Below are 60,225 nucleotides of genomic sequence, written 5' to 3'. Positions count from 1 at the left end.
TGCCGTGTCCGGTGACCTTCAGTGGGCCGTGTCCGGTGACCTGAGCCTGCCCCGCACAGCGCAGCGTCGTGGGCGTACCGTGAGGCGGCGTCTCGCCGACCACACGCTGAGTCGGTGGAATCGGGGTCGGCGAGGGGAGGAGCTCCACCGGCGGGGCTGACCACTCTGGGGAGGGCTCCACCGGCGGGGACTAACGACTCTGGGGAGGGCTCCACCGGCGGGAGCTGACGACTCTGGGGAGGACTCCACCGGCGGGGACTGACGATCTGGGGAGAGCTCCACTGGCGGGGACTGGTGACTCTGGGGAGGACTCTACCGGTGGAGATGATGGCTTTGGCACTCTTACCGGCAGGTCTGCGGCCACAGGTGGGCCAACCAGATTCTGAACAACAACCGCTACCCCAACGGCGTCTGCTACTGGACGGAAAGCGACGTGGCGGACTACGAAGCCAACAAGGTTCTGCCTTTGGTCCGCACCAGTAAGCAACACTGACGGGAACTGACTGGACATCCTGCCTCGCTGTGCTCCGATCATGGCAAAGCAAGATGCGCTGATGATTCAGTCTCAACAATCCGGTCCCTTGACTCATATCGTGTGTCACCATCCTTAAAAGCTTGTGTGTCGGATGGTACACCCGTTTCCCCAGATACCCCCTTTATGAGTGTGACTAAGCATCCGGCCTGGTTCTCTGGATACTTGTGAGCGATATCACCGCGTGCTGTGAGCAGTTACGATCGACCGACCACTCCGCGTGTGCCGCCGACTTTGCCCCGCCTTTCGCATGCTCCTGTCGGCGTGTCCCGCCAGCGCCGCCCTTTTCCACGGCCGCCTGGCGTGTTTGCGCAGCACCGCTGAGATCATATGCCTACCTTCCTCACCGCGCTCGTGGCCGCTGGGCCGCAAACACCCGCATCCCATGCCATGCTTCCGCCGGCCAGCATGTTTGCGCTCGCGCGCCGCCGCCGCCGCCGTGGCTTATCGTCTGCGCCAGCGACATCGGCAGCCATGCGCCAGTGTTGAGCCGGCCTGGAGCGACCCTGTGCTGACCTCACCGCGGAAACCCCGATGACGGTCGCGGCGCGAACGCGCTGCGTCAGCCGGTGCGGCGGCGGCGGCGGCTTGTCCCTGCGCCTGTACTGCGTGCGGAGCGGGCGGTGACGGACCGTCGTGTTTGCTGGGTGGCCTCCACGGACGTGTCAGGTACAGCTGTCTGTCCCGCTTGGCAGATCGGCAGATACTACCGGAGAAGGGCAAGGAGAGCTTCCTGTACGCGTACGGCCAAGCCGGGATATCCGTCCATTCACAAAGGTATTCTTGACGCGCTCTGATGTGACGCTGGTGGCTTCTCTCTGTTCTCCGTCATAAGTCAACTGACGCTACCACTAAAGAGTTTTGTATGAGCGGTGCAGCTGCATCCGCTCCAGTTGCCATTGAAACTAGCCGGTGTTACATTGAAGGCTGCCCGCTCTTGGAGCTGCACCATACCAACTATTACGACATGAATCACCCATGGCCAGGGTCACGCACCATCCGTTTATTTGGGCGCATCGTGGCCCCACAGAACACAAACACTTAACATGACCACGATTGTTGCAGTCTTCTGTTAAGACTCTTCCTTTATTGGTTGCTGCCATATCTCAGGCCATACAACCAGGCTCCCGACTCCCGCAGACGACCTCAGTTGAGATCGACGAGATTGAAAGCCACGCGCCGATATTCAGTACTCGACCACAACCACACAACGTTCATTACAACCACAAAGCACACAAGGCTCTCATTACAGCAATCCTGTTTCTCCCCTCGCGCGGCCGCCGGGCAATGGGATCCACTGCCTGATTCCACTCGCTCAGGCAGTGCCTTTGCCTGGTCAGCCAGCCGCCAGCTGACCACGGCATCCGCCGTCAGCCAGCCCGCGGTGGCACGCGGGGCGGCTCGTGCTCACGGAGCGCCCGGTGCCGTTACAGAACGGCTCCGAGATGCTGATCGGCGCCCCCGGCATCTACAACTGGAAGGGTTCAGTGGTCCGCGTGTCGGGAGTCATCGACGCCGACTTCGGCCCCGATCAGCAGCGGCGCCGGCGTCGGCGCCGGCAGCTCGACCCCTCACTCGAGCTCAGCGAGTTCCACGTGCCCAACCCCTACCATATCAACACCGTCAACGAGAACGACTACTTCGGTGAGATCCGCGAGCACCGCTGGTCGTTCAGACCTAGTCTTCCCATGCTGCCGTCCGTTCCCTGGCAATACAAGACGAGTACATATACCTAGCTGCCTACCGTATTGTACATGCGTCCATTTACAGTGCATCATGCTCTAGCGTAGCATGAGCCGGTCATAGCTTGTACTTGCACCATGCGCTGAGCCCTTGACCATCGGCTGGCGTCCTCGACAGGGTACTCGGTGAGCTCTGGTGAGTTTCTCGGGGACGGGCAGACGTATTACGTCGCTGGAGCGCCACGCGCCCGCCTACGGCAAAGGAAAGGTACGACGTTGACGGTACGCTGCACCGGTGTGCATATCTACCTTCGTAGCTCTACGGCACCGGTGTGCATATCTTCCGTCGTAGCTCCACGTGTTCTTGGCCTGCGTAAGCCTTAGCCCATCTTTGTACGCCATCTTACCAGCCACAGTACATTTCTCCATATGATGATGTTTTGTGATCGATTTTATCACAACATCTGTAGCTATTGCGCCAAATGAATTAAAGTTTTAACCAAGTGATCCCCAGAAAACATAATAGGGAAACTAACATCTGGCAAACACCTACGTGCTGAGCTTCCTGCACTCTGATGCCACTCATTCTCCGCTTCGTGTTATTTTGACATGTTCTCGGCACACTCAGGCTTCGCTCTGCGGCGGAATATTCGGCAAAGGGTTGACGAGTGCGTGCTTTGCGTCACTCCTTGCCATACCATCGGAACAGCACGGAAATTTACGAGGCGCATATGAGCAAGCCACCCACGTGACCCCCTCCCCCGACCTCCGCCCGCTCCGCCAGGTCTTCGTCTTCGACTTCCCGCTGAACGACCTGGAGGGCATCAGCATCGTGCTGGAGCGGACGGGCGACCAGGTGGGAGAATACTTCGGCGGCGCCGTGCTCGGCCTGGACGTGTCCGGCGACGGGCGGCCGGAGCTGCTGGTGGGCGCGCCGTTGCACTCCACGAGCGCCGGGACGCGCGGCGCCGCACCGGCCGGCCTCGAGGAGGGCCGCGTCTGCGTGTACCCGAACCTGGGCCGCGGCCGGGTCGGCGAGCAGCCGCTCGTGCTGACCGGAGACCGGGCCAGCCGCGGCCGGTTCGGCTCGGCGCTGGCCAGCGTCGGTGACCTCGACCTGGACGGCTACAACGGTGAGCAGGCGAGGCGCTGTCTGGTTCGGGATGTTTGAGATCGTTTGGTGCAGTGTGGACGGAGAACGCATATCTGGGCCAGTGCGCGACGCAGACACCCGGGTGCAAATGGTGGACATCAGTGTTCATGCACACATGTCGGCGTTTATTTGTTCATTTGAACATGACGTATGGTGATTTCTGGGCACGTCACATAATGATGTGGCTAAATTGCAGTAGCATTAAGGTCGATCCTTTGTTAAGAGTGCCCATCGGTGCAGCTTTTATTAGCCTCATTATCATCTCTCAAGCTTACCATACACCATGGACATCCCGCATTTAGCGTGTACCGCTGCACAAGGACATCAGTTATTGTGGAAATTCTCAGTATTGCCACTGAAGCGACTGCTCAGTGCCCACAACACATGACAATTTAAAACAATTCCGCTCAGCAGCTTGCAGCAAGGCTACACAGAGCCTACTCGCTACTCGCCGTCCTTGTCTGCCCGCTTGCCGGCGCTACTGCCTTTGTTCGGTCGCACTTGTGCCTGGGGCTAAGGCACCGGTTTCGGGACTGAAAGATATGACTTCGTTTCCACATTGCGGAAAACTTTGGTCGCTTCTCCACCGAATCGTAGTGTTATTAGCGACCTCTGAAGTTAAGCTGGTCCACAAACAAATAATTGGTTGTGTGCCAGTGACTTGCTTGACTGCCCTGCGACCTCGGTCCTGTCGATTCCTTGACCTAGCCTTGTGTGCCAGTGGCTTGCTTGACTGCCCTGCGACCTCGGTCCTGCCGATTCCTTGACCTAGCCTTGTGTGCCAGTGGCTTGTTTGACTGCCCTGCGACCTCGGTCCTGCCGGTTCCTTGACCTAGCCTTGTGTGCCAGTGGCTTGCTTGACTGCCCTGCGACCTCGGTCCTGCCGATTCCTTGACCTAGCCTTGTGTGCCAGTGGCTTGCTTGACGGCCCCGCGACCTCGGTCCTGCCGGTTCCTTGACCTAGCCTTGTGTGCCAGTGGCTTGCTTGACGGCCCTGCGACCTCGGTCCTGCCGATTCCTTGACCTAGCCTTGTGTGCCAGTGGCTTGCTTGACGGCCCCGCGACCTCGGTCCTGCCGGTTCCTTGACCTAGCCTTGTGTGCCAGTGGCTTGCTTGACGGCCCTGCGACCTCGGTCCTGCCGGTTCCTTGACCTAGCCTTGTGTGCCAGTGGCTTGCTTGACGGCCCCGCGACCTCGGTCCTGCCGGTTCCTTGACCTAGCCTTGTGTGCCAGTGGCTTGCTTGACGGGCCCCGCGACCTCGGTCCTGCCGGTTCCTTGACCTAGCCTTGTGTGTCAGTGGCTTGCTTGACGGCCCTGCGACCCTCGGTCCTGCCGGTTCCTTGACCTAGCCTTGTGTGCCAGTGGCTTGCTTGACGGCCCCGCGACCTCGGTCCTGCCGATTCCTTGACCTAGCCTTGTGTGTCAGTGGCTTGCTTGACGGCCCTGCGACCTCGGTCCTGCCGGTTCCTTGACCTAGCCTTGTGTGCCAGTGGCTTGCTTGACGGCCCCGCGACCTCGGTTCTGCCGGTTCCTTGACCTAGCCTCCGCCTACAGACCTCGCGATCGGCGCGCCGTATGAGGAGGATCAGCGTGGCGCCATCTACATCTACCTGGGCGGCGCCAGCGGACTCAGCCCCACCTACAGCCAGAAGATCGTGGCCTCAGAGCTGAGCGGCGCGCTCCGAGGCTTTGGCGTCAGCATCTCTCACGGACTGGACGTGGATGACAACAGATACTCAGGTTAGTCTGGCGCCACCTAGTTACGCGGGAGACAATGCGCGCAAAGCATTTGTGGTGAGAATGAGTAAATGAATGCATAAGAGAGAATCAGTCCCCATGATTAATATGCTTCTCCTAATCGTTGCACAAGAGATTGCATGAACATGTCCATTCGTCTAATACATCATCGACATATATTTCATTCTATCTTTCATTCCTACGTGTCTGTCGTCACGCGACCACACGGGACGCCTGCAGTTACCTCCCAAGCGCGTGCGTGCTGACTCCCTTGATAATGCGACCGGACTTGTATTGCGAGGAATGCGCTAAAGCCGCACTACCAGCGCAGGCTGGGACAGGCTTCTCTGGCCGACCTGGTGGGGTCAGGGAGTCGAGCTCGCGTTCAGTGACCCCGAGCGGCGGCTCCGAGCCGTTAAACTGCCGCTGACCGCCGGCCCCCGGTCATCGCCAGACGTGGCGGTCGGCTCGTACCTGAGCGGCGAGGCGGTGCTGCTGCGCGCGCAGCCGGTGTTGCGCTTCCACGCTGACCTCCGGCCCAGCACCGACAAGCTGCAGCCCACCGACAAACAGTTCCAGGTCCGCGCCTGTCTCAAGTACTTCGGCCGCTACCTGCCCGACCGCATCAGTGAGTGACGCGATGGCCTGCTAGCCTTCTGCTGGTGCTGCCACTGTGTGCAGAAGGGGGGGGGGGGGCGCTTCTAACACGTTCTGACACTCATCGAAGTCCTTGATGGATGGTCGCACTCTCCCGCGTCAGCGCTCTGTTTATGGTTTTACTTGGAGCAAATGGGTTGTCGTGCTGCTGTAAATTCGCCCGTCCTACGAACTGGATGGATGGTCTAGGTCCGCTCTCCAATGCGTATGCGATCTGTCTGCAATTCTATTCGTAGCACAAGGACGATGTCTAATCATGCTGCGGTGTCTCGTTACATTAAGAAGCAATCTGACGACTTCCTGATTGCAGCCGCCCAGGTTCAGATGAAGATCGAGTCGCTGCACGTAGTGTGCGCCTTCGACCTGTCGGGCGGGTCACGCGATAACTTCACCTACACACGCTCGTTGACCTACGACGGCTACAGCTGCGACGACTTCACCGTACTGATAAAGGCAAGCCATTTGGCCAGCGACTGACGAATAACTGATACGCACGAGCGGGACTCTTCATCAACCTGCAATTAAAATGCGCCGTTAGTCTTCGAGTCGGGACACAAATGCCGGTTATTACCGTTGTTAAGGTGTGTCTGTTCTTTACGGCGGCGGAATTTCATTAAGCTGCGTCATGCTCTGGGAGTTACGTTCAGCCCGGGGAAAGATACGTATCAGACCGTGCTGCCCCGTGTGCTGCGCCTTTGCAAACCCCGCACGGGTGACCGACCCCTGCTTGAAGAGGCGCCTTGGGCAGACAGCAACAAATGCAATACGAATTGCTAATGGTCATGCACCGCAGAGCACGCGTGCAATGTTCAAGATGAAAGTGCTCGCCGAAGTGCTGTGGTGTGCCGTTCATTGCCTGTGTGTAAGGATGCAGCCGATATGCATATCTGCTAGAGCAGTTACACGCTTTGGCGTTGTTTCTAGTAAGCGTGCGATATACTATTTATGTTTTTATTTATCCAGGCACCCACGCGCCATGACGACTCACCGCACCCACTTGCAGTTGTGGATGCGGCGATTTCGTTGGCCGCGAGGTGTCTGCGCGAGGCTCGAGGAATGCTTTTGATGATGATGTGATGATGCTCTAGAGATCAAGTTTTTTTGTTCCTGCAGTAACCCGTCTTTACTTGTCCCGGGTTCGCCATGGTAAAAATGCTCCGACTTGCGCATGCATCGAAACCACCGAATCGAACGACTGTTGTGACCTTTGCAGTCGGAGATCCACGACTACACCCAGCCGATCCAGCTGAGCATGAGCTACAACCTGTCGTCGGACGACAGCGCCGTGGCCGGCCACACCCACCCGACGCAACCCGTTTTCATCACCACAGACGTGTCGAAGCGGGCCGAGCGGCGCGGCCGCCGACAGCGTGAGTTGACCCCGCCGGCCGGGGTCGGGGTGCACACCCAGTTAGTGTTGGCCAGGAGACCGACCACGGCACGGAGAGCTGGGGCAGCAGGTTGTCGGTCCGTTGGAACATAGGAGTGTGCTCTCTACCTGAGACTCTACCCCTAAAACGTATTTTTGTTTACAGCAAAGGCTAATGCCAAAAAAAACGTAAAAAGTGGCTTTTCCTAGAAAGTTTCCTCACCCGTTCTTCATAGATTCTCGCTTCTAGCTCCCTGTACTGCCAGCACGTTCTTCATCTTGGAATTTTTGCCTGCCTGCCGCCCGCCCGCAAACCGAGCCGCCTCTGTCCCAGTCTCGCCGTTCCTGGACGGGGACCTGACCGAGTTCTGCGCCACCTGCCCCGTGGTGAACGCGCGCGCCGCCGGCCAGACCCAGGTGACCGCCAGCGTGCCCTTCTCGATCGGCTGCGGCGCCGACGCCGTCTGCCAGTCGGACCTGTCCGTCAGCGCATCGGTGCCCGGCCTGAAGGACGGTCGGTTCGTCATCGGCGCCACGCCCACCATCGACCTGGACGTGGACGTGACGAACGTCGGCGAGCCGGCCTCGCTGCCCAGTGTGCAGGTCCGTATGGCGAGTGGGGCGGTGGGCCATCTCAGCTCTGGACACGCGTGTGAGACCATCTTGTGGAGGATCGTGTCAGATGTCGGTATTGTATGTGCGTTGCCAAGTGTCGGCCCATTCATCATTGTTGCATTTTCTTCCGTTGCGCCAAAGCAAGTAGCAGGGACGAAGCTGATGGGAAGTGGACTCTCGATATCATGTCCCAGAGAGACTTTTTCTGAAGCCTTGCAGCGCTACATAGTTAATAGTGGTTCATTAACGAGCTTAACGAGCTGTTCGGTGCTGTCTCCCGTGCAGCACCCCTCCCCTTGCTCAGCCCGGGCGCGCCCTTGCAGGTGACGCTGCCGCGGCCCATCCGGCTGGTGCGCGTGCCGCAGCTCTGCTCGGAGCGCGAGAAGGCTGACCACGTGCTGCTGACGTGCCACGTGCGGCCGCACCCGTTCCCGGCGGGCGCCGACGGCCGGCTGCGGCTGTCGCTGGACGTGGACGAGCTGGCGCCGGGCACTGAGAGCGTCACCGTCGGCCTCAACGCCAGCTCGTCCGGCGAGGAGGTCGCGCCTGACGACAACGTGTTCAACTTCACGCTCGGCCTGCGCACCGAGGCCGACATCGCCGTCACGGGGTGGGTTGCGGTCGCGGACCGACCACAGGCGCCTGGGCATTGTCCCGCGTGAAGGCGTGGGGTCAGGGGGAGGAAGCGGGTCGACGCGTCTGCGTGCTTTTCGTGGCCCGTGTGTGTCATGCAAGATCAACATTGAGCGTATGGCAATGCATGGAAATTGCTGGCTAAGACGAAACTGTAGCAGCCCGCACCTTTCGATGTGGTTATACGTTCCCGCTGGTGCGGATCATCGGGTTTGCTATGTTATCAGTATGTGAGACAAGGCTGACTGAGGCAAGACAGGGCTCAGTGTGGCTTGACCGAGTCCGTCTAGTCCAGTCAGGGGAGACTGGTAGTTGTCTGCCGCAGCTCTGATGGACATCTTGAATTTCTCCGTCCCGCCAATCCCAGCGTCTCACATCGACGTGAAACCAGCTCTCTGGGAGCTGTTTTCACCTCTGAATTGTTGTCCGAATCCTGTCACACGCTGACCAGGACGAACAGCTACTCATCGTCTACGATGTGAGCGCTCACCCTGTCCCTCCCCACCAACAGTCAGCCGATGGAGGAGCCGCCGCTCTACTACGACAAAAAAGAGGACCGCGACGAGTCGGAGCGCAACGACCCCAACTACGTCATCATCAGCCACCGGTACCAGGTGATCCGCTACCTGCCGTCGCCGGTGGACGCCGTCAACGTCAGCTTCCTGGTGCCGGTGAACGTGACGACAGCGGACGGCTCGCAGCTCCGCTTCCTCGACCTGTACCGGCCCAAGGCGACGCTGGACGGCCGCCAGCTGGCGTGCAGCATCGAGACCGGCTACTACCTGGCGTCGGTAAGCGCGACGACGGGGAGCCGACGCAGTGCGGGGTGGTGTGGGAGAAGGCTTGCGCGCCTCCGTAGGAAGGGGGCTCGTGTCAATAGGATGACTGGAGTGCTTTTACTCGTGTTAGGGGTCATTCAGCTCAGGCGTCTCACCATGCCTGCCCCGGTAAGGTTTTGTTGTCCTAGGAGATTGCAAGACGCATGGACCTGGTACAGTGCCTCCAAATGACGCCACCTGGCCTTTCGAGCGGTGCTGACTGAGTCGCGGTCACGTGTCACCTGGCCTTTCGAGCGGTGCTGACTGAGTCGCAGTCACGTGTCGGCTGGCGTCCATTGCAGTGCGTCGTGACGGCCTGCATTCAGTACGTGTCTGTTTTAACCTGAGTTAGTATGTGTGAACATGCCCGGGTCCATCACATACAGACACCACTGGCATGACCGCTCCATCGAGAACGCGCGTCTGACCGGCCCTCCGGCCGCAGGACGGCAGCAGCTACGTGGAGGCTCCGCGCACCTGGCGGCGGCGCTACCAGCTGACGGACGAGCAGCGCCACCTGCTGGCCGACACCGAGTACCACTACGAGGGCAACGTCACCACCGTGCTCAACTGCACGCAGCCGTTCGTCTCGTGCGTGCGGCTCGAGTGCCCGACGGTGGCCTTCCCCCGGCGGCAGACGAGCCTGGTGGTGACGCTCTCCATGCGGGTTAAGATCCACGAGCTCGGTGAGCGGAGCGCCGCACGCGCGGCGGCGACTTGGATGAACCCATGTGGAGGGGAGGGATGCCTGTCGCATGCTGCTCCCGTGGAAACCGACCGATTTCTGGATTTATGAATAGGCAATTCATCTTACGTGACATTGAGGATGAGCGTGGATCATTGAGGATGACGCTGAGGAATGAGTAGCGTGACAGTATAGCCTGTTCTGGCTTGCGGCTGCCTCGCGTCCGGTATACGGTGCCTCGCTGACTCATCATCTGCCCGAAACGCCGCAGCAGTCATAACAGCACGCCCCTAGACCGGAGTGCGGTCACAAAGCTAGTTTACTTTTCCTCACCTAATCCAGATGCAGGGGCGTTGTCTCCTAATTCAGTTGTAGAGGCGGGGGGGGGGGAGGGAGGGGTGGCTGGCTTCACCTCCTGAAGTTTGAGGAGGACGCTCTTCAAATCCAGAGAAAAAAACATGGTTTTTGCTCATTGAGGGGTAGGTATAACCACTTTTCCTGATCAGCTCTGCGACTTATTTTGCGAAAGAATAGCCCATGTCCAGATGCCGTGCCATACATCGGTGATCTGGGGAATCCTTGAACTCTTCCCCAGTAACACCCACCATGTGACCCGCTCCTCGAACCTTGCCGGGGCTCGCACAGACCAGCCCGTGACGGCCGCTGACCTGCCGGCAGAGCCGTACGTGGGCCCGCGCAACAGGTTGGTGATCTCGACGGTGGGCCTAGCGGACGTGGGCGCCGTGCCATACCAACTGCAGCCGGCCGACGACAGGCCCGACCTGCACCAGGTGCACACGGTGCTGCTTCCCTCCTCGCTGCAGCCGTTCCCCGTCTGGGTGATCGTGGTGGCCGTACTCGGCGCCCTTCTGCTGCTCGCCGCCATCACCTTCGGCCTCTATAAGGTCAGTGGCCGGCGGACGGCGGTGGTGGGGTGTCAGGAAAGGAGAAGTTCGTCAGCAGCGTGGGTGACGGGGATAGTTTAGATCCGGGGTGGTGGAAACCAGGGTATAAAGTTCCCTGTTCTGTTAAGCGAGGGGGGAGGGGCATTTCGAAAAGTTAGCCAAATTTGCAAACATCTCTGTTTTAGCGCATTGTGCGGGTCGGTTTTGTCATTTTTCCTTGTTCAGCCACCCAACTTATGTCGCGAAGCCCTTGTAGAAACCGTGCGAAATGCCCGCTGGAGCTGGGAGGTGTGTGGTGATGGGTGACAGAAAAGCTGGACGGTGAATGCACTTTTGACGAAACCATGCCATCTTACATCACAATTCAGTATTGTAGCGTGTCTCGCTGAAGCTTGCATCACTAGCGTGACAGCGAGTGCAGCACCATCCCTCCGGTGCGCCTGCCACGCGTCCTAACCCATTTCTGTTGCGGCCAGGCCGGGTTCTTCAAGCGACGACGACCGGAGGGCGTGTAGCGACGTGCGGCGCGACAGTGGTGCCCTCGCTCTGAAGGGCCGCCTCCTGCCTGATCTCGCAGCACGCGGCGCCGCCGGCCGCCGCGCCGGGCCCGCGCCCGGACTGTGCCATGGAGAGGCCGCGGCGCGGCGTGGCGCGCTTTCTAGTCAGGGACTGCAGCGGCGCGGGCCGCGGCCGGCCGACCGCGTGCGCCGGGAGCGACGGAGAGCGCAGATACAAGCTGTGAACCCGTCCGAGACGCGACGGCCGCCCCAATCCCGGTCTGCTCGCGGCGGCGTGACGTGACGTGACGTGACGTGACGTGACGTGACGTGACGCCCATAGAGCCATGTGATGAACGGTGCTACCAACACTGGTGCAACGCGGGCCATCTACTGGGGTGGTTGTCGGTGTGAAATGTGTCCCATGCGACTTTGGGAACTGTTAGATGTAGGCATTACTAATTTTATACGAATAGTGCCTATGCGATAAGTGTTGCCTACGGATGTTGGTCGTGCAAGGACGATAATAACATGGTGTGGATATGCTGACCAGTGAGTGAATCGCTTGAAGTTGGAATATATGGTTGACTGAATGTTAAGCCTAGTGTCTTTCTTCCTCAAAGTACACCTTGCGAATCAAGAAAGGCACCTAAAGTGTGCGCACGTGGAGGTCTTTGTAGTTAATGGGTGGCATCCGTACATTTGTACCATTCTGTCCTCTCAAGATATAATGACGTGACGTCACCAGACCCACAGTTTCAACAACAAAATCAAATCGGCTGTCTATGAGATCAGGGACGGTTGCGATTAGGCATGTGTTTTGATCCCAAAAGCGAATGCAGTATCCTATAGGATTCCATGGTGATGGATCCGGGGATCCTGAAATATTTTTGTTAGGGCGCTCCTGACACATGTCTGGCTGCAATATCATAAAATGGCTGCACATTCTAATCCCAATTCACTCCTCAGCTGCCCCCCCCCCCCCCCCCCCCCCCTCCCATAGCTCAGCCGACTGCAAGACTGGACGCCTGGCCACCGTGTGACATAGGATAGCCACTGGTTGAATATTCGAGTTCGGTCCAATCCAAATAGGCCTTCCAGAGTCAAATCCCGTGACCGATACTGACTGCAAATCGCTTAATTTGATCAGATTCGGTCTGGCTTAGCTAAAGCATGCTGACAAAGTCCGTGTTGGTCCAAGGTAAGATCTTTACTTTGGTGATCATAAATAGACAAATATGGAACATTTTTAGATGTTTTTATCAATGCGATGTTGGTAATCACAAAAAGAGCAAGCATGTCTGATGGATCTGATGGAACGAGGAACCCTTGCCGCATTGGTAAAAACACATTATAACGCTAGTACACCTGTCGCAAGATTCGGATTTGTGAGACCTCCTGTATACTGCTCTGACATCCATGTGCATACTCTGCCGCCATAACATGTGAACCACTAACCTAAAGACAGGAGTCAAACATCGCATGCCGGGGACCAAACCAAAGCCCGGGAACTTAGCTTGCATATGCCTCAATACCCGCCCACCCACACACAGACACCCACGCCCACACGCACACCCACACACGTTTGGATTTGGAGGATATCATTTTGGTGTCACGACATATATATATATATATATATATATATATATATACCTCTTAAACATATACGAGATATCTACGGATGTATACATGTATATATACGTGTATACATAGATCACAGAAATTGCCGCGTTGGTATTGGATGCTTTTCATCCGTTCCCATTTGCGAAAGCCCCTTCACCCTTGGCAGAAGCCTCAGCAAGGTATGGTGTGAAACGGAGACCGAACCTCGCCCACTTTAGTTCGGACCTGTGACAAATGGAGTGTCCGTCATGTCAATGACATGCGCAACGTAGAAAACATTTGCATTGACATTGACATTGATGACGTGAAAACTGAGGGCCACGACCAGCCCAGAAGGCCTCCTGACATTTGGAGTCTTGTCTCTGTCCCTGTTCTGCATATGTTCCCCTGGCTGACTCGGGTCCTTTGCCGACACACGATTGTTAGGAACTGTAGGCCTCTCATTTTTGCACATGCAAGGCCCACATTCTTTCAGGGGTCCTAACGGATGTAAATCACAGGTTCGACCTTGTTCCTCGTGGGAAATGGGCCCAGAACTCAGACCGACACGGAGCCGGCTGTTCGGTGCCGGTGGTATCTGACCGAAATGGGGGCCCAGATTGTCCAAGGACGCCCTCTAATCGGTGCAACATGCGTTCTGACTGACATTTGCGGGCCCTGGCCTGCGGGTCAGGGTCATTAATGACACCTACAGCCAACCCTTTGGGTCCTCCAATTGGCATTTAATAGGCGGTCGCGAAGGGCCACCCCCCTGCAAACTCCCTCAAACATGGTCAAGGGCCGACTCTGGGGTCCTTGCCAATGCACAACCCTTGTTAGGCACCGGGGGCCCCTGACCGACACCGAGGGCCCTTATTGATTGAGGAGTCCGACCAATGGCACACTCCCATTAAATTGAGTGTTCCACATTTGTGTGGATTTTGAACTAAAATAGCCATTGGGTGCATCCACATTCGGGAGACCGTGCGGTTTAGCTTACAGCACTACCCTTCTTAAGACCTGAAACCCTCTAGTTTCTGAGCAACGCGCATGCGAAGATGGCAGACTATTTCGCGGAGACTATTGCAAGGTAATCCAGGCATCCATGACACCAAAATGACGTCTTCCAAATCCTGCCATTCCATTAGCTATGCAGCCATCAAGGCCAATAAAAATACAACCGTCAAGTCGTTTATGTCTGACGTTCGTGAGCACGACTTCCAGATACAACGGCCGTCAATTGACCCTTGATCTATATTATGCAAGGATGACGTAATCAAGCAATGACGCATTGAAGAGCACATTCACCTAACAAACTATGCTGTCTAGAGCAGTCCCTTTGACATAAACGTGCACCAATAGATCTGATGCTTGCTTCAAGATCATAGAGTTCAATATTCACTGTCCTGTCCTCCGCGCTTCCTGTCCTCCATGCTTTTGGGCCTCTGTCATTTTTTTGCTTGCTGTTTCTGTTATCTTCCTCACAGCAGGTCTTCATTTTTTGTTGCAGTCTCTTAGCTTTCCCCTTCCTACGTGCTCTCCCGCAACTGTGTCTTGTACGATGAACTCGTTGAAATGACCGCTCATTTTCGCTTAAACGTTTATCCTTTTTTGCTGGCGTGCTTCCGGCACGGGAAGTATATCAGCAGGGCTGAACGTCATCGGTAGCACTACAGCAGCTGGGCGAGGTGGAGAAGCAGGTGCAGCAGTCGCCCAAGCGACCGCCGCTGACGAGGATGGCTTAACCATCCCAGCAGTGGACGCCCCCACTGTTGTTGGCTCCTCCACTGCCGTGGCCATTCAAGCGTCCCATGATGCTTCTGTCATCCCAGAAGCTGCAGAGGTCTCTACGTTTCTAGACGCGAAGACGTCCGCAGCTGCCGAGGTTACAATCTTGATCTGCTTTTTCCCGATTGCGGCCAGGAGCTTGCTTGATTTTGCACGCACAGTTGTTATTCTCGTTTCATTAATATTGTATAGTCTGTGCGGATCAACGATGCCATCACGTACCTGTTCCAGCAGATTGAAGAATTTGACAGCGATAGCCTTGATAAATCCACGGGCACGTGCCACAGACGTGGCTTCTGGCGCACGCAACGATAGGTTTTTTCTTGTTCCTCTTCATAAAGCTGCCCAACCAATCCTTCCCGGTCACGCCCGCTTTGACCGTGGGGTATGTCATTCTTTTCGGCATGCTGGTACGCCGAGCTGTGCACATTTGAGGGCGTTAGGCCGCAGAACATGCTCTCTAGAAGTAGCATGTGATCTTCTAAACCACTTTTTGCAATGGTGTACACACTTTTTTGGCTCCACATCCACTTGAGGGACACTTAACATAAAGGTGACGTTGAGCTGACGTCCTACGTACTCCGTGCAAAGCAGCTTCCTAAATCACGCTGCTCCCCCTTTGACGGATGTGACAGCCGCTTGTATCCCTTCCCCGCTCCATCCTCCTCGAGTCGTCTTTCTCTTGACCATGATGTGTGCATGCAGGGAAAAGCAAAGGGCTCGGTAAGGTGATGCGATGAGGATAAAATAATATTTACATTTTTGTATCTATATTCATATAAATATTCTTACATATGTATACACCAAATTTACACATTTTTCAGATATTTATGCTCATATCTAATATGCATCTGAACACTTTACAGCTTTGCGAGGGTGTGGCCTTGCCTAGTTTACATGGCTGATGAATTCGCATTTTGTCAGTCAGGTCGCGCGGCTTTTTTTGCAATTCACATTTCGATGGCTACTGCCCACTGTCGCGGTGGTACCACCGGGCGCGGCGGACGGGTTGCCGCGGTGACGGCGCCGCTTCGACCGGGCCGGCGGACGGTCAGCAGGGGTCAGACGGCGGGCGGCTCGCTCCAGCAGCGCGGCGGCGACGCTCATCCGACGGCGACCATCGGCCGCCGGCTGCCAGCGCGGTCACCAGCGAGCCGAGCGGACTGCGCCCGAAGGCGGACGGCGCCACTCACCATGCTGCCCCTGGTGCTGGCGCTGCTGCTTCAGGCGAGCTGGCTGACGGCTCTAGAAGGTAAGCAGGGGCGGGGACGGGGCCGCGGAAGGGTCGGACGCACTGCTCTCTGAGGCCAGCTAACGTGCGTGACGCGCTTCAGGACAGCGGGCTGGGACTAGCATTGAGCGACAGGCACATGAGGGCTGATGTCCGGAGAGGCAAAAAAATGTGGTGGGTTGTGCAGGAGTCGATAGTATTGGTATAACGTAGATCATTCAGCCCCACAACCGCCACTAAGTCCTCGATAAAAAGGGACAGTGGGAATGCTCCGAAATGAAATCGAACAGGATGCTCGGTTTTGCCCACACAACTAGAAGAAGCAGTACACCGCTATCAAGCATGACACTCGTGACTGTTAATCCATCTCCCACAAGCGCAGGGTGGATGACATCCACTTCATATGTAGAAATAGCAACACGCCTATCAAGATTTCACCATCCGGGTGATAAGCTCAATAAATGTTCCACGCTGTGATGCTGCCCTCCTGCAACGCACGCGACCAGGGCGTGCGATCTCCCGACGCTGTCATTCCCCGCCGGCAGCGCCGCTCGCCCAGGCACCGGTCGGCTCCAATCTGCCGCAGTACCCGTCCTTCCTCCGTCTGGCGGCGCGCATCCGGAGCGGCATGTTCAGCCGCTCCCCGACGCCGGAGCAGCTCGGCCTGCGCGTGCGGAACGGCTCGCTCTGGGTGCGCGGCACCTGGCACCAGCTGGACGGCGACGGGCGCGCCAACATCAGCGGCCAGCGCTTCCAGGTGGCCGGCCGCGCCGTCTCCGTGGACGGCGTGTGGTACTGGCCGAGTAACACCTCAACGGTGCCGCCGCGCCGCAAGCCGGCGCACGAGCCGCTGACGCCATACGACGGCCGCGGCGTCCGGCATACCAACCTGCAGGCCATGCTCGCCATCACCGTGCCGGCTGCCGCCAGTTAGTGCGTGTGCATGGCCGCCGCACGGGCCCTACGTCACGCGTGCATTGTACAATCACGCCACAAACCGCACGTCGCACGTGCACTGCACGCCCGACCACGTCACATGGTTTGTTGTTCACACGTCTCGCACGTCACATGGTGTGTTGTTCGCACGTCTCGCACGTCACATGTTCTCGACATGTTTCATTTTCCAGGGTGGGGTTCGGATGTGATCTCTTATGTCTACGTAATGCGCACTAAGAGGTCCTCGTCCGGGGTTTCTTAGAAAGCAAATGACCTCTTGTTTATTCGCTTGATTTGCGTTAAACACAAACGCGTTTCAGCTGTGAGTTGAACTGCATCGATTTGCTAAAATGTTGTTGTGCATTCCTTTGACACTCTTCCAAGGACACGTCATATGGTTTGCAAAGACACTTTCTAACGAACTTAAGTTGACCGGATTAAGACCAGGCTCCAATCATGATGCTGCTCATTGGAGTTTTAATCCTGTTCAGCCGTGTTTTGTGCTTCGCATGGTCACATTGTCCCCGTAGGCACTGTGGTGTTTTTGTCAGTCTGCGCGCGCTGCCGGCCGCCGTGGTGACGCACTCCGGTGACGCGCTCGCCGCCCCTGACAGCGCTGCTCGCGCTGCTCTGCTGCTGCCTGGGCTGCACGCACCGCCAGTGCTGGTGCTGCAACCTCTGCGACGGTCAGCTGCAGCGGCCCCAGATACGCAAGCTGTTTGGTGACGACCAGGAGGAGCCGCTAGTCACCTGAGGGACGGCGGACGAGGAGGACACCGCGCCGAGGACGCGTGGATGAGGAGCCGGGCAGGGGGTCACGGACGGCGATCAAGAGGGGGGGGGGGGGGAGGGCAGGAGACGACCGCGGCGACCAATGGCGAGCTGGCGACGACACGCGGGGACCAGCCGCTCTTGGTCCCGACAGACCACGCTCTTGGTCCCGACAGGACCAACGGCAGGTGGTCCGCACGCGGGGACCAGCCGCTCTTGGTCCCGACAGGACCAACTGCAGGTGGTCCACACGCGGGGACCACCCATACGTGATCAGCCACAGGCTAAGCGTAGACAATACGAAGGACAAAACGATGGGACAAAACGCGGCAGAGCGGAGGAACGGAACGATGAGGACCAGCAGAGGATCACACATGGAGAACTGCACATGACGAGACCGCTCACACGCTGCTCACGGACTAGACACGGGCGAGTGGAAGAGGACCAGCAGCCGTCGGTTTCAGCGGCTGAGTGCCAGCGGACCCAGCGGACGCGACGGCTTGATGCACTTCTAGGCAGTCCTTGACTAGCAAAGATGTTGGCCTGTTTGACGAGAATGTGACAATTATTTGGTTTGCACGTGGGGGCCTGGCTTCAATAGCGTCATGTCACTGAACGCTACGGTTTTGACGTTTTTGAAGCATGTACCTTGCCGGACGTGTCCGTGCAACTACCATATATATTGTGAAATACCCATTTGAGTCGCCACTAACCACTAATCTTCAAGTGTTTCATTACCCTCCTGGTCATGTTTCGCTCGTTCTTTGAGGACGGGTGCAATCCAATAGCCTAAGCATTTTGTCGTTCTGATTCAATAAGTTTGTTACGAGATTGTGCAGCAAAAGCACCGCCCGTCTCCAAAACATCGAGAATATTCCCCTCGCCGTTGCCTTTGGTGTGAATTTGCCACCCATGTTTCAATAAATAACCTTTAGATTGCGTTTCTCGATCGTTGGCCTCCTCAGTAGCTCCTGATCCGGTACCGGTATGAACAACATATCCCGATATGTGTAAGGACGTGTCTCTGACATGCGCTCAAAGTCCCAGAGGTTCCGAGTAATCCGAAAAAAGCTACGCTGGGCTAGTGTTCCATCGACCTAATCTAGCCAGTCCCGGAATGTTTTTCCGTTGCTATCAACCGACGGAGCTCAATCAGTGTCGCAGACGTCCAAACACATAGTGCATTCCAAAAGCCCACACTCAAAGTGTTTTTGCGACAAAATAATACCTCTGGTGAAAGAAAATAGCCTGAAATAAGTGCAGCTCGCCGCACCGCAAGCGGATCTGTTCGGCGTGTCCTGGCCAGCGAGCGCGATGGCGAAACGGCTTCGGCGCTACCAATAGTTACCTACTCTGTGGTTGGCCGATATTCCGCTCGCGCAATGACGACAAACAAAGCCAGATGGGCAGCTCCATGGCAGCTCCTAGGCAGGGAACATTTGCATTAGTCGTCACCGGTAAAACCAATGAGAGCAAGAGTTCTGTAAAAACAGAGTAGTTCTGTTGCACATTTTAGGGTGAATCACAACGGTATCAGATATGTCTGAGATGCGAGGAATTTTGGCCACGCACCATGATCGTCACGTGGAATCCAATGCCGTCCAAAGCATATAAGTCAAAAACAAGCGTTATTTGGCTTAGGTTTAATGAGTTCCAATGCTTCGAGGCTATTCATAAACAAGAGACAATAATAGATAGTAACTGCAACGATGACATCCCTACTCGCATGCAGAGACGACGGCGCAAACTTTCTACGACAGCAAGTAGATCTGGGCGCCTCCTGTCCTAACCTCTTTCTATCAATAAATTTGTCTTTGGATTTTGCCCACATTTTGGGAAGGACCCCCTACACACAATGCATACATGTACATATATATATATATATATATATATATATATATATATATATATATATATATATTGATGACAAACATCGCCCTGGTAGGACTCGCGGTCTACTGATCGGGCTTCCTCTTGGGATGGCAGGCTTACTGTCTTTCGTATGCCTTCTACGTTTCTGATGGGCCTTCTTTAACCGATCTAAGGCCTGCTGTCGACCGCCACGGTCTGAGATTGCCATGTGGGATTCCCTACGGTGTAAATAACAGCTCATGCGAGTATTGAACTGTCTCCTTTAAATGTGATGAAAGCTGTCTCGCTCATCGAGACCTCGTATCATATGGTGAACATGTTGGGTCCCTCTGAAATTCCGAGAGAAGATGCGTCCGGAAAATGGCAGAGAGGATGTTGCTCCATTGATCCCTGGTGACGTCGTCCCTTTCCATGTGCATATCGCACGCAAACTAGACACAAATACTCCAAAACGGACGAGATTATGACGATGTAAATTTGTGCTATATGTGCAATTTCAAATACTTCGCCGCCGATGTCAAAGTGCTGTGAGGTCAATGTCATAGTCGTTATCAGCGGGTGGATGAAAACAGAACAAGATAATCGGCGCTGGGTTGACTTATCTTGCGCCATTGAGCTGAGGCAATTGACGTCAACAACTTTGTTCTATATTTGAATAAACTGCCCCACCGTCGTATCCACGAGGTGCCGACGCACGGCTACGTTATTACATTGATTATTAAAACAGTAATTACCGCTGCGCCTCAGGCCGAGCTCGATAGGCCGGGTACACACCGGCTGGGCCGGCTCGAGCAGCACCACTCCCAGCCGGAGCTGCCCTGCTGTTACAGTGGGAGGGGCCACAGAGCGTGCAGCCAACAGCGGCCGCACGCTCCACGGTTCATCCCATTGCAACGAAGGCAAAACGTTTGGCCACGAAGCCTCTGCGAGCCAGACACCTGTCAACGCGTCCACCGGGCACTGCGCTGTATATTCCAAAATGGGTTCGATGCAATACATACAGCCACTCTAAAATACCTACAGTGAACGCCGGCTCTGCACACAAGCGTGGCGCTGGCTGCGCTCTTGACTCCGGTCAGCTGGCGCGGAGGTCCGACGACGACGCCGGCATACATAGCTGAGGCCATTAGCCCAGTCCGATCCGCATGCCAACGGACGCCTAATGACGGATATTATTGCACAACTCCAACAACCCTATCACCCTCCATTAGCATTGGACACCATCACACTACCACTAGCTTTACTTCCAGTTGACGCATACGTCAGCTTATTTTAGCAACAGCACCACGGTGCACTCAAGGCGTCACAAGTGACAATCGCACACGCCGAGCGCACTCCGACGAGGGTTGAAGAGCGGCAGCCGTTATGCCATCGACGCCACATACCAACACCGAATATCATCCCTGTGCTGAGCGACCCGGCACGTCGCTGCGCTGGCTGACCAATCCGTTGCATTGGGCCACATCACAGCTGTAATTCCACAGTCTGCTGCTCTGAGTCCTAACCTGTCCGGTCCGGCGAAGACAAGGGGAAGGGGCCTGTTGCATGCCTGATGGCGAGTCGGGTTTGATTCATCAGCTCCAGCTCGGCGGACTGCACCTTCCGTTCGGTGAATGAGTTGTTTACAGGCCCTCTAGCATGATGGCTGAGCCGCCGCCGCCGCCGTTGCAGATGGAGGCCACGCCCCGCTGGCCGGCCTTCAGCGAGTGCGCCAGGTGGGTGGTGATGCGGGCGCCGGACATCCTGCGGCGCCGGGTAGACCATCGCGTCACACACGGCACGCGCGTCCCAGCAGACCCCCAACGGCCAGGCGGCGCGGCCAACCGACGGCCGCTGACATACAGCCTAATGAACAGATCTGGGGAAGGTAAGGGGGGGGGGGGGTGACATAATCGGCACGTCACGTCAACCAGTGAAACGCCATTGATTCATCTTCCGCAGTCAAGCCGGGAAAGAGCAGGTTTCGCTTCAGAAACCAGAGGCACCACAGGCATTCTCCCGCCACAGACATCCGTTCATGAGCTACAACAGGGTATAACATTTAATGAAGTATGTGGGGCAGACGGCAGGACGCTGCAGGACGCGGAGAACCGAGGAACCCGGTGGTTTGACCGCGGTAAAGATGTGATTTAAGCCGAACCGTACCATATACAGCTCGAGACCATGGACACCTCCGGACGATAGCGCTGCATGCAAGGGACCCATTACAGTGTCTCATGTTACATGTTCATTGTAAACTTGCGGAGCTTCGACGCTCTAACTTGATACCAACAGAAGGGTAGCCCCATCATATTCAATGGGAGCATGGGGTAGAGCCGGGCTCGACGACCACGGATCCCCAAGCATACAAAGCTGGAGACGGTACCTATATAGTTTCGCTGTCTTCCGCGTTCTAGCTGGTTACCTTTTCTACTGTGCTTTGCGTAGTGTCCTGAAAGAACTGTGCTCGCACGGATGGACATGAAATAACCAATACGAACACGCGCACGATAAGCCCCACGGACGCGCTGAGCCGGCCTACTGTGGCAACGTCAGCAGTGTTCGGCTGACCACCTCACTGGCCTGACCAGCTCCCCATCGCAGCCGCCCGAGCTCTCCACGTGTCCGGACGTGACGAACGTGCCAGTCCTGTCAGACGCTCCGTGGCACTATCTGACCTGCTGGAACACGCACACTCTATTTGTGAGCACACCGGCGTGTCGCCACATCGCCACCGCTGTGCGCGGGGTCGGTCGCGTGCTCTTACTGCTCGGGGCTATTGCGTGGAGTGGTCGAGAACGCAGCAGGACAGTGATCCTTTTTATCGATTCACCATCGATTCGCGATCCCTGCTGTGCGATTTTAATGTGATTCACCTGACTATTTCTCGTCTTGAGATTCGCTTCACTAGCAATAGCAACTCAAAGTAAGTTCTGTTCGTTTGAATTCGCTATCGCAATTCAAGAGTCATTTCTGATCCAAATCATGTTGTGTGAAACAATTTATCCTTTATTCATTCTACGCTCAATAATTCCATGCTAATCTGCATCCCGTTTAATTGGCAGATCACTGATTCGCAGTGTTAAATCATTTCACGTCAGGTGAAAATACAACAGTCGCATTCTGCTGTTGCCAGCAGAACTGTCAGGTTGGTAAAATCATCCGACGAATCGACTAGCGTGGTTCCAGATTTCAACAATGATTTGCACTGATTTGAGGTTTTTTACCTTAGCTTCCAAGCTATCTAAATATTTTTGAGCACGTCGCCTTAGCGTTGACTCTGCGTCATTCAGACTGACATTTTCTCATCTCGACTCACTCTTTCGAAAATAATGCGATTGACGAATTGTTAATCGATTCATCTCTCATCTAACCCAGGTCCAGTGCCGGGTGCCTTGCGTCCAGGAGGGCCCCAGCGGCCGGCAGCCATGGCACTGGAGGCCGGAGCCACCCGACCAGTTCACATCTGTCTGCTGTGTACGTCGGCACCAGCGCCGGCGAAGTCCGATCGGTCGCCACACAGCAAGCACAGCATGGTCAACACGTATGACTGGAGTCAGAGCACCGATCAAAATACCACGCTGAGAAACAACCGTCGAGAAATTGGTGCGCTTTTAAAAAACAGCGACAACACAAACTATACGGGCCTGATGTGAAAGGACCACTTTCCTCGGAAGCCGGGTGTTTTGATCCACTTTGCCCTGAAGTTCAGAACGAAAACAGCGTTAATACGATTAGCTATCCTCCAGCGGGTTACCACCAGAGCGACGACCTTTCGAGATCGATGCGCTGACCATTTCTCAACTGCAGGCCACGGAGTAGAAGGAACATTAGCACATACGCCCTACGCCCAAAACACCAATTACAGACGGCCCACACACGCTAACAAGTTCATTGTCAGAGGTGCATAAACACTGAATATGCAGATTCAGCCTCCTGGCATCTTACATAGTAGATACCGTAGCAGACAATGTATAAGGCGTGATGCAACGTAACACATGCAGTGCAATATCGGCCAGAGTTGCGCCAGTTTCCAACAGCTCTTATACCTCACAGCCAGACCGTTCGTCACTGCACCACACTTACTAGGGTTCATGCTGAGTGCTGAATCTCCCCCCCCCCCCGCCCCTCTCCTCCCGCACGTCGTAAGCCGCAGTCATAGCCAGAACCCTGTATTCACACGTCATGTGTTCGTTAATTTGCCGTTCGATCAGGACGGCCGATCAAGCGTCATAGACAAAGTCTGCTAAAACTGCCAATTAGCACTTGGATGGCAGCATCCGCACACAGAAAATGTGCTCCGGACAGTGAGACCCCTCCTGTCCGGTGCCGTCGCCGGGGTGGAAGCTTATATCGGCCGCGCCGCAACCGATGACAGGTTAACAACCACTGCCGCGCCAGCATCACCGGTGCCGTACGGTGCTGTCAGCACGTCGTGGAACAGGCACGGAACAAACGGCATTCCATAAATCAGCCGAACACCTCGAAAAGATGTCACTTCGTTACATTTTAAATAACTAAGATCCTGCGAGACTTCTAAGCAGACGACGTTTTAAGTAAGATTAAATACTGTGAAATACTGCGGAATGTTTCCAGTTCATTACATTTTGCGGGAACTTTTATGGGCCCGTGATGGTGATTTGAAAGTCCATGGAACTTACTATTCTACGGGAGTGTCCCATTGTATGGTAAATTCCCCGTCAAAACAGAAACACAAAACCGACTGCCGTTGTCTCAGTCTTGCGGACCTGTGAGGGACCCTGACGCAAAGGATGCACCACAGCTCCTCTGAAATATCAATACAATGCTCTACTCTCAGGCTTAAAACCCATGCGTGACAGCTGTTGCGCTGTTGACCTCAGACCTGGTCGCCGGTCCTGACCGGGACGCTTGCCGCCGCCCGACCCGACGGTCACGGAATCTGGCCAGGCCACGCGAATTACGGCGAAGTTTATTACTCACGCGAATCAGATTGGCGGTATTATACGTGATTTAAATGGCAGTAATGTTTGAGCCAGACAGGGACTCCGCCTCCGCGGCTGCAGTGATTATGATAAATGCGTCGTTACAAGATCAACGAACGGTGGTAGTAGTTTGCCACTTCGACATGTTGCATGCCTTGAACCCGGTTCAAGTTCGCCTTACAGACGGGGCTGTCTGTTAGCTTACTAATGGGTGTCGGGCCATGCCAGTCGATTGTTGGGGCTTCGGCGCTTCGATTGCGCGGTCGTGTAAGGGTGTCGGGATCAGCAAGCTAAGGCCAATAGCAACTCAAGGTGTGGATGTGGCACCTTCATGACGAACATATACATTGAACGAGGATGGCCTCTTCAATACAGGGGAGGTAAACGGGGCGGATGCCTGTAGCCTCCTATTGGTGCAGCCCGGAACTGTCTATTAGCTACCGATCCTATCGGGTGTCCTGATGACCTGCTACTTAATTCGATCGGAGATCGCGTGTTCCCCATCGATGACCCCCTACTGACCCCGTCGGGTGTTCCACGCCGATGGCCTGTCACTGACCCGATCGGATGTTCCACACCGATGACCTGCTACTGACCCAATCGGGTGTTCCACACCGATGGCCTGCTACTGACCTGATACACCAATGACCCGCTACTGACCCGATCGGGTGTTCCACACCCGATCGGTGGCCTGCCACTGACCCGATCGGGTGTTCCACACTGATGACCCGCTACTGGCCCGATCGGGCGTCCCACATCGATGACCTGCTACTGCCCTCATCGGGAGTTCCACACCGATGAACCGCTACTGACCCGATCGGGTGTCCCACACCGATGACCCGCTACTGACGCGATCGGGTGTCCCACACCGATGACCCGCTACTGACGCGATCGGGCGTCTCGCACCGATGACATGCTACTAACCCGATAGGGTGTCCCACGCTGATGGCACCGCCGTGGATGTTGACCTTGGCCGGGTCCAGGTCCAGCATCTTGATGTTGGCAAGGATGACGACGGCGAACGCCTCGTTGATCTCGTACATGTCCACGTCGTCCTTATTCATACCCAGCTGGGCAAACAGCTGCGAGGGACACGGAGACAGTTCAAGCACCGCACAGCAAAGTTGCGAGCTGCGCAGGACCACGAGGAACGCATTTCGCAAGTCCCGTCGATCCCACGCCCGTCAGTGCAAGACACCGGCGGCCTGCTTCTCGCGGTACATGTCATGTCAATAGATGCTTCACGCCGCACTCAGTTACTGAGACTATATGACGCTGCATGCCACTCACCCACACAGGAAGGGCGAGGACCACGGGTAATCGAGCCCCGCACCTCTGGTTTCCCAGACGCGGAGCTTAACCGCTGCGCTACCGGAGGCCCATGGCACATGACCAACGGCCCCGGTGCGCCCCACCAGACCATAGAGCCGGCCGTCCCGCCGCTGAGCCGGCTGCCCCAGCGCTGAGCCGAACGCCTCACCGCTTGGTCGGCTGCCCTACCGCTGAGCCGGCTGCCCCGCCATTGAGCTAACTTCCCGCCGCCGAGCTGGCCGCCCCACCGCTGAGCCGGCTGCCTAAATATTGAGACGACTGCCCCACCGCTGAGCTGGCCGCCCCACCGCTGAGCCGGCTGCCCCGCCATTGAGCTAACTTCCCGCCGCCGAGCTGGCCGCCCCACTGCTGAGCCGACTGCCCAGATCTTGGGCCGATTGCCCCACCGCTGAGCCGGCTGCCCCGCCATTGAGCTAACTTCCCGCCGCCGAGCTGGCCGCCCCACCACCGAGCCGGCTGCCCAAATCTTTAGCCGATTGCCCCACCGCTGAGCTGGCCGCCACACCGCTGAGCCGGCTGCCCAAATCTTGAGCCGACTGCCCCACCGCTGAGCCGGCTGCCCGCCGCTGAGCGGCATCCCATCTCACCTTCTGCTTGGCCAGAGCTGGCGCGATCGGGAAGTCGATGGGGTCGCAGGCGGCGTCGGCGAAGCCCAGCACGCGAGCCAGCGGCCGGCAGCCGTGCTGCGCCGCCGCCGCCGCCGTCATCAGCACCAGAGCGGCGCCACCGTCGTTGAGCTTGGACGAGCTACCGGCCGTGATTGTGCCCTCTTTCTGCCGGAGGGCACGGGACGAGGTCAGACCGAGCGACCGGCCGAGACAGGCCTGGCCAGTGGTGAGCCCCGGGGGACGTGCGCCTTGGTCGGCCACCGCCGCGACCACTGCCGTGACCACTGCCCATCATCCAGATAATATGCTTGCCTAATAAGACGTAGTGACAGCGCACCTTTCTCACTGAAATGATAGTGGTGGTAGTTTGTGGCATTAAGTGTTGCCATCAAGAGTATCATATATACGTAATGACGCATATTTGCGACGGGCAAACACAATAGAATGCAATCAGGACACGGCACGGTACTGGCACCCATAGGAGAATGCGATCAGGACACGGTACTGGCACCCATCGGAGAATGCGATCAGAACACGGTACTGGCACCCATCGGAGAACGCAATCAGGCCACGGTACTGGCACCCATCGGAGAATGCGATCAGGACACGGTACTGGCACTCATCGGAGAATGCGATCAGGACACGGTACGGGCACCCATCGGAGAATGCGATCAGGACACGGTACTGGCACCCATCGGAGAACGCAATCAGGCCACGGTACTGGCACCCATCGGAGAATGCGATCAGGACACGGTACTGGCACTCATCGGAGAATGCGATCAGGACACGGTACTGGCACCCATCGGAGAACGCAATCAGGCCACGGTACTGGCACCCATCGGAGAACGCAATCAGGCCACGGTACTGGCACCCATCGGAGAATGCGATCAGGACACGGTACTGGCACCCATCGGAGAATGCCCTCAGGCGTGGCTCCCCACATTTATGATGCCTCAGCCTTTGAAACAGACGTACGCGCCACCTTCCCGGACCTCTCCCACAGAAGATAGGGCACGCACTCAGATCAGGCTGACCGGCCATCGCTCCGTGGTGGGACAGTGCCGGCGGTGACGCACGCCGGCGTCCCCACCCGCCCAGCTCAGGCCGACCGGCCATCGCTCTGTGGTGGGGCAGTGCCGGCGTCCCCACCCACCCAGCTCAGGCCGACCGGCTACCGCTCTGTGGTGGGGCAGTGCCGGCAGTGACGCACGCCGGCGACCCCACCCGCCCAGCTCAGGCCGACCGCCCGTCGCTCTGTGGTGGGACAGTGCCGGCGGGGGCGCACACCGGCGCCTCCACCTGGTCGGCTCACATCGAAGATAGTGCGTAGCTTGGTGAACTTGTCGAAATTGACGTTGCGGTACTCCTCGTCCTCGGCGAGCACGGTGTCCGGCTTGCCGCGGCCGCCGGGCACCGTGACCGGACACAGTTCGGCGCCCACCGCGCCCGACGAGAACGCCGCCGCCGTCCGACGGTAGCTCTCCATCGCTGGAGTGGAGGCGGCGCCGGTCAGCGCGTGGAGGGGGTCAATTAGCACGGTGCGTGTGCGGTCTATCAGTGACCGGCGAGAGGGCGCAGCCGTCACCGCATGGGTCCGGTGGACATGATTCTGTGGTGTCCGCCCCGCTAGTGACGGCTGCGAATTAGGCGTTTGAACCCGAGCAGATCTATCACTGCAAAGAAGAGGGTGGAGGCGGGCGGACCGCCCACAGGGTTTCCCTTCCCCACTCAAACGTTAAAGCTACAACAGAAAAAGGGTGTCTTATCTATCTAGTAGTCCTAAACACTTGCAAATCAACAACACGCGGAACGCGTGTCCCTATTCGACACCCAAGCAACGTTTCGGACACTGTAGTTCGAAAAGAATCCATAAAACAAACATCCGATCAGTGTTCAAGGCGCCGATTGAACCAATCTGCTCCTGTACACCGCGTGCCTCGAACGCAGTAACGCAACAACAGAACAATCAGCCACACCACCAGTCATGGCAGGGGACCAGGCGTGCGCGCCGCCACGGCGGGCCGGCCGCTGGTCCGGCCGCCGCCGCGACTGGCTGGCAGCCTCACGCACAGTACTCGTCCTGTTCGGCGCGGCTGATGCCGAGCTTGCGGGCCGTGTTCTCGCCGCAGTTGCCCATGTGGATCTTGTCGTAGACGTCCGTCAGGCCGTCAAACGCGATACCGTCCTGGGAACAGACCACAGGCGGCCGCTGACACTGGCCGTAGTCAGCCGGGGCCACTGGCACTTACAGCAGTCACTCAGGGGCCGCTGACACTGACCGCGGTCAACGGAGGCTGCACGGCCGCTGACACCGACCGTGGTCACCCGTGGACCGCTGGCACTGACCGCAGTCGCCCACGCGCCGCTGGCACTGACCGCATTCAACGGAGATTGCATGGCCGCTGACATTGACCGCGGTCACCCGGGGACAGTTGACACCGACCGTGGTCACCCGAGGGCCGCATACAGCAAGGGTTCAATAAGCGCGCTTCAGCATGGACGGGTGCGATGGAGATTGGGTGGCAAATTCATGAGTGCAAAACGTAGCGATCGTATAAGCATAGCGAATCTTAGTATTTCCAGTCGCAGACAATAAGAGCACAGAAAGTAATCCTTGAAATGTAACAGAACCGATATGGTGTTCCGATCCCCATCAATGATCAATTCATCAAATTGTATGTGACTCTCATCGTACCATTCGATCTACGTCTGGTCGATACAAAGAGTAGATACGCGCCCCGAAGCCGAGCTACAGCTGGCAGGCGCGGCCGGCGCCGCTGCCCGTTGTACGTGGTACCCCGGCCCGGCTCGTCGCCTCACCACCAGCTGGCAGGCGCGGCCGGCGCCGCTGCCCGTTGTACGTGGTACCCTGGCCCGGCTCGTCGCCTCACCACCAGCTGGTAGGCGTGGCCGGCGCCGCTGCCCGTTGTACGTGGTACCCCGGCCCGGCTCGTCGCCTCACCACCAGCTGGTAGGCGCGGCCGGCGCCGCTGCCCGTTGTACGTGGTACCCTGGCCCGGCTCGTCGCCTCACCACCAGCTGGTAGGCGTGGCCGGCGCCGCTGCCCGTTGTACGTGGTACCCCGGCCCGGCTCGTCGCCTCACCACCAGCTGGTAGGCGTGGCCGGCGCCGCTGCCCGTTGTACGTGGTACCCCGGCCCGGCTCGTCGCCTCACCACCAGCTGGCAGGCGCGGCCGGCGCCGCTGCCCGTTGTACGTGGTACCCCGGCCCGGCTCGTCGCCTCACCACCAGCTTGACGCCGCCGTAGGGCGTGGTGCCGCGCGGCAGGTAGAACGGCACGTTCGACATGGACTCCATGCCGCCGGCCACCATGACGTCGTTGGCGCCGGTCATCAGCGACTGGCAGGCGAGCATGACAGCCTTCATTCCCGAAGCGCACACCTTGTTGACGGTGGTGCAGGGCGTCGAGCGCGAGAGGCCTGAGGAGCGGACGAGCCATCAGCCGTCTGAGCCCAGTGGCAGCCGGGCTCAGCGCACGACCGTCGAATGAGCGACAATAGAGCTGAACACTGCCGAACGCAGCAGACGACCAAAGCAAAGCTATCAAAAGAAATTTGCGTCAAAAATACAAAATTGGTTGTCAAATGTTGTTGGGAGAATATAATCTGGTATAATGTCGCGATTAAAGAAACAAAAAAAAAAACAAAAAAAACAAGAGACTATGCATGGCAAAAACTTGGCCAGGGAAAAACATCGGAACAAAACTATAGAGTGTCAAATAATCAACATGACAAAATTTGTCATGTATGCAGATCGCACACCAAAACGTATCACGAAGTACAAGATCAAGTTAAAGTACCGAGTGATACAGGTGATTGATTCGAAAAATAGACAGTGATACATGAAACTAGATTCTCATAGCGAACATTGTAAACCGATGCCTAATGCAACATGCGTCGAACCTTAAGTAAGGTTATGTCAGGTGTGGTGGCGGTTTGGTGTTTTAATGACGCGTCGGCTCCCAAGTCATCTTGCGCCCACTCGAAAACAACCACCGCTGTCTGTACAGGCAGGCTATACATACATTTTCAACTTTTACTAGGCGGCTTCACTGGTGTACTTAACCTCGAGGCCGAGTTTAAATAATGGCGACGCCAACGTTGCCAAAAATGCGAGCATATTCGCGATTTCGCAACACGGTTCACCACCAATCAAAGGACGGAGGGACGCTAACGAAAAACACCAGCGCTTTTCCGCGTCCTAGCGTCGGCACGAGACAACGACATGCTCTACGGACAGCCGGTCCCCACATACGTCACCCTGAGGCATATCCTGGCGCATAATGTACACTGAGTGCATTGCATATGCATGACCCAACCAACAAAGTCCTACCTACACCCTACACACGACTAATGACTCACCATATGAAGTCCTACCTACAACCCAACCAACAGTCTACGAAGCGCGACTTCTTGGAGGCGGTCATTGGGGCGAGTAAACAACCAGTTAGCAAGCATGGGCTTCATCTTCCACAATGGGTGAAGATGCTGCTCAAATATGCTCTGCCACGCGTCGCAGACGTAAGTGTATATGACCGACTTGAAATCTCGCGCAGGCACATTGATTTAGATATTAAACATTTGTTAAGATTTATTTAAACATTGGATATTTGTTCAGATTCATTTACACAAGCGCTTAGACACATAGATGCAGGACATTCAATTGAACCCCCGCACTCACCCAGACAAGAAAAAGTCAATAATTCTAGCTGTGCTAGAGTTTAATTCCGATTCGATTCAGATTTTCAGCAGAGGCCTGAAATCTTATTCGGATATGGCTTCATGCCGCTTTAGCACCGATTCCGAATCGATTTCGCCCGAGCGGCAACAGGCACAAGTCTGAATCGATCATTGTGATGTTAATGCTGATTACTGTGATGTTTATGCTAAGGTGAATGGAGTTCAAAGTCACTCGTACATAAAGGTCTAAAAATTACTTTAAAAACCAAACACGGATTCTAAGACACAAAGGCCTTGAGAACGCCCACAAAAACGTAAGGCAAAAAGCACCTTTGACCGCAACTGTTTTAATACAATATGTGACGTAGCCCCCGTCGCCTCAACCGCCTTTAAGCGCCAAAAACAGCAACATATCCTATGCAAACGTGCTACGTGTTGGCAGCATGTCTGCCCGAATGCCGGCTCAATGTGTCCGCCACAGCAGGCGCAGTTACCGGCGAACAGCGCAGCCTGTCGTGCCGGCGCCTGACCGGTGTTGGCCGACAGCACATTGCCCATGAAGACCTCCTGCACAGCAGACGGGTCTATGCCAGCCCGCTCCACCGCCGCCTGGCGACAGAGATCACAGGCACGACTCGTCAGATTTGCCGCTGCGACCCGGCCAAACAAAAATGTAGAGCTGCCGCGACATCGCGGATTGGTGAAACGACAAGCGCCAAAATTGCCCTGAGTGCGTTAACAAAGCTACACCATCACAGCGTGCGTAACAGGCCCGCGCCCATCGGCAAACATCGTTGGCTGACCTTGACAGCGACGGAGCCCAGCTGGGTGGAAGAGAGCGGCGCCAGCGTGCCCAGGAAGCTGCCCATGGCGGTGCGGGCGGCGCTGCAGATGACCACCTCGTTCAAGCCGGACGCCGTGCTCAGGCTACGGCGCACCGCTGGCGCCACCTGGCCGCAGACAGCCACACCACAACTGGTGAATGGGTAAACAGACTTATAGGGCAGGCTTGTGTCCACAGGTTTGACAAGGCCTAGTGGTAGGGTGGTTTGTTTTCCATGAGGCTTTGTCCTGAACCCCCTCATGTTCGACAAATAGTATGTAAAATGAAGTGCGGATGTTCGTGAGAAATGCTGGAAATAACAGATTTTCAAGAAATGGTTACTATGTAGAATACATCAGCAGACCAGCAACATTAAGAAATCAAACAATGAGCAAGAAAAGCAGGATGGCATAATTCACATAAACATGGATAGCATATGACCATACTTCACTATGCTGATTGCTAAAATGCATTGCATATGTTTGTACTTTAGTGCATCTGAATGCTAAAACTGAGGTATTGGGTCGAAAACCTAACAAAAACATGTACAAAACTTTTCAGTTCTATACTATTTCTTCCCTTCTCACACAAAACTTTATACTGTGTGATTATGCATTACAGCTATTCCCTATTAAATTATCTGAGCTTCTGTTATTAGACAATTCAGTACACAAAGACAATGAAAAATGGTCTCCAACACATGTCAGCACTGAACACATATGCTATTCCAAGTCATTGCAAAATCAATATCACAAACAGCCCATACAACAAGCAATTGCAAAAAATGAAGAACAATTTTGAGGGCATGATATCATCCTCTGCAGCTTGGAATTACAATGCAAGTCCTTATATCACAAAAATATACTGGACATAAACACACATCTACTCATTGGGATATGTTGGCACAGTCAACAGCTGGCTGCATATAAGCATCAGCATAAGCAAATTTCTGGATGCACATCATAATGCCAAATAAACTGTGGCAGCAAACTACTAACTACTAACCTTCATCTTCATAATGTGGCTGTTTAACAAGCTTGGAAACATTGTGATGTGGTTATGCCTTCAGCAGCCTGAAACTGCAAAGCATAAGTCATACTTTGGATACCCTCCAAGCAGCAGCATTTAAGATAGACAACTTCCATATGAATCATCCTTTATTCACCATGCCTACATGGTATGGTACCTTCATGACATTATGGCATGTCACAAAATGTAAATATTAATGCTTGTGGAAAATGGCATATAAATGACACAATAACTAACACACAATCAACAAAAATGGCTATAGACAGGATGAAAATGGATAATTTTGGCAATACAATTAGGCCATGTGAGTGCTACAGATATATAAGCTGCTAAACCCTGATCACAAGGCATAAGGCCATAAAATATAGTATACTCATTCACCCCACTTTACCAGAATTCATCCAAAACAAAGCACCTTCATTAAAAAACATCATAAACCCTTCAGTAAAAATCATCAGTCTTGCCTTTGACTTGACAAGTGAACTAGGCAGGTCAGATACCTGTGTTCTGAATCAAAGGCCAACAAAGTAACACTGACAGATTGCACGCTAAGGCTGCCGGAGAGCCAGGATCCTGGTAGAATAACTTTATATTTATATTCTGTATGCATTACTGTATGAATCTTGGCACCCTGCAAATCCTTCATAAGATTGTATGGTAATCACTGCCAGTAGCGGAGGGCAGTACCAGCTGAGCAGAATGTTCTACAATTATCTTCAGCATTAAGAAGAAAATGGAATAATATTATGGTGTGTGTAGAATTATGAGCATAACTGGTCATGACCAGAATGCTTGCTAAACGTTACAGGTAACATCATATAAAAATCACATTGTGAACAGTAGAAGATACCATTATACCCAACCCAACCCAACCCAACCCAACCCAACCCAACCCAACCCAACCCAACTTAACCTAACCTAACCTAACCTAACCTAACCTAACCTAACCTAACCTAACCTAACCTAACCTAACCTAACCTAACCTAACCTAACCTAACCTAACCTCCCCACCCTATACCTCCTTCAACCCAGCATCCCATTGGCATCCACGTTCCATGCCATGTATAGTTGCCGTAAAGTGAGCTTTTATTTAGCTGCCGTGTTCTCATTTTGCGCGTTACATTCCCCACCCAATTCCCCTGCAACCCATCGTCCCGTTGGCGTTGAGGATCAATGGATTCTTGCTATCTTGGCCCCGTACATTTATAGGTGTCGCGGCTGCTGTGTGTGTGCAGTGCTTGGGAGGTCGCCATTGTAATTGCAAAAAATTTGAAGGTAAGAGCATGAATCTACCTGTTTTGTGATTATTTACTATATGTCCTGCCTCAAACACGACAAATGGTGTACAATGATTTTTTCTAACATCGGGTAGGAAAGTACACCCTGACCGAATTAAACATTCAAACAATGTGAAAAACCTGCAATCATATACTGCACAAAATTCAATTTTCTTTACAATATTAAATAACTACATGAAAAACATGTTAACAATTTGGGCTGTTCAGATGTTCTAAGCAGGTAGTCATCAAACATCTTCTCTGAATTATTGAAGGTAATTAATGGGCATAATGATTCTACAAAGTGCGGTAAAATTTGTACATGGACGGTCCGGGAAGTGGGTGGTGTTTTTGCAGGCCGACCGCCGGGCCTCGGACCGGCGTAGGACCCCCACTTCCCAACACGGTCGGAATCAAGTTAATCTGGTGTAAATCCATAAAATATGGGAAAAAGAATATATAAGGCATGTATGAGTGCTTTAAAGACCTTCATTTACCTCTATGTGGTACAGAATGACAGTAAATCGCGTTTAACCTCAGTTAACGAACCTACCAAGACCCGACACCCACGGCTTTATTCCGACAAAACTGGCGCACAACAGACCAGACCGACGCAAAAGTCTACGGTAGAGGGCAGGGTTTAAGGTCCTTTTAGGCTGCTGGCGATCTCAATCCTGCATATTAATAAATCGGCGTGACAATAAGTCAGCTTCAATCACTTTTTAACATTATTTCATTGGTGAGATTCTTAAATATGGGCTAACAAAATTGTAGAATAATATCCAAAAAAGTCTAGAGAAGTATGTTAATGTGGCAATTTTCATGGTTATGGCGCTTAGGGAACAGCCCCAGAGGCCCGGATATAAAAAGGCTTGGAAATAGGTATAGGCCGCGGGGGGGGGGGGGAGGGACGTTGTCTTGGCTCACTTGGAAAGGGGATTGGAGGCATGATGGAGCTAATGTTTCAAGAGATTGGCATCTGGCATCTGGCATCATTCATTGTCAATTGTTATCTGTCACCATTCATAACTGACCTTGCACCCGGTCCTCGACGCGACGCGCCGCTTGTCAGGGGTGGGCTGCATGCGTAAGCCATGAGGGACTGAGAGGCTCCCCTGTATGGGGCACTCCTACCGGGGCCCAGTGCACGCTCCGAGGGGTCCTTGTGCGGGTTAATGCTTGGCAGTTGTCCCCCCCCCCCCGCCCCCAGGGAAAATTAAATCAGGTGTTAAGGGCCCACGATAACAGCTTACAGTCCTCATCTGAGCAAACATGAGTGCCTGGCAGGTTAGCAAAAAGGGACCTGACAAGAGTGAAGGGTCCTCCACAGATGAGATAAAAAAGAATAAGCCCTAGATCACTGAAGAGGACCTCTGAGAATTGAGTGTATTGATGCATTAATGTATATGGGCCCCAGCAAGAGCACAGCACTCTACAGGCAGGAGGAAGGAACCCAAGACCCATGTGAGGGGCCCTGAGCAACCATGAGTACCCTGGCAGGTTAATATATGGTGTCCTAGCAAAAACATACAGAGCCTTTCAGGCGAATGGAAATTTTTTTTTGGATGGCCCGTGATCGATCAAGAGTGCCCCAAAGGTTAGCAGATGGTGCCCGGTGTCGGCGTAGGGCCTTCGAGAAGATGCAGAGGTGAAGGGTTGTAGACGGCGTCACCTGTAGGCGGCGGCACCTCCGTAGACGGCGCCATCACCGTAGGTGGCGTCATGGAAGTTGTAGGCGGCGCCACTGAAGATGCGCCTGCCGCCCTATCCGCTAGATGTCACCGTGCCCCATGCAGTATCAGGTTTCACTTGGAATTTGTCACTGAACTCCGCCAGCTGTACCTACAATCATTTCCTACCGTGTAAATTATTTCTTCACGCCGACAGAAATAATTTCAACTCGTAAAGACCTTTCATTTTGCATTTGGTGCCGCCTACATTCTGAATCCGCCACTGTAACCTAATGACGTGTCACCTCGTGCTGCGCAGGTCATCGTCAGAATTTGGGATGCCCATAGGGCAAGTGCCAAAAACTTTTCATAGTTTTTGAACTTTTGCATAGTATACGTCCGAACCTGCCAACTTTGACCTGGATCTGCATTTTCTGACATTTCCAAACCGTCGACCGGTCCAAATCCAACAATACTCAACCATGTCATTACTGCAGCCCGATTCTTCCAAGCACTTGACACGACACTTGAGCCACGGCTTTTACACGTATTCCAGGATGCTCAAGATGATAATGCAGTGTGTGTTAAACATTCTGAATCGTTTGAGTACCTTTTCCCGACTTCGTTCTATCCTAGCCGTCCGCCAGCGGATAAGGGGACGGGAAGCGTTGTTCTGGCCGTGCCGCCTAAATGACCAAAAATCTTTCAACGGTTTGGCCCCTCACCAAACCGATTTGGTGCCGCTGTTGTAAGGAAATAATGTTTGCGGGAAGTTCCAAAACCGGAAAACTCGGGCCTTCAGCACGAATTCGCTATCACTCAACTGTTCTGAATTTATCAGCCGAGCTGTAAGGGTAGCGTGCGTGTTCTGCGCATATAGTAACACATACTGTGAATATCATCGTGCCTAACATGACGGCATGGTTCAACTGGCATTGAACACACTGAAACAGCCAAAGCACGAGAGCGCAAAATGGACATCAGCTGCATGTGCCGAACCTCAAGGGTTTTGCAGTCCGTTAATCTCGACATATAATAAGTGTGATTAGATTAAATGTAATTGATTAATTAAAAGAAGAGTGCACAATAATGTTCGCCGTCACTTCAAGGGGCTGTTCCGCAGTTAAACATTTGGTGTAAACGTGAAACGCGGCGGAAAAGGCGCCCTTGTTTCTATTTGTATGCCTGACCCGTCCAGCTGCGGACACGGCTGTCGGTTTCGTGCAGGGTCGGGCTTTTTCCTGCCGAGTGGGTTTCAACCGGTCCTTGGCACAGGTTCCATTATTTCAGTCGGTTTTGTGTCAGACCTCTCATTCAGAATCGACCCCTTTCAATCCGGTTTATTCAGAGCCGGCCCTCGGGAGGCGGGCCGGCCGCGACGATTTCCTTCGCGCCAATGGTGCTAGGCTTCATACCAAAGGGGAAAATTATAAATCGATGGGCGAATTCGTACGCCAGGAATAGGACAGTTTCTCGCGCCTGACTACACCAACGTTGCACAGTTATCATCACCATGAAAAGAACGCCGCTTGTTTCTATCGTCTATTATCTATGTTGCTCCTGCATAAAACGTACGCACACCATCCACCGCGCGCCGGTGATCGCATGCAGCCTGACACGCGCATGCGTGGACGCCGTGAGATCGGTCATGAGACGGGTGATGACCTCGACACCGCAGGCGGCCCTCCCGCCGCCCCGGACACGGCGGCCAGGCCCGGGCGGTCGCGTCAGCTGACGCCGCCAGGCAGCACCACACCCACCGCACGACCGTGACCACGGCAGATCGCACGGAACAGAATCCACCGCACGACCGTGACCACGGCGGATCGCACGGAACAGAATCCACCGCACGACCGTGACCACGGCAGATCGCACGGAACAGAATCCACCGCACGATCGTGACCACGGCGGATCGCACGGAACATAATCCACCGCACGACCGTGACCACGGCGGATCGCACGGAACAGAATCCACCGCACGACCGTGATCACGGCAGATCGCACGGAACAGAATCGGGAGCGAGTCGCGATCGGATCGTTTGGCGCCGGCGAACCACCCAGCGCCCAGCGCTGTCTCCTTGGTCTCCCAGCGGCGCGGCGTGCCCCAGGTCGGCTCGGCGCACTGTCCGCTCGCACCGTCGCGACATGCCGCCTGCCAGAGGGGCGCGCGATCGACCGACAGCGCGGGAGCCGAGTGAGCCCGCGGCCCAACATGACAGCACGAGAGAAGCGCGCGGGTCAAGCCCTTCGGCAGGGCGTCACACACCCATCCGGTGTCACAAACGTCTAATGGCAAAGCGATACGCCGGGCACGGAAAGCTACACTACGAGCGATTTACACCTTCAGTAAGGTGCGCGGCCGGGCGGCACCACAGGCCCGCCGGCGCCGACGCAGTGACCGTTCGTCCATGACACGTGATCCAGATGATTAGTCTGCACCGCCGGCATGCAGCCTCCGGCTGCAGTACCCCGGAGGCGCGGGTCCTGGCCGCCGCGCGGGCGTCGCCGCTGGCTCGTGGCGTCCGGATGCACCGCGGACGGCGGACGACCGTGCCGGCGGCCGGCCTGTTTGTACTGGTCGCGGCGCGACCGTCGTCGGCAGCTGCTCACAGCCGCTGCTGCGCCACGGCAGCTGCTCACAGTTGGACGCTGGAGAAGCCGGGGCCGCGCGTCATCACGATGTCGCTGTAGGCCGACTCCTGCACCAGCTCCAGCATCTGCAGCTTCTTCAGCACCAGCGCCGTGTAGAACTTCTGTGCCACCTGTGGCAGGGCGGAAAAGTCGAGGCCTCAGCATCACACATCACTTTGGTCCCGCGGCACGCTGGTTGGCTTCAGAAGTGGTGCCTTTGGAGGTTGCAAGGCAAACGGACAAACGCAAAAATTTTGGTGGCTGAATGCCTGGATTGCTGGCAAAGCAGGGACAGCTCGGAAGTGAAAAGATACCTATGTGTTTATTTCGTCCGTAAAAGAGTGCAGTCTTTTCGGAGTCAACTTGCAGCTGCGTACGAAGTACTGGTAGACATATGGAGACTACAGTTTTCACTACTGACGCTACAACTTTCAAACGACTTTAAGTTTCCCAAACAAGCCCGTGTGCGGAACAACGTGGCCGTGAAGACACAGGGATCCATGGTAAAATTTGAAGGCAGACACGCATCCCTTCCACGCAACAAACAAATCTTTGGCCATATTCTTGACTGGCAAACGCGTTGAGCCGCCAACCCGCGACGAAACCGCAGATGTCCCTGCAATCAGCTGACAAGTACGGCCCAGTGACCCGTCAGCTCCACGCCGCGCCGCGCCGCCGGCATGTACTCGTCTCCGTGACGGCCCTCACGCGCCGCCGGCATGCACCCGTCTCGGCGACGGCCCTCACGCGCCACCGGCGTGTCTCTGTCTCGGCAACGGCCCTCACGTGCCGCTGCCGTGTCTGTGCCCCGGCAACGGCCCTCGCGCGCCGCCGGTGTGTCTCCGTCTCGGCAACGGCCCTCACGTGCCGCTGCCGTGTCTGTGCCTCGGCAACGGCCCTCGCGCGCCGCCGGTGTGTCTCGATGATGCCCGGTGACGGCCCTCGCACGCCGCCGGCGTGTCTCCGTCTCGGCGACGGCCCTCGTGCGCCGCCGGCGTGTCACCGTTTCCGTGATGCCCTCATGCGCCGCCGCGCTCACCTGTTTGCGGTTGTTGCGCCGGACCAGGTCGCTGAACTGCAGCTGGTCGCTCAGCTCGAACTTGGTCTTGATGACGCGGTACATGACGGCTGCGCGCTTGTTGTTGACGCGGTCCTCGAACTGGGCGTACGTCTCGCCCTCCTGCTGTGCCTCCTCCGGCTGCCGGATCGTTCACAGGTCACGCTAGGTGGTATGTCGGGTCACATGTTAGGTCGGGGATAAAATGGTCGCCACTGGAGCTGCCGAGATCGCATGAACAAAACGTTGCTAGCACACACGTCATGTAGTCATTGAAGCTTCACGACACACTTAGCTACTGCTGAGGCTATATGGTATCGTGTCTCTCACCCTGACAGGACAGGCGGACACCGTGGGGAATCGAACCTCACACCTCTGGTTTCCTAGAAACGCAGCTGAGCACCACACCATCGCCCCCCCCCCCCCCCCCCTCCCCACTATGGAACCGCCCAGAGTCGGGCTTCGGAGGCCTACAGCACCACGCCCAGAGTCGGGCTTCGGAGGTCTACAGCACTACGCCCAGAGTCGGGCTTCGGAGGCCTACAGCACCACGCCCAGAGTCGGGCTTCGAAAGCTTACAGCACCACACCCAGAGTCAGGCTTCGGAGGCCTACAGCACCACGCCCAGAGACGGGCTTCGAAAGCTTACAGCACCACGCCCAGAGTCAGGCTTCGGAGGCCTACAGCACCACGCCCAGAGGCAGGCTTCGGAGGCCTACAGCACCACGCCCAGTTACCCTGCCAGTGACGCCAAACACAGTCCGCCTCCCGGCAGAGCATGAGCAGCAGCGGTACATGTGGCATAACGAAACAACGGAGCTGGTCACACTTCTACCGGAGCCCGTCCGTCGCAGGTACCTGGCAACGCGGAGGATGTGGTCCCCACCTGCGCCAGCGTCTGTGCTGTCATGCCACCTCCGGCCTCCGGGAATGAGAGCTCCCGTGCCTGGACGTGCCCTCCCCGCGTATGGCCTCGCCAGCCCGTTCTGCCGTGTGTTTATGTGTACATATCTGAGAGCGTCTGTGCCAGCCCGTCTTGCCGTGTGTTTATGTGTACATATCTGAGAGCGTTTGTGCCAGCCCGTCCTGCCGTGTGTTTATGTGTACATATCTGAGAGCGTCTGTGCCAGCCCGTCCTGCCGTGTGTTTATGTGTACATATCTGAGAGCGTCTGTGCCAGCCCGTCCTGCCGTGTGTTTATGTGTACATATCTGAGAGCGTCTGTGCCAGCCCGTCCTGCCGTGTATTTATGTGTACATATCTGAGAGCGTCTGTGCCAGCCCGTCCTGCCGTGTGTTTATGTGTACATATCTGAGAGCGTCTGTGCCAGCCCGTCCTGCCGTGTGTTTATGTGTACATATCTGAGAGCGTCTGTGCCAGCCCGTCCTGCCGTGTGCAAACCCGAGCGAGCGTCTGCACCAGACCGTCCTGCCGTGCACACACCTGAGCGAGCGTCTGCACCAGACCGTCCTGCCGTGCACACACCTGAACGAGCGTCAGCACCACAGTTCTGCCGTGTACACACCTGAGCGAGCGTCTGCACCAGACCGTCCTGCCGTGTGCACACCTGAGCGGGCGTCTGCACCAGACGGTTCTGTCGTGTGTTTGTCGTGTACACACCTGAGCGGGCGTCTGCACCAGACAGTTCTGTCGTGTACACACCTGAGCGAGCGTCTGCACCAGACAGCCCTGTCGTGTACACACCTGAGCGAGCGTCTGCACCAGACAGCTCTGTCGTGTACACACCTGAGCGAGCGTCTGCACCAGACAGCTCTGTCGTGTACACACCTGAGCGAGCGTCTGCACCAGACACTTCCGTCGTGCACACACCTGAACGAGCGTCTGCACCAGACAGCTCTGTCGTGTACACACCTGAGCGAGCGTCTGCACCAGACAGTTCTGTCGTGTACACACCTGAGCGAGCGTCTGCACCAGACAGTTCTGTCGTGTACACACCTGAGCGAGCGTCTGCGCCAGGTCGTCGTCCCAGGGCGTGGCCGGGCCATTGCTGTAGACGCTGAGCGGGCCCCGGTCCGACACAGCGCCCGGTGTCACCGGCGGCGCGATGTTCTCGTCGTAGCCCATGTTGGCCAGGTTGGACACCTGCTGACGTCGCAGACGATCGGCGGTGTGAGGGACGGAACAGACGTGCGACGCTCGCACGCGGCGCGACGAGACGCTCACCCAACAGCAAGCGCGTGCTGGCTGCCGAGTGAAGACGCGTCGCCAGGATTTGTTACAACATATCGCACTCAGAAGGACCTGATGTCCTACAGGTGCACACCCGTCATGTAAGGTAGCCTTATCCACCCCAGCAGCACTTACCTGGTCGTACCTCATGTTCTCTATGAGCGTGATAGGTCACTATTCCCCGAGCAGCGTAATGCGCGGTGTATGTACCTGGTCGTAGCCCATGTTCTCCATGTGCGGGATGGGCGGCGGCTGGTCGGTGATGGGTGGCTCCACGGCCGCCTGGGCCGTCATCACGCTCTCCGGCTCGGCGGGCGGCGCCGCTGGCGTCGGCACCGGCGGCTCCGCAACCGGCTCGGCCGCCTCCTCCGGCGCCGGCGTCGCTGCCGGGGCCGCCGCGGCTGCCGCTGCCGCCTCCTGCTCGGCCACCGCCGCCGCTGCCGCTGCTGCTGCTGCCGCTGCTGCCGCCGCCGCCTGCTGCTGCTGCTGTTGCTGCTGCTGCTGTAGCAACTGATGCTCCACCCCGGCCGGGGATTCCTCCTGAACGCAACCGACCCAGATACAGACGAGTCAGTCGTGTCAGACTATCCAGATCCAGACATATCGGACACATAAGTCGATCCAGATCCAGACATGTTCCATCAGGCAGACAGTTGGTCAGCTGTTAAGTGATACCACAAAGTTTGCCACCTACAAGGTAGGCAGTGATACACACACACACACACACACACGCACGCACGCACGCACGAACACGCACGCACGCACGCACGCACGCACGCACGCACGCACACACACACACACACACTCACACACACACACACACACACACACACACAAGGACCACCCGCAGTCCTCCAATGTTATTCCTTTGCCCGGCTCTGCAGCGCCGCCTGACCATCGACACGCCGGCGGGGCCGGCACGCCCTGGCCGTCAGCCCGGCCTGAACGCTGCCGCTCACCTCCGGCTCTGGCTCGGGGTCCCGCTTGCGCTTCCTGCGGGCGGCGGCGCGCGCAGGCCGCTCGTCGGTGCGCGCCGGCTCCGGCGGCACGTGCAGCTCGTCCTCCGGCACGGCAGCCGCCTCTTCGCCCCCCTCCTCGTTGTCGGCCGGTCGAGACGTCAGGTGGCGCATGTACATCTGCCGGGGCGGGACGCGGTCAACAGGGGGGGGGGGGGGGGGCGGGGCTCCTGACGTCGGGCAGCGCATGCAGGTTTGCCGGGGCGGGCTACGGTCGACAGAGGTGCGGGGCTCCTGCCGTCCGGTGGCGCGTGTACATCTGCCAGGGTGGGGGCAGAAGCAGAGCCAGATATGGCTGGGGCAAACCCATAGAGGCAAAGCAGCACAGCGACATCGTGCGGACGCTGTGGATGCTTACCATCGGGCAACACGGACAGCGACAGGACTTGCCTAGGACGTGAAGCATCTTAAAAGCTCCGGTAAAAGAAAAATACTGAATGCTATACAATGGAAAGCATGGTGCATATCCCAAAGCACCAAATTTTCGACAAAACAGCTGATCATTGTCTCAAAAGACTTAGACCGAACCTCCTCATTGGAGGGGTTTCTGGCATCAGCACCCACGCTCAGCGGTGTATGTCGCGTGAGCCCTGACCCCACCATTCCAGAGTCAACGGCAGGGTTTTGCGGGAGAAAACTTAACGTGCTGCAATGCTCGGCACGGTCCGTCCTGCCTTCTGACGTCATTCGACCTTTACGCCGTCGCTGCCACCGGCAGCAGGCCAATCACAGGAAAAAACGAGCGCCTGAAGCGTATCGAACCCATCCCATCTCAGAAAATGCAGAAAAGGCTCCTTCCAACCGCGCTTTCAGGACAAAGTGGTAAAACTGTAATAACGTTTGCCTGAAAGTGCCTTGCACTGAACACAAAGGGATCAGTAGCTTCCGAAACAACAGACGCATGAGTGACAGACCCGCACCAGCACCAGTCCCCTCCTTCTCTGCGGCGTGCCACGACAGACCGGGCGTCATCGGCTGTGCCACCCTCCTCGACAGCGCAAGGCTGCCGCCGGCTGGCCACCGTCGGCCGAGGTCAGTGCCTACCCTGCCCAGGCTGGTGGCCGGGATGGTGCGGCCGGGCAGCGCGAACAACTTCTCCACGCCGCCCGTCTCCTTCCAGTGCATGAGTCGCTTGGTGGGCGGCGCCAGGTCAAGTGAGGTCACGATGTCGGCCGTGTCCGACAGCTGTGTCTTCATCTCCTCGCCAGAAATGTTCTTCACCTCGTCCACGATCAGCTTCCGCTTCCGCTTGCTGCGCGTCACGCCAGCTGCGCACGGGCGAGGCGTCGCAATCAGGTCAAAGTCACAGGGGTGAGACACCACTGTCAGCAGGTCACGGCCACACCATTGAGGCGTCAGACATCAGCGTCAGCAGGTCACAGTCACACGGGTGAGACGCTACCGTCAGCAGGACACAGTAACAGGCGGTGCCGAGATCAACACGACAATGGCTTCTCTTTCTGAACGCCACCAAACAGCAAATAACCCTTCAGAAACACGGCCGTCGGACGGCCGTCGCCCCGGCGCCGCCCGCGCGCACCTTTCAGGGCGCTGGCGTCGACCGGCGGCAGGGCGAACGTCTCCTCCTCGTTCTGCAGCAGCGTGGTCTGCTCGTGCGCCGGCGGCTCGGCGTCGGCTTCCGGCTGTGGCGGCGGCGGCGGCTCGGCGGGCGCCTCGGTCCCGGCCGCAGCAGCCGCCGTCGGCGAGGTGGGCCGCGAGTCCCCGTCAGAGCTGCGGCCAGACGAGACGTGTCGGCCAGCAGGCGGGCTGCGCAGCGTCACGTGAGGCCGGCACGGACGCCAGACGGCCAGCCTTCAGCATGACCATTCCACAAAAACAAACAGCTTCGCCACAAAACATCCCTAGTTCTCAGCTGCCCTTCGTAGTCCACACAGGCGGCGCAAAATGATCCTCGATGTCGCGGACCCCTAAATTCCAATCATCATCATAGTCCACACCTATAGCGAACCGGGGCGTACGGTGTTCGTTGATAAAAAGCCACAAACGGTGGTCACATTTAAGGAACAACTACACAAGTAACGGAACATGATCTGCCGACTGCAGGATGCTGGACACAACCAATCACAGAACCTAAAAAGATCCACCCGCGTCCCAAGAGATCGTCATCGCAGAAAACATGGGGAAACATGGCCTCCTTTTCTGATGAACTTGCCCCCTTCTTGCTTCTTCTCTGTTTAAACAAATAATTGTGCAAAATGTTGGCTTCGTTGAAACCCTAATGAAAGGTGAGCGACAATTCGCCTTGGTGGTATCTTTTTCCCCCTCCCCCACCCGACCCACCCACTTCCCCACCACGGCAGCGCTCTGGACTAAAACGCTACGGCCGAAAAAGAGCACAGAGAGGGTTTGTAGCGTTTTAAGTGTTACTGATCGCCTGATAATTAACACCACTTCCCGAGCCAAAACCCTTGTTATCCCCGAAACCAGATAATTTCGTGATTATAAATAACAATAAATAGATAATTCAATAATTGTATGTTCAGCCCAATCTCCTTCGGGAGCGTGGCCAACTGCGCACAGTACAAAGGAGCCCACTGGCCGGTGCGGACCCACTGTACACAGGACAAAGGAGCCCACTGGCCCGTGCGGTGGTGAGGAGGCCGGCCGACCTGTGCCCGCCGCCCATCGGACTGGCGTCCATCCGGTCAAACTCGTCGTCCGAGTGGTGCGGCTCGGGCGCCGCCGCCGCCGGCGACTCGGGCGGCTCGGAGGGCGGCGGCGCGTCCGGCATGGGTGCGTCGTCAAACAGGCCGCCGTCGAACAGGCCGCCGGCTGTAATGGAACGGGGTGCGCGTCAGCCCGCGCACCAACGACCGGCAGGAACGGACAGAGAACTGGCCGCAACGGACAGAGCACTGGCCAGAACAGACCGAGAACTGGTCAGAACGGACTGTGAACTGGTCGAAAGGGACCGATGACCTGTCGGAACGGACCGAAGACTGGTCGGAACGGACTGAGGACTGGCCGGAACGGGCCGAGGACTGGCCGAAACGGACCGAGAACCGCTTGGAACGGACCGACGACCGGCCGGATCGGACCGAGAACTGGCCGGAACAGGCCGTGGACTGGCTGGAACAGACAGAGGAACGGCTGGACGGACGGAGAAACGGCCAGACGGAAGGAGGATCGGCCGGAATGGACCGACGACTGGCCGAAACAGACCGACGACTGGCCGGAACCGACCGGGGCGCTGTCAGCCGGCGCACGGGGACCGGCCGGCCTCTCCCGGGCCGGGGATGCGGAACCACCGTCTGACAGCTTCAGACTCTTACTCTGACAGGTGGCCGCAAACATGGACGACAGACAGCAAACATGGCGGCAAACGTCAGCTCCGTCACGTCGCATGGTAACCAAATCGTGCTAGCATAACCCCTCCCCCCCCCCCCCCCCCTCCACGTATCACCGGCCAACGCACACCTGACCATCAGATATCCCACAGAGTTCCGGGCAGCACCACCCACCAGCGCCCCGTGCGTAGCGGAGCGGCCGGCCCGCCAGCCCAGCATGCCCACTGACCCATGATGTCCTGGCCGAGGTTGCCGCCGAAGCCGTCGTCTCGGATCGGAGCGTCCAGCTCCAGTGCCGACACGCCGGCCTTCGAGGTGGACTGCTGCACGGCCTCGGGCGCCGGCGCCGCCTCCGGCTTGGGCGCGCCGCTGCCGTCGAACAGCAGGTTCTGCCGGCCAGGACGTGGAGGTCAGCTGGGCGAGAGTGGCCAGCGGCGGGCCGGAGTGGCCAGCGGCGGGCCGGAGCGGCCAGCGGCGATCGGGAGTGGCCACCGGCGGGCCGGAGGGGCCAGCGGCGGGCGGGCCCATTAGGGCACGGCACGGCAGCCCTATCGATGACAGATAGATGAGAAGGGGGATGGGGAGGGGCGACGTGACCTATCAATGACTATCCTGTGAGCATTGGCTGGTGTGACTGACCAACCCACTACACTAGTATTATCAGTGATGACAGGCCAGCAGAGGCTACACAACACGCCTTGCAGCGATCTTTCCCGCAACCTGCTCAGATCTGCCCGCAGTCCGCCATCTCTGCACGGCCGCGCCTAGCCCGCACACGCCCCGCTCCCCCCGACTCACGGCGTTCTCGAGGCTGGGCTCGAGCGAGGAAGCGTCTCGCATCAGCTCGGGTGGCTCAGCGTCGAAGCCCATGTCGCCGAAGCCGTCGTCGCCGGTCACCAGCGAGATGTTGCCGTAGTCCTCGCGCATCGTGATCTCCTCAGCCCGCGACTGGTTGAACGAAAACTGTGCCTGGATGTCCACGTCGCTGTAACCCAACACGGACGCGTGAGCAGCGGCGAGGGCCTGAGCATCGCCGCCGCACTGCCGTCGAGGAGCGGTGCGGCGGGCGCAGGGTTACCGCAAACCCGCAGAACATTCAGCGGGTGTGGGGTTACCGTATGTCCGCAGGGCGTTTAGCGGGTGCAGCGTTACCGCGGGACACCCGGCAGAGGAATGTCAAACCATGAGGTGGGCACGTTTCAAAGCACGTTTCTGACACAACGTACCTATCGCTGTTTAGCAACCAAAGAGTGTACTTGCGATCGAACCAACATTGGAGCTACGCTTGAGGTGGTAAACTAGCGTGTAAGGTAAAACAAGAGGTAAAGTTAAATGACTCAACCGAGCAAAAGATCGACAAAAGTACGTCAAATTTGGCCGGCAACTGCCTCGCAGCTCGCTATGCTATTAGTCCACTCAGCAGTCACCTGCTGGAGCCTTCCAACGCATCACGAGCGACCCGCGCCAGACCTCAACGCCAATGACACCCACTTGAGCTCTGGCATGGCCGTATCGAAGTCGTGAAAGACCTCTGGCAGGGTGATGGCGTTGACGGCCGCCTCCCGCTTCTCCTCCGGCAGGTCCACCATGCCTGGCCTGAAGGCCATCTTGATCTTGACGAACGCCTCATTGCAGTCGGCCAGCAGGTACTTCTCCTTCTTGGAGTAGATGCGCACCACGCCCAGCATCAGGTGACCAGTGGTGCGCAGCGCCAGCTTGACCTGACGGGGTCGGGTCAGGTCAGGATAGGTCAGCAGCGGGTCCCGACATCACAGCGCCGTTCACACAGACGGGACGCGCTCTCCTCGGGCTGTGGAGCCGCTCTCCTCGGGCTGTGGCAGATTATGGCCGGGAGCCGCCCACCACCGGCGGTCGGATACACGCTCCACCGGCAGCACCACCCTCACCGGCATCGCCACCCCACCACCGGCGGTCGGACAGCACCACCCCCCATCGGCATCGCCACCCCACCACCGGTGGTCGGATACACGCTCCGCCGGCAGCACCACCCCTCACCGGCATCGCTACCACGGCAGCCAGGCGTGTCACCTCTACAGCCATCGGCACTGAAGCAGCGAGGTGAAATGGCCACGCGATGGTTGGAGTTTTGATTTTGTTAAATGTTGCACGACGCATGTCATACATCACTGTTGTTGTCGTATCCTTAATACGCCTTTAGCGGCGGAAGCCCAAATAGTGATGCAGTAGGTGCACGGGTGCAGCCCCCGCAAGCTCGTTGATGGCAGGTCGTCAAACCTGCCCAAAGGAAACGTCCCGAGGATTTGATCTGCTTTACAAGGAGAGCCGCGGTCTAATCCGAACTCAGGGCGGGCTGTTCAGCGATGGCTGGCTGCAGCCACCTGACCCACAGCCAGACCTGCTTTACATGGAGAGCCGCGGTCTGATCCGAACTCAGGGCCGGCTGTACAGCGAGGGCTGGCTGCAGCCACCTACTACACAGCCAACTGCACGGGAAACCACGCCCTTACCCAACCCCAAGCCTCTAGTCCACACCGCGAAGGAGATCCAGCAAATAACCAGTGGGTGACGCGTCCGCGCATGACAATAGTGGTCACCACACCCGAATACTGGATGTGTGGCGCCGCATTCTCAACGCTCCATCCGCACCATCTGAACACCTCTCTGCTCGCCAGTCCAGCAGGTAGCACGCATCACCTTGGGCTGCAGGATGCCGTCGACGGACTTCTCGATGTTCGTCTCGAAAACATTGGCCTTGGTGAGCTTCTTGTCCCAGTGGGCAGCCAGCCAGATCCGAGCCAGCGGGCCCTTCTTGTTCAGCACGTACTGAGCGTAGAACATGGTTCACCCTGCTGACATGGCGTGCTAGTTAGTCGGCTGATAATGCAACACGAACTGGTGGCGAGCTTCATGGGGACAGAAGTTTACCATTACTATGCTTTCCCGTACAAGTGCTATTAGTCCGCCACCGACATGGAATAACAAAAAATATATGCTACATGAGTAAACCATGAGACATATAGTTTCGTCTTCCCATGGCATACGCAAGACTCACTTATGGGAATATCGCACACACAGCTCGTGCTTGCGACTTACTCATGAACAGTTTTAGAATGGTTCACAAAGCCCAGGGTAAAAATACGTACCTATTCTCAAATGCCCCTTCTCTCCTGATCACAGAAAGTTTCGGCGTCAACTGAAAACTTCCCAGTCAGTGACGAACGGCAAGTGCATAAAGTGACTCAAACCTAAGCCGTCACGAGTGGCTGAATTAGAAGGCAGATGCTAAGGCAAACTGAAATATTGGGACGGATGGAAACTTTTCTGAAACTTTAGCATTTTTTAGAGGGTGCACACCATGAAAAATGGAAATGGATGGGCCATTTTTGGGATGATGGGATATGGGTAGAAATGGTGGATATGGGAATGGATGGGATATGGGTACAGCTGATCACAGATGGGTAGCAGGTGGATGTGGGGCAGGACTTCACAGGTTGGGCAAGCCTATACATACCAAAGTGCTATGGGTAATGAAGTAGCTGGGCACACTTCCGGAAGATTATGGACACGGCTATGCTATGGTTGTGGGTACGAGTATGAGTAACACGTCCGTGAAATGGTTGGCAGGTTCTCTAAAAATACTATATGATGCTATTTCTTATTGTTTTTGGCTACAACTAGCTTTCTGGATATTTCTTTTAGAATTACAAACACCAAAGAGGAGGTTTGGATGTATACATTTCTAAAAATCCCTCATAATCTGCCTGAAAAAATCTCATAATTTCGAGTTAAAGATCTGGAAAAATGCAAATGGGCGGGCAGAGTAGGTGTGCCCGGTCAGGCATCGTTATCACCGAGGTATGGGTACAGCCTCATGGTTAACAGGTGGATTGCCTTACAGAAATAAAACAACATAAATACAGCATACAAAGACAGCTTTAATTTAGGCTGATTTAGCACACTACAGACTTGAGTTTGACTTAAGCCAAACCGTGAATTGGCCCCCGAGCTAACTGTTTCAGGGTGAGCCACGACCTGAGTGTGCTGGTTCAGAACAATGTCACTTGACACCACTTTAAACCAAGAGCTGAATCTCATTCGTCGTAAATGTCATGAGCTGAATCGTGGGCCAATCATTTTGTGGCAGAAAATCATGTTGCTCAAATTACAATGACACAGCATGAGGCATTAATAGTAAAGCTCTTTGAAAATTACCACACAGTGCGATTTTTTGAAATTTATAACCAGCAAGCACAATGTTGTCAATCCTTATCTAAAATTTGCAACTCTCATCAAAGAACCAGATGATATTTATTACATGGTACAGATGTCCTACATTACTAAATTGTTGCGAACTACAAGATCTGTGGGCTGGTCATACTTTTTCATGGCTAATTGAGATAGCCATGGATGAATCCATGGCTGACCCCCAATTCACTACCATCTGCATTGCTGTAAGCATGCCATTGCTGACACAATATGAAATAAACAGCAAACCTGGCAAGATTGTCCCACCTCATACATGCAGATTGTATGCCGCGGAATCCGAACCCCTGGGGATTGCATCAAGAAGTACTTCCAGTTTTGAAATGGGCAAAACATTCTCATTTTTGTTAACCTTGAACCATATTTAAAGCAGGCATGACTTTTCCAGAATACCTTAGGTTTTTGTTAATTTGTCACATTTAATGCAGTCTGCTCTACATTGCATGCTATACACAAATGGGTCTGTAGGGTAGGTAGAATCATGTGACAGGTAGAATGTGCTGATAGGGCTTAGAAAACAGGCATATGAAGCAGACACAAGTGTTCTCTTGAACAGCTCATCCAATCGCTTTGAAGCCTTCACTGGTGGATTCTGTGCAATGAGGTGAGTCATGGGGAGGCAAAATTGAGACCTGACCTGGAGTCAAACACCACAAAAACACAAAAAGAAAATTTTACATTCAAATGCAGATAACTCAGATATCAAAGCCTGCTGTACTGAAAGCATCCACCTCTCTGCTAGTTCACTGGTGCACTACCAATGGGTTTGGTCTGGCTTTGGGTCAGCATACAAAGTTGGATCACATTAATATATCCCACCACATGAGAACAATGTCACAAATGACGATTTTACTTCAGCTTTGGACTTTGTCCATTCACTGCAGCTTGCCAGGAATGACTGACCCAAATCCGTATCCAATAATCTGCGAAAAGGGCGACTCAGACCCCAAGTCAACATTGGCGCATAATATGGGGAGACGGATGCAAAGGTTTGACCCTGTGGCTAACGTAAACCAAAATAAGTCCCGAAAAAGTTCAGAATAAATCTTAAAAACACATGACGAAAAGGAACAGATAAAGATGGAATCGCAAGCAAACATTAAGTGATGTGGCATGTACCGCAGACGGTGTGAAATCACAAGCATCATACACAATGGGGTCTAAACAATATTTTTGCATGCCAATATGGCCTCGCAGACTGATAACCAGGCATAGCCAGGTGAATCCAGCTTTAACTTCCCCATTCAAGTTGATGTGTTAACACCCCAAAGAAGTTGTTGGCAATTTAAGTTAGCTGTAAGTGAGCTAACTTTTTTATCATTTTCCAGCACCTCATTCACGCCTCTTAACCCCATTTAAAAGCCAGAAATAATTTAAATGTAATGTTTGCCACCCAACCTGTGTACTACAATTCCTGTGTGCCCGCTTTACACAACCCTACTGACATCCTGAGAGGCCGAAAACCAGAGCTGGGGATTCCTTGGAATTTGGCCTCCAAATCCCAAAAATCCCAAATCCCCAAAAAAGTCAGATGAAATGGGCATTTGGAACAGCTCCCATCTCCCTACCCATTTAAATTGGTTGTGACTGACTGACTGCACTCAAGGCCTCTCCCAATGGTACATGCTATATTCCTAGCTTGGCCACGTGAAATGTATGATGAATTGGCACCTGCTTGTGCAGGTGCTGAAGTTTTGGTTTTTGGTGGGGCCTGAGTCAAGTCATCACCTTGTTGTTATGCCATACCATACCACACAATATAAGGTGTAACATACCAAACATGTTAGAGTAGTCTTTGGCAAAGCATGAAAAGTTAGGCATGGTGCCTTACTAATTCCCTTTAACATGCCAGTTTGGATGCAACATAACTACTTTACTCATTTATCAGCTAAGAACTGTATAAGAGTATGGAATCATTGGAGAGGAAACATAGAATACATTAGTGCAAGTTCAATTGGGCACTGGATGACCTCATTGGCGATCTTGCACTCTGTATGGTTAGGTTTCATAACCATATTCAAGGGCTCCATCCAAAACACTCAAACATCCATTGAACAATAGCCTGGGTGTCAGATCTGCCCCCCCCCCCCCCTTACATCTGGAATTGCCAGGTGGACAAACATTAATCTTGAAGGGCACACACTTGTGCCACAGAACTTGCTGGAATGTGCAGCACATGAACTTGTGATTTTGAAGACAAATTAAGCCTATAGGATATTTTAACATGTTTATTTGTATATCAAATGACAATATTTCAGGACTCATCAGTGGCTTCTGGGATTCAAATTCTAATTTGCAGGTTTTGAATACTCACGTCCAGAATTTCTGGAAAATATCAACCCCTGGATATGTTGCACAGGTTATTAGCAGCAAACCAAACAAATGCTGTCCCCAGACTGATGCCCTGGGCACCATGTAAGCATCAGTGCACCCTCATATTGCCATTACACCTCATCTCACTCAGTGTCCATGAAGCTAATCTTCAAAACTTGGCAGTTTTGCATTCCAACATTAATATAATTGCCAAAAAAGATTGCCTATAGGCCCTATCAATGACAGCTTGCTTCTAAGCAGTGGGACAAGAAACAAGTTACTGTTACCAATAATGTGGAAGTGGGTTCATGTTATTATAAAAGTGGCTAGTTCCTTACAGCATATCACAGAGTGGGAATCAGCTACTGTACACTTTGATGACAATGCTAAGAGTTAAATATCACATACACACTCACTTCTTTGCTTCTATACTTTTTTCAGAGCAGTTGTATGGCCTCAAGAATTGATATCACTTATGACAACATACAAATGGTGACAGTGTTGCTTTAAGCAGCAGAACAGGGACTTTGTTGCCCAGGGAGTGGCAGAAGGCAGCCCCACCCCATTGTGCAAAACATCTATTTTTTAGTACCTACTGCAGCATCCAATGCCTTGGCAACATCAGTGTACTGAGCCTCACACTTTCATGACTCAAACTCAGGTAAGGCCAAATTCTGCTTGATTTCTGCAACAATTTTACTGAGTATGTTTGCCCTGAAACTACATTTGCAAAATTATTACTCTATGAAAGACAAGCTCTGTACACACTGACATTGGTTCTGTTCATGTCTTAAGCTCTGAGCTGTTGTATTTATGATGTACATGCACTGGGATTGTTACCATAGCTTTGATGGCTGACCAAGATATAACACACATTTTGGTGTAGGTGTACTTTCCTACCTAACATTAGAAAAAATCATTGCACACCATTCGTCGTGTTCAAGGCGGCACATATCGTAAATCATCTCAAAACAGGTAGAATCATGCTCCTACCTTCGAATCTCAATAACTTCGATGGCGAGCTCCCGAGCGCCGCGCGCACCGCACCGCCTGGACTCCCCAGCGCCGTTTCTGCGTTGCCGTTGCGTAAATACAATATTTCTGCTTACCAAGAACTCTACAAAATGTACGGGACCAAGGTAAACCATTCGTCGTGTTTAAGGCGGAACATATAAATAATTTCAAAACAGATAGAATCATGCTCCTACCCTCGAATTTTAATAAATACGATGGCGAGCTCCCGAGCGCCGCACGCCCCGCACCGCACTGCCTCGACTTCCAAGCGCCGTTTCTACGTTGTTGCGAAAGCACAATATTTCTGCTTATCAAGAACCATAAAACATGTATGGGACCAAGGTAACAATAATAAAGCAACCAACATCGTTTCTTATCGAGTTTAGGTACATTTATGAAACACGCAGGCCGGAATAGTCCAGAACATATCCTAACCTAACCTAGCCTAGCCTAGCCTAGCCTAGCCTAGCCTAGCCTAGCCTAACCTAACCTAACCTAACCTAACCTAACCTAACCTAACCTAACCTAACCTAACCTAACCTAACCTAACCTAACCTAACCTAACCTAACCTAACCTAACCTAACCTAACCTAACCTAACCTAACCTAACTGAGAATAGACCAGAACCTAAGCTAAGCTAAGCTAAGCTAGCCTGACCTGACCTGACCTGACCTGACCTAACTTAACCTAACCTAACCTAACCTAACCTAGCCTAGCCTAGCCTAGCCTAGCCTAGCCTAACCTAACCTAACCTAACCTAACCTAACCTAACCTAACCTAACCTAACCTAACCTAACCTAACCTAACCTAACCTAACCTAACCTAACCTAACCTCCCCACCCTAAATCCCCTTCAACCCAGCATCTCATTGGCATCCATGTTCCATGCCATATATAGGTGCCATATAGTGAGCTTTTATTTAGCTGCCATGTTCTCATTTTGCTTTACATTCCCCACCCAATCCCCCTGCAACCCATGGTCCCCTTGGCGTCGAGGATCAAATTTCATGGATTCTTTTTCATGGATTCTTGCTACCTTGTCCCCGTACATTTTTATGGTTCGCAGTAGATATGGTTTATAGTTATAGTATGGTTTATATAGTATAGTTTATAGTTATAGTTATGGTTTATAGTATGGTTCGCAGTTAATATGGTTTATACGGTAAATATGGCTATGGTAAATATGGTTTATGTTAAGTAAACATTTTTATGGTTCGCAGTTAGGTTATGGTTGTCCTGCCTTAAACATGACGAATGGTTAATTTGGTCCGGTACATTTTGTACAGTTCTTGGTACTGGTACGCAGAAATATTGTATTTACGCAACGGCAACGCGGAAACGGCACTGGGGAGTCCAGGCGGTGCGGTGCGCGCGGCGCTCGGGGGCCCGCCATCAAAGTTATTGAAATTCGAAGGTAGGAGCATGATTCTACCTGTTTTGAGATTATTTACGATATGTCATGCCTTAAACACGACGAATGGTGTACAATGATTTTTTCTAACGTTAGGTAGGAAAGTACACCCTGACCCACATTTTGGCAGTCTGAATCCTCCTCAAGCCACAAAGTGTTAATATCAAACTTGTCACCATCTACCATCAGTGTCAGCTAACTGATCGCTGATGGCTGCACCTTAAAAGCCCACACATATTAAATGCTCTCAATTCCTAGCCCTCATGCAACAAGCAAGCAATCCCAGTTGGCATAACATCAGTTTACATTGATGTGCAATGGCATTCAAAGTCAAAACAGGCAAACATGATTTTGCCTTACTTGCTCAGATGGTTTTATGTCCGAGACATGTCGCCGAACAGTCCAAAACCATAAAACGGACCACAAAACTTCGGAAGACGCCTTATTCCATGGAGCCCCTTGACCGGACGAATCTCGACCCGTACTGAGTCAGCGAGGTTTCTTGCACTACCTTGGCATGCTCGATAGAAGCTCTTCAATTTACTGAAATGTAAAAAAATAACGATGGTGAGTGTTGCGGCATCCGGAAACAGACCCACAACTTCAACACAACGCCCGCCCGCGACAGAATCGATGTCTGTATACAACAGAACCTTCAAACTGCTACTTATTCAGCGCATAGACGCCAAAAATGTAACGGTTTTAGACGGTTACCAGTTTTTTGGTACGTTAGGGCTATACCCTAGAACTCACCACCTAGAAGAACCATAAACCGCATTGTATTTTTAGATGTTAGAGCCATTTTTTGTAAAATATCGGTACTTCAATCAATAAACCATCCTGTTTTTAAATAAATGAAGATATTAAGCAAGCAAATTAACTAAGTCAACAAAATAAATTTTGACAACTATTTGGCATATTGCATACTAAGCTAAATTTCGTCCAATCCTGAATTTCCCGCGCATTATCGCATCTAGCAGCGAATTGGTGTCGAGAGGATGCGTGTTTCGACTTGTGCACTCGCCTTTTACTCGAGAGGTTGCCGTATGTGGTAGTTTCTCATGCTCATTTTGAATCTATTAATGGCAGTGGCCCTCATATCATAGGCCATCCACGGACTTCCGAAACGTGAGAACTGGCAACAAGTTTTTACCGAGAAAAGGGGCATCTCAGGTTCAGAAAGAGCCCATTTAAATACCTAAGCCTAGTGGAGAGCCTGTCGCAGATCCCACAAGCTGTATCTTGTACCATGGAAGACCCAAAGTTTTTGTAAGGAAGGGGTGGAGGCGACACAGCTTGATAAAGAGCTCCGGGTGAAAAGGCACTCCGGCGGGCCCTCATTGCCCTTACGGGCCCCAATCGGCATCTGATGGACATTTGCGGGCTAGGATGTCTTGATATAGCCTCTGGCCAACTATTCGGACCCCCTTGTCGGGACCTTGATCGCCGGTCCCCAGGAGCCCTAAAGGCTGTCTGGACCAAAGGGGAGGCATATGTGCCCCTGGTGCCCCCTCCCCCCTCCTTCCGGCCTGCGCCCCGCCTTCAACTTATGATGGGCCTGTCCGAAGTCTGAAAAGAGCCCATTCCATGATAGGAAACGCGCATGTAAGTTAAGGCCTGGAAAGGACCCACTTCTAATCAGGAGAGGCCCATCTTGGACTCGTCTTCGAAAGGACCCGTCTTCGGTTGGAAAGGGCCTATGGTGGGTTCGATCAAAAAGGGTCCTCTCAGGTCTGGAAGGGGCCTCAGTCACGGGTGTTGATTTATATCCTTTTGTGAGGGTCCCGGCCCCCAATGTTGAGTTGCCCATCCCCCCCCCCCTTCAGTGTTGGCTAGAGCCCCCCATTGTTTGTGACTGGAATGCTACAAAAAACGTAGGTGAAAGATGACCACAACAAAGACTATCTTATTATCTTTCTGCCTAGTGGCGTCTCGTACTACTCTCATAATACAAAGCCACGGCTGCTCTCAACACCAGATACAAATCGTAACAGCTGAGGAGATATACGATGCAGTAAACTTCACATACTTAGGGTCATAGAGCACGCATTGGTTTGCAAGGGTAAAGTGATAAGCTCTGGAATATGGGATGACTTAAGCCCTTAATGACTAACCCCGTCCTCGTCCCCCACAAACAAAATGCGTGCCGCCTCCCATGACCGTCACAGAAGAGCGCCATCGGCGTCCTAAGGTGGCCTCTAAAGGAGCGCCTCCATGTGCCGATCAGGAGAGACACGTGCATCCAGTGCCTGCTCCCTGGATCCACCACTGAATGACTACTATGCTGCTTAAGTTAAAGACTTCATAAAGCATGCAAAGACTAAAAGCATATATTACCTTTAATCACAGTTAAGTGGGCTAAATCTGGCGAGAATAAATGGGGGTGGTATGGTAGGTTGTTGGGCCTTCGGTTCGGTCCCCCCAATAATTTACAAAAATTGACACCCCTGGCCTTTGTAGACCCAAGTGGCCCTCATTAATTAGGAGACTATAGATTTTAGGCTTATGAAATAAGTATCTCACGTGACAAAAAGGCACTTCTCATCTTTTATGCCTGGGATGGGCCCACACCCCGGTAAATTCAGGAATGGCCCACGTTAGGTCTGGTAAATGCAATTTTTCATGCCCAGAAACGGCATAGGTTAACACGCGCCCGGGTGGCCGGCCAGATACCCTTCGCTCGGGTGGCGGGGTCAGTTTGACCCCCCCCCCCCTAAGATCTCGGAAACTAAGAAAGCTGGAGACACCAAATTTTCAGGGTGTGTTGACCTGTACGTGAGCTCACTTAGGTCAAGATTTGAGGTGACTTGGTCATGATGTTCGGGTCAAATAAGGTCAAATAAGGTCAAATTTCAGGTTGGTCTCCAAAGAGCCCCCAGAACCTAGGCAACTGTTTCTAAGCAAAAGATCGCAAGCGCATTTAAGGTCAGTGACCTTGCTTGACTTTTTGAAGGTCATTGTGACCAAAATCATACAAGACTGTCCCGTGTTTTGCATTTGAATAAGGGACAAAATTACGCCTGGCAGTATGTTCTTTAAAAAATGTCGACCTAGGTCATGTTAGACCAATGACCTATCATGACCTCTAAGAAGTCAAATGAAGATGTATGATGCGGTTCCTGCTATCGATGAATTCAAAATGAGCACTGGAAAATGCCCCATACAGCAAGCCCTAGAGCAGTAAGACAGGTTGGTTTTGACCCTGGTGACCTTCTGACCTGACTTTACCTGACCTGACCTTCGAACTGACCTTCATACCTGACCTTGGGTCAACTTAATTTGCTCATTCAATGCTTGTGTTGCGTAATAAAGCGTCTCAAGGATGTATAGCTTCGTCAAACACTCCGTTGTTGCATCAGATTGAACGATTCCCTAGAAATTGGCTTTGCTGAGGCCATGGCCTGACTTTGACCTGACATAGGCTAGTGACCTTACAAATACATCTATTTTTTACACCAAACGATCTGCTACATCAGTTGTTAACATCTACGCAAAATTTGGCGCGGCTATGCCGCGACGTTCGGAAACCATCCTGGAAAAACCTTCGGGGGATCAATTTGACCCCCACCCCCACGCGAGCGCGTGTTAAGTCCGCGAAAGACCAATACTTGCTCTTAGACCTAAGAACATTTCCCCAGAGGCTTTTGCAGACCTGGGAGGGGCGCTCTCATCTTAGGCCCAGAATGGGCTGTCACTTATGGGGAGAGAACCCATGTTGGCATACCAACCTGCAGAACGCACCGGTAGCATGGCCGTATTTTTTTCTACCGCCCATATTTTGAAGATTTGGTTGCATTTGAAGGCTTTAGAATCGGCTTCTGCTTCTGAAACAGAAGTGCAAGCAGAGGGGGGAAGGGGGGGGGGGGCACAGGATGCAGATGCGCTCCAAGGCTCCTCGGGAACTGCGATTAAGGGCCCAAGAGGCCGGCCGGACGTTGTATTCAGGGGCCTCGGCGTGCAGAGCCGAGCACTCCAACGCCAGCGAAAGGGTCTGCGCGCTGATATAGGTCCCTGTGTCGAAAAGGGCCTATGTGTCGGTGAGACACTGGGCGCGCGGCGCTGTCTTCGGCGACGAAAGAGAAAGGTGGCAGCAGTTACCCTGTAGTTTTCTTCAGTTGACAACCCGAGCCCCCGAGCAGTGCGACAGAAGCGTAATCACCCGCACCCCAGGACTCGGGCTGCCAACCGGCTGGGTGCGGCCGAGTGGCCGGGACTAGCACTGCTGCGCTGGTTGTGCTGGTCCGGTTTGAAACATCGGTGCCGGCATTGCGGTGATGCCGGCCTGGACTGACAGACAGGGAAACGAGTCCAGAGGGGGACGGAGCACGAAGAATAAAGAATACTGCGTTGTCTGGTTGCACAAAATATATTATCATCGACATTTGGTTGAGTTTTTTTGTTTTTGCTTGTTTTTAGGCGTTTTGGCCGGTTAGGACTATTCCACGCCTTTAAAGGGTCTATTTCAACCCGAACTTACATGTGTTTTGAAAAAAGAAAAAAACGCTTCATCTTATCCTTTCACAATAATTTAAGCATTTCGGCACGTCTAAGGGAATTGAATAAAGGGTCAAGAAGATGTGGATGGTCATTACCTAGGAGGACCTCTAACGATAATGCAACGTTGTGGTGACAGTATGTTTCCGGTGTCTTCCGCTGGTGTTGAAATCTGTCATATTTAAGCAAAATATGCTTAACCGAAGGGGACGATCACACTTATGACATAGGGGCGCGGGTGTTTTAAATATAAATAGGTGTAAGCTTTGTGTGTCCGATTCGAAGACGTGCTAATACTTTTTCTCCCAAACGGTCTGGACGATTTACCGACGGCCAAGGTGCAATTTCCGGTTTAATGCCGTGAAGCTGTTTCCTGATGGTTTCTGTTCATTGTCGTTGCCAAACTTGTTTTGCTAAAGTGTGAATGACCGTTTTTATTGAAGTATGGTCAACAGGAACTGGTGTTATATCAGGGGATGCCAATGCTTCCTTAGCCAGTTGGTTGGCCCTCTTATTTCCTGTGATACCCCGGTGGCCTGGCACCCACAAAAATGCGATGTCTATGTCTTGTGTGCATAAAGAATGACAAATGTTTATCATGCGAACAACGAGGTGGTGGGTGAGGTCGGGGTTATTAAGTGACAAAAGGTTCACCCTAGAATCCGAGCAAATTACTACGGG

General features: G+C 54.4%; 3 protein-coding genes across 7 annotated transcripts; 1 reads left to right on the top strand and 2 right to left on the bottom strand.

Annotated features, from left to right (window-relative positions):
- Positions 1 to 1,510: 1,510 nt before the first annotated feature.
- On the top strand, positions 1,511 to 11,883 carry LOC119103035 (integrin alpha-PS3). The gene is made up of 15 exons (XM_037226487.1): positions 1,511 to 1,519; positions 1,966 to 2,176; positions 2,393 to 2,482; positions 2,999 to 3,147; positions 3,203 to 3,347; positions 4,923 to 5,108; positions 5,560 to 5,733; positions 6,073 to 6,215; positions 6,976 to 7,132; positions 7,466 to 7,734; positions 8,070 to 8,356; positions 8,891 to 9,170; positions 9,643 to 9,883; positions 10,561 to 10,787; positions 11,264 to 11,883. Exons 1-15 carry the CDS (start codon positions 1,511 to 1,513, stop codon positions 11,300 to 11,302), a joined length of 2,607 nt encoding a protein of 868 aa, XP_037082382.1. The 3' UTR covers positions 11,303 to 11,883.
- An 8,544-nt stretch (positions 11,884 to 20,427) lies between these two features.
- Positions 20,428 to 34,789, bottom strand: LOC119103394 (acetyl-CoA acetyltransferase B, mitochondrial). 5 transcript variants are annotated; one of them, XM_037226914.1, is made up of 10 exons: positions 34,694 to 34,789; positions 32,896 to 32,969; positions 31,871 to 32,017; positions 31,562 to 31,676; positions 29,614 to 29,807; positions 28,438 to 28,552; positions 27,680 to 27,855; positions 26,347 to 26,532; positions 25,352 to 25,509; positions 20,428 to 21,227 (listed from the first exon to the last, which is right to left on the bottom strand). In XM_037226914.1, the coding sequence occupies exons 2-10, from the start codon at positions 32,935 to 32,937 to the stop codon at positions 21,107 to 21,109; spliced, it is 1,254 nt and encodes a 417-aa protein (XP_037082809.1). In that variant the 5' UTR covers positions 32,938 to 32,969; positions 34,694 to 34,789; the 3' UTR covers positions 20,428 to 21,106. The 5 variants fall into 5 exon arrangements, with proteins under 5 accessions (XP_037082809.1, XP_037082810.1, XP_037082811.1 ...); XM_037226915.1 differs by having other exon boundaries at positions 34,750 to 34,789; XM_037226916.1 differs by having other exon boundaries at positions 34,746 to 34,785.
- A 2,605-nt stretch (positions 34,790 to 37,394) lies between these two features.
- Positions 37,395 to 55,684, bottom strand: vtd (RAD21 cohesin complex component verthandi). The gene is made up of 14 exons (XM_037226486.1): positions 55,411 to 55,684; positions 48,745 to 48,899; positions 47,560 to 47,789; positions 46,867 to 47,053; positions 46,298 to 46,457; positions 45,391 to 45,553; positions 44,301 to 44,491; positions 43,805 to 44,028; positions 42,704 to 42,880; positions 42,162 to 42,284; positions 41,955 to 42,110; positions 41,511 to 41,660; positions 39,537 to 39,695; positions 37,395 to 38,628 (listed from the first exon to the last, which is right to left on the bottom strand). Exons 2-14 carry the CDS (start codon positions 48,886 to 48,888, stop codon positions 38,503 to 38,505), a joined length of 2,190 nt encoding a protein of 729 aa, XP_037082381.1. The 5' UTR covers positions 48,889 to 48,899; positions 55,411 to 55,684; the 3' UTR covers positions 37,395 to 38,502.
- Positions 55,685 to 60,225: the final 4,541 nt, after the last annotated feature.

The sequence above is a fragment of the Pollicipes pollicipes genome, unplaced genomic scaffold, assembly GCF_011947565.3.
Source record: "Pollicipes pollicipes isolate AB1234 unplaced genomic scaffold, Ppol_2.1 Scaffold_5724;HRSCAF=6776_pilon_pilon_pilon, whole genome shotgun sequence".
In the NCBI taxonomy this organism is placed as follows: Eukaryota; Metazoa; Arthropoda; class Thecostraca; order Pollicipedomorpha; family Pollicipedidae; genus Pollicipes; species Pollicipes pollicipes.
Note: the sequence above shows the minus strand (reverse complement) of the source record. Positions and strands in the feature narration are given on the sequence as shown.

What these genes read in the sequence shown, in the direction of transcription:
- LOC119103035 (XM_037226487.1), top strand. An exon ending in CCGGCTACTACCTGGCGTCG is followed by an intron (nt 9,171 to 9,642) that starts GTAAGCGCGACG and finishes CTCCGGCCGCAG; the next exon opens with GACGGCAGCAGCTACGTGGA. An exon ending in TCACCTTCGGCCTCTATAAG is followed by an intron (nt 10,788 to 11,263) that starts GTCAGTGGCCGG and finishes TGTTGCGGCCAG; the next exon opens with GCCGGGTTCTTCAAGCGACG.
- LOC119103394 (XM_037226914.1), bottom strand. Translation starts at nt 32,937, where the DNA reads ATGTTTCCAAGCTTGTTAAACAGCCACATTATGAAGATGAAG. An exon ending in ACAGGCTGCGCTGTTCGCCG is followed by an intron (nt 29,808 to 31,561) that starts GTAACTGCGCCT and finishes TCCGCTCCTCAG; the next exon opens with GCCTCTCGCGCTCGACGCCC. An exon ending in CAGCTCTGGCCAAGCAGAAG is followed by an intron (nt 25,510 to 26,346) that starts GTGAGATGGGAT and finishes TGTCCCTCGCAG; the next exon opens with CTGTTTGCCCAGCTGGGTAT.
- vtd (XM_037226486.1), bottom strand. Translation starts at nt 48,888, where the DNA reads ATGTTCTACGCTCAGTACGTGCTGAACAAGAAGGGCCCGCTGGCTCGG. An exon ending in CGACGCCAGCGCCCTGAAAG is followed by an intron (nt 44,029 to 44,300) that starts GTGCGCGCGGGC and finishes GCCCGTGCGCAG; the next exon opens with CTGGCGTGACGCGCAGCAAG. An exon ending in TGGCGCAGACGCTCGCTCAG is followed by an intron (nt 39,696 to 41,510) that starts GTGTGTACACGA and finishes ACGATCCGGCAG; the next exon opens with CCGGAGGAGGCACAGCAGGA.